Here is a 71,400-nt window from a genome sequence, read left to right on the forward strand (position 1 = left end):
ACTCGCCAAAGATTTTTTATTTTTTTTAAAAAATTTCTTTGCCGAGTGCCAACCCGGAAGGCACTCGGCAAAGAGCTTTAATTTTTTTGAAAAATTTCTTTGCCGAGTGCCAACCATACAGGCGCTCGGCAAAGTTTTTTTTTTAATTCTTTGCCGAGTACCAGCCATCGGGCACTCGGCAAACATTTTTCATTTTTTTTTAAATTTCTTTGCCGAGTGTCAACCCGGAAGGCACTCGGCAAAGATTTTTTTATTTTTTTTAAATTTCTTTGCCGAGTGCCTTATGGGTGGCACTCGGCAAAGTTTTGATTTTTTTTTTAAATTTCTTTGCCGAGTGCCCTATGGCCGGCACTCGGCAAAGTTTAATTTTTTTTTAATTTCTTTGCCGAGTGTTATGGTCACAGCACTCGGCAAAGCTGGAAAATCTGTTTTCTGGTCGCCCATTTTTCCAGCTTTGCCGAGTGTTGTGACCATTGCACTCGGTAAAGGGGTCCTTTGCCGAGTGCAACACTCGGCAAAGTGACCCAAAACGGCAATTTTTTTTGCATTCCATCATGACAAATACATTCATACAAATATATATCACATATATATCTCATCCATCGCATATATATCTCATCCATCGCATATATATCTCATCCATCCACACATCCATCCACCCATATCACATCCATCACAATATATAATAATAAGTGCTCAAGTCCATCCAAATAAGTCCACAAGTCCATCAAAGTCCACAAGTGCATCATAAGTATATCACAAGTCCATCACCAAGTGAACAACAAATGTAAAAAATACAACATGCACTCATCTCGGCCACTGCGACTGTGGTGAAGGCCCAGATGCATCATTCGTAGGTGCATGAGGTAGATTATTCGAACCACCATCAGATGGAGACTACACAAAGGAGAAAAGATTGCATGTGAGATAAGATTATTTTGATAGCTAATCTAGGACAATAGAGGCCATACAAGCAAAGCACAAGCGACAATAAAAAAACTTTGATACTCACAGGAGTAGCTGCAGTTGCAGGACGCGGAGGCGGAGGTAGAACCAACAGCCCAGGTGGCAGAGACAAGCCCATACGTTGCCCAAGCCCTTGTAGGAAATCCATAATGTCCATCAGCCTCTGCGCCTGGGCCTGCCGCTCGGCCCGCTCGGCCTCCAGCTGGGCCCCCAGCTCCTGACGTTCCTTCATTTCTTGTTCCAGCCGGGCCTACAATATTTCACTCCAATATTTCAGTAATGCAAAGCTAATTAAGGTGTGTAAAGATCAATGTATAACGGGTAAAACAGGAATAATCTCGAGTGCATCGACCCGGTGCTGTGCAGCGGTCGGCCGTGTGCGAATGGCCGGGCTCTCGCTCATGCTCCGTGCTTGGATCTGGGAGAGAGAGAGGGAGTAGAGGCCGTGTCGATGACGCCGTCGCCAAGCCAGAACCGCCCATGCTTCTTGCCTTGCCCCGCCCTCATGACGGCCTCTCCATCGAAGTCCTAGATGCTCGGATCGTGGTCTGACCCATGGAGCGACCTCGCCACCTCAGTGTACTCACTGATGCGGGAGTGGACGCTTGGGTTCGTGTATGCCTCGGGCGGGTCCTCCAGGTTGAAGGAGACGTCGAACGTCGCCTTGCCCTTGTGGGCCATACACCATGCCTGGAAGTCCGAGCAGGCCTGGCCACTATGTGACGCCAACTACGAGAAAGACAGCACGATGATTAGAAATCAGGCAGAACTGAGCGTGACAATAGATAAATCAATTCGCGTACCCATGCTTGTTTGTATCCGGCGAGGTTGCGGCTGCCTTGATGGTGTGCTGGACCTTGCATCAGCAAACGACGGTCCCGGGCATCCCTGTGCATCTTGAGGTACTCCTCTGTGAACCACCTCTCCACCATCATCGCCCAGCACTCGGGATACGCTTGGCACCACCAGGGAATCATCTACACGTCATCAAGTATTGGACATATAAGAAGATCAAATTAAACCAACTTAATCTCAAAACGAATCAATATTGATGTTCTTCATTTACCTCAAGGTACTGCTCCCGGGTCAGCTGCATCTCTCTTGCGTCTTTCTTGGTTTTCCTCTCTCCAAGCTTCGACCCGTAGTAGGTTACGATGGCCTGGATGCGCACCTCGTGATGCATGTCGGTGACGAGTTTTTTACAGGCTTTGGTAGTCGCCTGCTCCGCCCTAGCCTCAAATCCCTCCTCGCATCTGTAATAAGTCTGCATACAAAAGCGATGTATCCATTCATTATTTCAAGAAAAGTCCAATGAATGCGACGTATTGAGCAATGTTGTGCGAGGGAGACTTACCCAAAACTCTGCCTTCACCCGCGCCGCCTTGTTGGGGTACTCTGCATCGGAGGCGATGTCGTAGTGGTCAAACGAGTAGGCCGGCTCCGTCTTCGATGCGTACGTGACAATGCCGGGGAAATGTTGCCTGCACAGAAGACCTAGGATGCCGTTGACTAGTCGTGCGCTACCACCCGACACAACCATCCCAGTTCCTGCACAAGTGATTAAGAAAAATTATTAGTTTTTCCATCATATCATATGAAGTAGTGGTGATAACATATACAGTTACTTACTTTTGTCCTTCGGGGTGAATCACTGGGCGTTGGTGAGGAAGCAGAACCTGTGGGAGGCTCGCGGGACCTCGCAAGTAGACACTCGAAGAGGAGTTGGAGGAAGCGGAACCCGTGCCTGCCGCCTCCCCCCCCCCCCCTCCTCCTCCTCCTCCTCCTCCTCCGTCTGTCGAACCAGCTCCTTGTCTGACTCGTCCACAGGCGCCACCTCCTCCTACGGCTGGCGGTCCTCCTCACGTGGCGTGGGAGGAGACGACCCCCTCCTGTGGCTAGCGGTCCTCCTCCTCCTCCTGTTCGATCCCTCTGCCGCCCCCTCCACCCCCTCCTACGGCCGGCGTGGTCTTTGGTAAATCGAGTTCACAGACCTATGACAGTCGCCCGCCATCTTTGTTCAATCACCTGCAATAAAAAAGAAAAACAAGACGTAATTAGAAATAGGTGCAAAAATGAACAAAACATAATTACAAAAAATATAGTAATACATGTATTAGAAATATATGCAAAAATGAACAAAACATAATTACAAAAAAACATAGTATTACATGTATTAGAAATAATCTTCATGATTTAAATTAGCTGGATCATAGGTCTCGTCATCACTATCAACATTGTCCAACTCATCAACACTATCCGAAGGAGGAATGTTGTCTTCATTGTCATTGCCCAAATGTAATCGCTCAAGCATTTGTATGTCCTTCAGATTTCACACCTCATCTCCAGCGTCCTCGTCATCATCCCTTTCATTGTCTACTTCCATTCCTATCTCTTCGGTTAAGTCTATGTCAAACCTCCCTTGTAGCCCCTCTTCTTGATAGAACTCTCCATCATATGTGTTTGGGTTGAAGTTGTAATCTTCATCATTTGGGACAGGTAGTTTACCGTGTGGCGATACCTTGTGCACAATAGACCAACCCTTAAGATGCTCGGCGTCTTTGCACGTGTATGACGTATAATAAACCTAGACGGCCTATTGAGCCACAATGTAGACATCTTTTCCTGGATAGACGGAATCCTGTCGAATCTCGACTAGCCCAAGCTTAGGGGTCCATCTCGTTACACCAGGATGAAACCAGTGGCATTTGAATATGACAGGAGTAAGAGGTTTGGAACCATAAAATGATAGTTCGTAGATTTCTTCAATTCTTCCATAATAGTCGAGTCCATCAGTGCCGGGCGTAACAACTACTATTTGTGGTTTGTCGATTGGGCCGACTCTGCTCGTAGCTTGCTGTGTGAAAACGATATACATTCACGTCATAACCGGTAAATGACTTGACCCTAACGGCACAGTCGTTTGCAACCTGTCTCAACTCATCACTTATAGGCGCATCAGTTTGGGCTTTCTGTTTGAACCAACAAATGAAATCGGGGCTCCCTGGTCCCGCACCCCGTGAAAGAAGGATATCATTTTCTTGCGGGGTAGGTTGCCTTGATCCATGCCAGGATTGACGAAGAAATTCCCTGTGCCAACGAGAAACAAGGGGGTTGGACGACGAAACAAGGACATACGGCGAAATGAAACAAGTTCATTTAGAACTTACCGAATGAACGGTTGCACCTCGACAAGGTTGGTCAACACATATAGCATGATACTGCGTCACTCTTCATTTTTCAATTGCTTAGTGGTCGATGCACTTGCGCTTCCGAGTTGCCCTTGGAAAAGGCTGAGGTTCAATTCATTTTCGCTAGCATTGTAACGAGGGGGTGGATTATGAACGTTAGGAAGTTTCTCAGTGTAGTATTTCTCTGTGAAGTTCGACACCTTCTCTAGAATGTATGCCTCTGCAATGGAAGCCTCAATTCTGGTTTTATTTCTATATTTTTTGCGAAGAGTCTTCAGACATCTCTCGATTGGATAGCACCAACAGTTCTGCACGGGCCCCCCCATCCGTGCCTCATACGGGAGGTGCACAATCAAATGCTGCATCGACAAGAAGCAGGCGGGTGGAAAGATCTTCTCTAACTTACAGAGCAACACGGGTGCTGCTTTTTCCAAGTCATCAATGACGGTCCGAGAGAGCTCCTTGGCACAAAGCTGGCAGAATAAGTAGCTCAACTCTGCCAGCACTTGCCAGACATGCTCCGGGACATAGCCTCGAACCATCGCCGAAAGAAGCTGCTCAATCCATATGTGGTAGTCATGACTCTTCATCCCGTTGACTCGCAGAGTGCCTAAGTTAACTCCCCTCTTTAGATTCGCTGCATTCCCATCAGGGAACATTAGCTTCTTGATCCATTCAAGTACTTCCCTCCTTTGATCCTTTTTCAAGACGAAATCGGCCTTAGGCCTTCTCCAGGTCTTGCCACGACTAGGAGGTTGCATCTCTTGATTTGGTCTATCGCACAACGTTGCCAGGTCTACTCTAGCCTTTGGGTTGTCCTTAGACTTTTCAGTGTCCATGAGTGTTGCCCAAAGTGCCTCGGTGACATTCTTTTCAGTGTGCATTACATCAATGTTATGTGGTAGAAGAAGGTCATCGAAATAGGGGAGCCTCGTCATGCCCGAGATATGAGTCCACATATGCGGCTCACCATATCCCACAAAACCACCTTCTTCATTGGGCACGAGAGCACCTATCTGAGCATGAACCTCGGCACCATTCATCATCCGCGGTGCAGGGTTTGTCACTTTGACACCTTTCGTAAAGTTCTTGATGTCTTTGTCTGAATGGATGGTCAAGAGGTAGGAATTGACGATGTCTGTCGAACGACGAATACTTGCCACCCTTCTGCAACCAAATAAACCTCACACCTTCCTTGCATATTGGGCATGGGAACTTCCCATGAACACACCAGGCATAGAATATCCCATACGCCAGGAAGTCATGCAGGGAATAGTGGTACCAAACGTGCATTTTGAAGGTTGTCTTTGTAGCTCGATCGTATGTCCATACCCCTTCGTCCCAAGCATGGACCAATTCATCAAACACGGGCTCCATGAACACACCCATATTACTCCCTGGGTGTCCAGGAATTATCAACGACAAGAATACGTTATGTCGTTGAAAGGAGACACTAGGGGGAGATTAAGGGGGATAACAAAGACGGGCCAACATGTGTATGGGGCAGCCATCATTCCATAAGGACTGAACCCATCTGTTGCCAACGCGACACGTACATTACGAGCCTCATCTGCTTTGTCACGATGTTTGTCATTAAAGTGGATCCAAGCTTCACCATCGGATGGATGTACCATCTTGTCAGGATTGTACCGTTTGCCATTTTTGTGCCATGTCATCTATTTCGCGGATTCCTCGGTCATGTATAGCCATTGGATCCTTGGTAGGAACGGAAGGTACCATAGGATTTTCATGGGGATCGTAAGTTGCCTCTTCTGGCCATCATCAGAGTCTACCTCTAGGTACCTAGATGATTTACACTTTGGACAGAACTTTGCATGCTCGTGTTCTTTCCTAAATAGGACGCACCCTTTCGGACAAGCATGTATCTGCTCATATGGCATCTTAAGTGCTCGAAGGAGTTTCTGTGACTCATACATGCTCTTTGGCAGAATGTGGCCCTCCGGAAGTAGGGTGCCAATCACGGCCAACATCTTATCGAAGCCAGGTCGACTCAAGTTTAACTCGGACTTCAACCCCATTAAGCGTCCAATGGCATCCAGTTGAGACACCGTTGACCGATCATGAAGGGGTTTCTGTGTCGAGTCCATCATATCGTAGAACGCCTGTGCGGCTACCTCCATCTCCTCCTTCTCATGTCCCTCATCGAACTATCCTTGGTGAAAGTCATCTAACATGTCTGCTACCTCGGCATCAGCATCAAAAGCCTCCACCCGTGGTCTCACCACCTCCTCTCTCATACGATGGGCTTCACCATGGTGGACCCACCGGGTGTAGTCCGGCGTAAATCCATTCTTCACAAGATGTTTACCCATTTCCACCTTGTTTACCCTTCTCTTGTTTCCACATTTGCTGCAGGGACACAAAACTAGACAATGTCCTTTAGCAGCGTTGCCAAATGCACCGTTCAAGAAAGCATCGATCTTGTTCATCCATTCCGTGGTGTAATCACTCTGACTTCTCCAGCCCGTGTACATCCACTGACGGTCATCCATCCTCTAACATATGTATCAGCGAGTAATGTAACCATCAATTGCATCTATATGGTGTTCCTACTGTCTAATAGGTGAGGATAGGTCCTAATCCCACCCGCAGATGCGTAGATGAGGTTAGTTTCCATTCTCTACTCCTATCCGAGACAGAATTTCGGCAGCACCTCTGCGCTATTCTCTAGATACACGTCCTGCCAAAGAAGAGTGTGTATCCGGAGAACAACAGGGAGGTGATGCCGAAACTCTGTCTCGGACCAGAGCAGAACATGGGAACTAACCCATCTACGCATCCGCGGGCTGTCCAAAAAGCGTGGACAATCCGAAATAGATACGGCCATAGATATGCAAAGATCTGCATACCTCCAACCGTATCTCTTTCGAACGGGAGACACCTAACTGGGTTACGCGATCTACGACAATGATATGAAAAGAGGGGTTATACCTAGGGTGGCGGCAGAGTCAGGCTAGCGGGGCCATGGCGGGTCGGTGCAGTGGCGAGACGACGCGGTGCAGGCAGACCGGCACGGTGGCGAGAACTCTGACTCAACTCCGACGGGCTCTTCTCTACAAAAATGGAACAAAATACTGTCATTTACAAAAATTTCGGCAGAACCTCCCCTGCACGGTGAGGTTTCAAAAACCTACAAAAAACAACGGCACGATGGCCGACAAGCACATATGGCTCAACAGAAGCCATGTAGTTTGGATATCAATCCATGCAGAAGAATATATCCAAGTAGTACCACTACTTGTACTACTACTTTCACTATTGCTACTACTACTACCATTGGTTCCACTACTACTACCACTATTGCTACAACTACTACCATTAGTTGTACTACTACTACTACCACTACTTCTACTACTACTATCACTAATTCTACTACTAATACTACCACTAGTTGTACTACTACTACCACTAGTACAACTAATACTACTACAACTACCACTACCTCGACAATAATAAGTGAGAAGGCATACCTGATGGGCGCTGGGGTAGGGGCGGGCGGCGTCGGGATCGGGCGGGGTCGGGCACGGACGGCGTTGGGGCGGGCGGTCCACGGGGAATGTTTGAATGTCCGCGAAATGCGAGTGACGCTTGATGATTTGAATTACATGATCCTTGATGTGAATAAAGCATAAGTCAGAGAATTTAAAAACACTTCACACGCAATTTCGCGGACAAGTTTCGTGAACGAGATGTCCGAAATTTCGGGTCCGTTCCTGGATACGGCCTCTCACAACACTCACTAACATGACTATCAATTTTCGAATCATTAAACTCCATTATTCGTACCACGTGCAGTTCAAATTTCTAATTTCCGGAAAAATTCAAGTAAACGAAATAGAGTAACTAAATATATAAAAAAAGCCAAAAAAAATCCCCAAATTGTAACTAGGAGTTCCTGGTGCTTTAAAAGGGCTGCACAAAAAAATTGGAGGCCAAAAACAAAAAAACAAAAAAAACTTTGCCGAGTGCCGGGGCATGGCACTCGGCAAAGCGTGTCTTTGCCGAGTGCCAGGAATAAGGCACTCAGCAAAGAGTCTTTTAATTTTTTTTTAAAAAAATTTCCTCTTTGCCGAGTGCATCCACAGGAGCACTCGGCAAAGAAATTATAAAAAAAAATTAAATCTTTGCCGAGTGCCGTGACAGGGGCACTCGGCAAAGTATTTTTTTTAAAAAAAAATTCTTTGCCGAGCGCCAGATCTGAGACGCTCTGCATGCTTACAAACGTACATGTAGAGATGTCCTGGTTTGTAAGCATCGTACGTGACAACGTGCACGAAATCTTCTGAAATTTTTATCATAGCCTCCACATATGATATCCCGACATCTCAACAAGTTTCATGATTTTCGGACTTCGTTTGTTTTTTATAGAATTTAAAAACACTTCACACGCAATTTCGCGGACATGTTTCATGAACAAGATGTCCGAAATTTCGGGTCCGTTCCTGGATACGGCCTCTCACAACACTCACTAACATGACTATCAATTTTCGAATCATTAAACTCCATTATTCGTACCACGTGCAGTTCAAATTTCTAATTTCCGGAAAAATTCAAGTAAACGAAATAAAGTAACTAAATATATCAAAAAGCCACAAAAAATCCCCAAATTGTAACTAGGAGTTCCTGGTGCTTTAAAAGGGCTGCACAAAAAAAATTGGAGGCCAAAAACAAAAAAACAAAAAAAAACTTTGCCGAGTGCCGGGGCATGGCACTCGGCAAAGGGTGTCTTTGCCGAGTGCCAGCCATAAGGCACTCGACAAAGAGTGTTTTATTTTTTTTAAAAAAATTTCCTCTTTGCCGAGTGCATCCACAGAGCACTCGGCAAAGAAATAATAAAAAAAATTAAATCTTTGCCGAGTGCCGTGCCAGGGGCACTCGGCAAAGTATTTTAAAAAAAATTCTTTGCCGAGCGCCAGATCTGAGACGCTCGGCAAAGAATTTTTTTAAAAAAAATTAAATCTTTGCCGAGTGCCAGATCTGGGGCACTCGGCAAAGAATTTAAAAAAAATCAAATCTTTGCCGAGTGCCTAACAGCAGGCGCTCGGCAAAGAAGGCCGTGACCGAACGCCGTTTCGCGGGCAGCCTATGCCGAGTGTAGAGATTTTGCCGAGAGTCTGGCACTCGGCAAAGAAGTCCTTTGTCGAGTGCCCGTGTTTGCTGAGTGCAATTCTTTGCCGAGTGCAGCACTCGGCAAAGAAGGTCTTTGCCGAGTGCCCGATTTTTGACACTCGGCAAAGAATTTTGCACTCAGCAAAGTCTCTGTTTCCAGTAGTGTTACCTAGGGTTGGTCTTCCCCATCCGGTCGGCGGCGACGACCCTCCCTTTACCTCGCTGGACGGCGTGGCCACAATGGGTGCGGCTGCCAAGTCTCCATGGTCGGCTATGGTGCTCCCCATTGGTCTAGTTGTGGCGGGGATGGCCAAAGCACCCACATCAGAGACCAGTGATGACTCGACGATGGTGTCGCAGGCATCTGCTACCTCGGGTGCACAAGCTAGGAGACGTGCTCGGGCAACAAAAGGGCAATGGATGATGAGGTATATTTCTCTTCCATTCTAGTGTTGGGTATTGGAATACAGTTGAAATTTGAACAACATTTTTGGGGAAATCATGATTAGGGTGATGCAATGGATTGGAATGAGCGTACCGCACTTGTTTGCAAGTTGTTCACTAAACAAGTTAGAAAAGGAAATCGATTAAACACTCATTTGAACAATGTGGGCTATACCAAGGTGAATGATAGGTTTTTTCAGTGTACCGGTATCATGTTAAAAAAATCTCAGCTTAAGAGCAAGTGGGACAAGTTGAGGGGTGATTTGAATGCATGAAAAAAAATGATAAGGAAGCAAACTGGTACTGGTTTGGAACTGGGACAAGGCCGCGACTGGAGGAAAAAACCAAACAAGTGAGCACTTCTCACGTGGTCTTATGTTCATTTGTATATACATGGATTATAGTGCAACCAACCTAGATCTAAGATTAACTCTAAACAGAAACATAAGATCTATAACTGGCCATGATGGCGGATGCTACAAGAAATTAAAGTACCCAACAGTGGCGAAGCTATATACATCATCTTGGGTGTGGATGCACCCAAAAAAATAGAATACCATTGAGTAGATCATTTTTTCATCACAGTTGCCGCTCAAGTTCTTCTCTAATTGGCTCTAGCTTCGTCACTGCTATCAAACCTAACGCTAATAAACATTTAAAAGCATCACCTTTGCAACATGCCAACAGCGGCTGAGATTCAGCTTGGCCGTTTTCTAAATGGGGCCAAGCTAGCCAACTATCTTAGTAATATTTAGTCCGTCTCCGCTGGCAATGGCAATTTTCCACAAGCCCAATCTGCTGGAAAGTACCAAGCACATATATACAAGTAGTCGTTTATATATACTAATTAATATTTACAAGAGAGGAAAAGAATGTACAGTACAAGGAAAACACAGAGCCAACAATTTGTGGTTAATAAAAAAAAGGAAAATCAACTACATCTATACGTGTCTTGACAATATACAAAGAATAATTGTCCTTATTAACAAGCCAATCGTGACCAAAGAAACTAGATTAAATGTGATATTGCATAGTCAGATATTAAGTTTCAAATCAAAACTATCATATATTATCATATCAGAACAAGGGAATAAGGTGTCTCCACTCCAATGGCAATGGCAATTTGCTGTTATTACAATATGAAAGCTATACCATGCATAAAACTGTAAAGGGGTGTTTAGCTTTTTAAGAATGAACAGTACCAAGCGTTCACACACGAGATGGTCCATGAGAAATGATTAATGCATGTCTTATCATGAGTACAATTCAAAAAGTTGACAAGGTTGGGATTTATTTATAGTAGTGAGAAAATTAAAGTCTTGGCCATGAAAAGGATAGTTGAACCTTGCAAATAAATGAATAATTACATTTGACATTGCATTGTCATATATTCAGTTTTCTCAAGCATGTGTGTTCATTCAACTAAAATCTACAAATTAGTATCAGAAGTTCATAGCATAGATATAGGAGGAAGTAAATTTTGCCCTTAAGGGGACATGCTCTCCTGATGTGCACCACTTGCACATGCATGTGCCCTCAAGAGCAGAATATAGGTCATATCTACGGAGAAGTTCAGAACATAGGGGTCCTATATTCAGAGGTAGGATGGCTACAAACAAGCAATGGGCTTTACTATACTCCTATGTGGCTATGAACCATGCATACCTGGAGAGTAGAACATCATGAAGGGTACAACGGGATGGAGGATCCAAGCCTCGCATACCTTCCTTGCTCGCCCTGACTTGAGATCCATAACGAAGGTGCCAGCATCTGTGCCCACGAAGATGGCATTGGCACCCTCAGCAAAACCAATCACATTTGCTTCCTTGATGATACTACTGCCATTGTCAGCAGGTGATATCTTCTTCTGTAGATCTATGACCCTGGACTCCTCCCATCCTACAACTCCCGCCGCCTCCATCGTCCTCGACCACAGGTGAAGTCTGGAACCCCTAGCGCTGGCGAGCCCAAGCAACCCCTCCTCAGTTGCCATGAGCTCAACGTCAGTATCCATCCCGGACAAGTCCGGCGAGTCAATCAGAGACAAACATTGCTTGCGCAGGTCATATTTGAGGATCGCCTCACCCAGCAAGAACCGGCAGAAGTAGACTTGGTCTCCGATAACGACGGCGCGAATCTGCTCGTCGAAGTATCGATAACCACAGAGGTCCAAGTAAACAGGCGCGCCCCATGCGCGGAGCTGCGACGAGTAGACGTACGCGTACGCGCGCCACCCGGTGCTATGGATGTGCACGCCCGCGCAGAGCACGAGGAAGGGGCCGCCGCGGCAGTCGGAGTGGTCGCAGCCGGCGGCGGCACAGAGCACCACGGCGGACCTCATGGGGACGTTGTTGGGCCAGCGCAGCTCGTGCCGGTCACCGGTGATGGCGTCCCAGACGAGGCAGCCGAGGGCGCCGGCGTCGTCGTCCTCCAGTTGTACAGGTCGTCGTTGGAGGAGGACGCGGCCATCACTACCGGAAACCGGCGATTTGCCGAGTGCCGAGGCTTTGCCGAGTGTATTTTATCGGGCACTCGGCAAAGACCGTGTTTGCCGAGTGCCAAATAAAATACACTCGGCAAACAAAAACACACGGCAAAATACGTCTTTGCCGAGTGTTTTTTTCTGGCACTCGGCAAAGATGTATTTTGCCGAGTGCCTTTGTTTTGGCACTCGGCAAAGAAGCTTTTTGCCGTGTGCATTTTTTTTTGCCCTCGGCAAATCATTTTTTCGAAGCAATTTTTGAGGCCCTAAATGAATTCAAATGAAAAACTTTTCAACTACAAAGTTGTATAACTTCTCAAGATCTACAAAGTTTATTTTGGTCATTTCTTCATTTGACAAAGCGACAATAACGTTGTTCATAAAATCTACATCTCTCATATCTCTCATATTAGTTTCATGAAAGTAGAAGATACATATATAAGATTTGTGAACAATGTTACTACCACTATGTCGGATGAACAAATGACCAAAATAAACTTTGTAGATCTTGATAAGTTATGAAATTTTGTAGTTGGCAACATTTTGATTTGAAATCATCTTGTCATGCAAAAACGACGTTTGAATTTGAAAATTTTAAAATTTGAATTTTTCAAACGACCTCGGATGAAAAAACTTCCTAAATGAAAATTGTAGATCTCCAAAAGTTATGAAACTATGTAGTTGACAACTTTTTGATTTGAAATCATCTTATCATGCAAAACTATGTTTGAATCTCTCAAATTTAAAATTCAAATTTTTCAAACGACCTCGGATGGAAAAACTTACTAAATGAAAATTGTAGATCTCAAAAAGTTATGAAACTTTGTAGTTGACCACTTTTTGATTTGAATTCATTTAGGGCCTCAAACAAGCAATTTACTCTCAGTTTGCCGAGTGTTTTTTTTTAACACTCGGCAAAGCCGTATTTTGCCGAGTGCCTATGTTTTGGCACTCGGCAAAGAGGTATTTTGCCGTGTGTATTTTTTTGGCCCTCGGCAAATCAGTTTTTCGAATCAATTTTTGAGGCCCTAAATGAATTCAAATGAAAAACTTTTCAACTACAAAGTTGTATAACTTCTCAAGATCTATAAAGTTTATTTTGGTCATTTCTTTATTTGACAAAGCGACAATAATGTTGTTCATAAAATATACATCTCTCATATTAATTTCATGAAAATAGAAGAGAGATATATATGATTTGTGAACAATGTTACTACCACTATGTCGGATGAACAAATGACCAAAATAAACTTTGTAGATCTTGAGAAGTTATGAAATTTTGTAGTTGGCAACATTTTGATTTGAAATCATTTTTCATGCAAAAATGACGTTTGAATTTGAAAATTTGAAAATTTAAATTTTTCAAACGACCTCGGATGAAAAAACTTCCTAAATGAAAATTGTAGATCTCCAAAAGTTATGAAACTATGTAGTTGACAACTTTTTGATTTGAAATCATCTTATCATGCAAAACTACGTTTGAATCTCTCAAATTTAAAATTCAAATTTTTCAAACGACCTCGGATGGAAAAACTTACTAAATGAAAATTGTAGATCTCAAAAATTTATGAAACTTTGTAGTTGACCACTTTTTGATTTGAATTCATTTACGGCCTCAAATAAGCAATTTACACTCGGTTTAGTATAATATATTGGGAACTAAAACGGATTCTAGACACAAGTGACAGTGTGGTGTAGTGGTAGAGGAGGTTTGTGCGCAGCGAGAGGTCTTGGGTTCGAATCCCGTCGGCCGCGTAGCCGTGAAATTTATGCGAAAAAAGCCGGAGATGGATGGGCGCTGACCGGTGGGGGCCTCCACCAATTAAAAAAAAATTTTCATTTTTTTTGGGTAAAAATTTCCATTTTTTTCGGGTTTTTTTTCGGTTCCAACTTTGCCGAGTGTCGGCACTCGGCAAAGGCTTTGCCGAGTGCCCGATAAAAGACACTCGGCAAAGACGTCTTTGCCGACTGTTTTTTTGCCGAGTGCTCTTTGCCGAGTGCAACACTCGGCAAAGCCTTTGCCGAGTGCAAATTGGGCTTTGCCGAGTGCCCCTGGCACTCGGCAAATTCACTGAGTCCCGTAGTGCATGGCGGCAGTCGAGGACCAGCCAAGGGCAGTGATCGACTGCGGCCACCGAGCACGAGGAGAAGGGGGAGGCCGCTGCCGTGGTTGACACGAAGCAAGGGGTGCGCCTGGTGTCGGAGTACCGGGAGGAGTTGAAGAAGCCGAGCAGCGGAGGGGTTCGGTGGAAGCCGACATAGAGACGGTGGAAGCCGGGGTCGGAGAGCACGCGGCGCCACTGCCTGCAGACGAGCGAGGCGCGGACGAGGTACGCGGGCTCTTCCGGCGGGAGGCGGAGGAGCACCTCCGTGATGGCGTCGTCGTCGACCAGCTCCGACGGTGGTGTGCGTCGCGACGCCATGCGCGTGGAGCTAGCCGTGGAGCCGGGACGAGGGCTTTGGGTGGGGACTGCAATACTGCATACGTACCATACATGCATAGATTTGGGGAACCAAGTCGTGTGAGAAGCGAACTTTGTGCAAGTATATTCCCGTCGGTCCTGTTGTGTCGTTTCTCTAGGATGTTCACGTTCCTAGGGATGAAAACGGATCGGATACGGATGGATATTATCGATATTATATTTGTTTTCATATTTCTGTCCGGATTTGGATTCGAATACGGATAGTGTCAACTATGTCGGATAGGATATGATTGGATATCGACATCATAAATATGCGATTTGAGTATTCGGATACGGATATGGTGTCGGATGTTGGATATCTGGACTCGGATACGGACATATCTCAACCCCTCTAAACGGATTCGGTTTCGAATACGGTCGGAAAATATCCATACCGTTTTCATCCCTACATGTTCCTATGTAGAATCAGTTTGGCCCAGCCCGGCCCAAAGAGATCTGGGCGTGGGGGCCCACATCGCAGGCCACGCTTTCTATGTTCGTCGCGGCACAAAGAGAGCACGCATGCTGTAACCGTGTAACATCACGGAACTTCTGATGTATTCCGCTTATGAATTAAGGTAATGCTCTGTGTAGGCCGTCCGTCCGAACACCCCTTGCTAGGCCTGCGGACCAACCCAATAAGCTTGCTCCTCTCACAGTTTCTCCATCTAAAAAAAATTGGATGCATTTCCCTTCCTACTCGAATTGTTCTTATCCATTCGTTCTGAGCCAGCCGTAGATTACTTCAATGCGGAACTGTGGGGGCAAAGTTTGCGACGGCCATGCCGGCGAGCTTTGTGTATGCTACCAGCCCTCGACGCGCTGTCGAGCTCCACGCATGTGCCACCGAGCTGGCGAGCCTCCATGACGGATGCTCCAGCAATCAGGCGAGGGGAGGAGCTTCGTGTGACGCCGCCTCGCCAGCGAGTTGCCCGCGCCGCTACCGCAACAGCGAGCTCCGTGCGCGGCGAGCTCCACGCACCACCGCCGACCTCTGCACCAGCGTCAAGCTCCGCAACAACGAGTATCCACCTGCCCAAGCAGCAAGGTGGCATTGCATCGCAACCACATGTTGCAAGTGTATGTTTCAGGTGTATCAACTGCTTTAGACGAATATTGCGTTGTTTATCTGGATGTTGTAAAAATACATCTAGATGTTGCATATGATGCAATACGTATATAAAAATATTTCATCTGTTTCAGACTTATGTTGCAAGTGTTTTATCTGGATGTTGCATATGTTCCACACATATGTTGCAAGTGTATGTTTCAGCTGTTTCAGACGTATGTTGCATAATTGTTTCATGTTGCAAGTGTTTAATGTTTCAGAGATATGTTAGGAGAGTCACGCGACGCACGAAATGGAGTAGGCTCGGGCGGTCCCGCGTGCGTGCAGGTGGCGTGGGCGGGGCGAGTCGTCCGGGCGGCGGGGTGGTCACCGCATGCGCACGGGAACTGGGGCGTGCGAATCCGAGCAAGCGGGGCACGTGACACAGAGATAGCGGGGGCGTCCGGATGTGGGCGTCGGTCGGGACGTCTGGACGCTAGCTCTACCGTTCCGCTTATTTCTCACTGTTGGCCAAATCTAAAGGAACCGGGAACACACTGCTATGATTTCACAAGTGTGGATCCTTCAAACTATGTATCGTGTAACTTATCTGGATCGTTTAAGTTATGTTGCTTATCTATAACATGGTTTTAAGCTCTTTATGGTTGTTATGTTTTTCTTTTCAGCTTGGGCTACAGGCAGACTGCCGTCACCTGTGTTGAGGAGGAACTGATGAGTGATATTCTCCGAGAGACTAAGACATCATTCAAGGATTTATTCTGGCAAAAGGAATGAGCAAATTAATCCTTCGTTGCGCAGTTATGATCTTTCCAGCACTCTGTTTTGTATTCAGCAATTGTCAAGTACGTTACAGTTTGGTTGCGAAAATGAAAATGTATGTTTCAGCTTACTGTTTGGGTTCATGCGTTAGTTTTCATCAGTCCATGCAGGATGCGGCGACTGGAACTGGACGTGAATATACACAGTTTCTCTTTACAATGAATCATAGCGATTCAGTTTGTACGAGGCATCATGCACTGCTGTCTCACTTCTTGATGGCTAATTTGGTTTAATCTATATTTCAGCAAAGTTCAGTTGTAGTTGACAGAGCTACTTAATTGGACCTATAATCTTTGGTTCTGAAAAAGGAATAGTCTATGTACTTCGGCACATGAGTTTTTAACAGACCGTTGGATCCGAAGAACACTGGATCTTTAAAAAAAAACAGGAATATTGGACTTTTACGGTTCAGTTTCAGGACACAACTACACAGTTAGTAATATCTGTGGTAAAAAAAACGACAGGAGTATTGCAAAAGTCTGCTGCTGCACCTTCTGGGAGGTGCATTAATATCGAAACATACAAGGAAAACATCAACGACGATATATAGTTATGTGTGTTAGCTACACATTTCTATGAAGAACGAATAACCAGAATTTGGGAAGAATAACAAAGCATGGGAGGACGGACGAACAGAGGAATCCATTTTGGTTTGGATTTTGGTCTTTTGGAGAAGTTGGTATCTCCTCCACCTCATTCTGGAATGTAATGTAAGTCGCAATGGGCCGTGCACACACTGAACTCATTGTGGGCCTGCACATTCAACTTCCTGGTCCGTTGCATTCCATACCTCGAAAAAAAAGGACTAGGTGGAGGTTGCATCTAAGTTTTTGGAGTGACTACACATCATTCGGTTGTTTTTTTGTTTGAATCGATCAATCAGATTTTCGTCCAATCATTATATGACACGTAGCTTGTTGAAACCGGCTCAGAATCCGACGGATAAACCAAAAAGAAATCACCCAGATTTTACAGAGACATTAAACAATAAAAAGTGATTGAAAATTCCAACAACCAACAACAAGATCTTATCCAATGGGGGACCTCCTGCTGACGTGCATTCCAGTTTTTATTCAGCTTGCCTAATTCCAGTTTTGCATTTAGAAATCAACTAGATATTTAACTTGGTACATACATTGCGTTAGACACTTTCTGACACACAGCCACCTCTAAGTAATGCTGTACAAATGACCCAAAATGCATAAAGTATCATTCTTACCTTCAAATAGAAGAAAACTACAACGTTTGTTTAATCATAATATTGTGGTTATCTAATTTTGCAAGGGTATGCTCAAATAAGTCATCATTTGCAATCGGAGAAGATAGTACCATGCTTCACATTAAAAGGTTAGTAACTTTAGAGTGCGTTCAAAGCAACAACTGAATAGCTGCCTTGCTCCAATAAATATGCAATTCACTGCGTCGAACTAAAAGGCTATGTCTTTCAAACATATAGGGCGTGTTCGCTGGTCTGGTAAAACCAGACCGGCTGATCCTCCTCAGCGAACACTGTTCATCAACTAGCCGCTACAGTGTTTCTCTCTCACAAAACCAGTCAGTTTCAGCCAAGTTTCAGACCAGCGAACGGGGCCATAAAGATTGCCTCCTGGTGGATTAGAATATCATGTTTTTAAATAAAAGGAATAGCTAGCTATAGTTCTCATCCATGCTAGAATCTTGATACAGGTAAATAGTATAGCTTATGTGATACTAAGCTGAAAAACGACAAGACAAAACTAATCATCATTGCATTACTTACTCAGCAATGGTATGCCCAATTGTCACGGAGCTCTTGTTGAAGGGAGACCAGCATGTATAGCCTGCGACTCCTGCCTCATCTCCCACCCATCTTGTGTCTGGTCCAGCATCTGAGAAGATAACCACCCTTTGTTGTAGCTGATGTATAAGTGAAAACCAGGCATCAAACATATAATCCATCTTCTTGGCATCGCCCTTTGCACCATCTAGCCAAACTTCCTCTACATCTCTCCATACCTATTTGAAAGCAGAGTCATTAGATAGATTATCCTAAATACAAAAAATATATAACTGAGTGTGCACTATGATGAGTCATGAGTATAAAGTATATGAATGCATGCTGCCCAAATACTACTATGGAATCTGCAATGTACTATTTTTTTCAATATTTCTAAGAATGCAAAGTAATGCATATGCAGTAAACCGCAAATCAAGAATGATTAGCATCAACAAAAGCCAATCTTTTTTTTCTTAGCATCCGGCACCACAGTTAATCACTGATGGCTTCCAAATCGAAGATGTCATCTAGGAAGTAGACCTGTCAGCTGTTACTGCAAATTTCTGCAACTGAACAAGTAGAAGGCCGACTTTTTTAGTTTCCAGTTACACAACCACATCAAGATCAACCTTCACATCATCTGCATCGCAAAATTCAGAACTTCGCCTGCAAAAGCTTCAATGACAATCATAAAAGCAACCATCAGCAAAACTGGTCAGCAGTTTCATCATCTGTCCCATGTAATGCTCGTTGTACGCGATGGTGTCCCCGTACACCGGCCCGTGGCGGTCCCACGGCGAGAGGTACAGCCCCATCCCGATCCCCTCCGCGCGCGCGGCTGCGGCGAGCTCGGTGACGACGTCCCCAACCCCGCCCCGCCACGGCGAGGCGGCCACCGAATAGTCGGTCAGTGCCGACGGCCAGAGGCAGAAACCGTCGTGGTGCTTGGCCGTGAGCACGACGCGGCCGAACCCGCCCTGCGCCGCGACGCGCGCCCACTGGCCCGCGTCGAGTGCCGAGGGGGCGAACACGGAGGGGTCGGCGCGGCCGGTGTCCCACTCGGAGTCCGTAAGGTATTGGGCCCGAAGTGGAGGAAGAGCGCCATCTCGGAGAGATGCCACCGGAGCTGCGCGTAGGACGGGACGGGCAGGACCGGGAGAGGCGGCGGCGTCGCGGTCGAGGAGGCGGTGGCGCCATGGGCGCAGAGGAGTAGGTGCGCGAGCAGCAGAGGAAAAAGTGCTGCCCTTTTCGTCAGAGTCAACTGCTTTTTCTGTCACTGAACTGGAAAAGAAGAACGGCAAGACAAACAAGGGGAAAGGGCCAAAGGGGAATGGTGAATAGGCTATGGGTTTTCTTTCATTTTTCAAGTGCTCAAAAGTTGAGATATCGGGGGACAAAAGCACAAAACGTCAGAGAAGGTCACGGGGAAAGTGGAGTACCGGCGTTCCGCTGCGCTCACGGGGCATACAGACGACGGGGACAACAAACCAGACCACTCACTCGTCGCTCCCCCTCCCCTCTACTCCGCAAGCTTCCCGCGCGAAGAATGTGCGGGTGCGCGGCCCTCGTCGCCGGCGGCCGGCTGCCACCGCCCGCCCTCCCCCGCCGGCTCCGCCGCCGCCGAGGGAGCTCCGTCCAGGCAGAGGTCTCGCCAGGTGGCGAGTCCCAACAGAAGAAGGTCGCCGTCGCGGGCGCCGGCTGGGCCGCGGCCTTGCCGCCGCGCATCACCTCGTCAAGCAGGTTGGCCTCCCGTGAATTGTAGCCGTGCGTTCGTGTACTTGTAAGCGTGGCGACTATGTGCAAATTTATGAATTACAATTTGTTGTGATGATCAGGGATATGATACGATGCCACGCTTCTCGCCGCGGAGAGCGGCCCAACCGAGAAGGTTGGCCTCAGAGGTATGCATGTCAACCTTCAGTATACGATATCCGTTTATTCGGTGCCAGTAGTTTTGTTCCAGTAATTCGCTCATCGTGGCGCTGCACATAGGATTCTGGCATCCGTACCGCAACATCTTCGCTTTAGTCGATGAGCCGGGGATCTCGCCTTTCACGGGCTGGAATAAAGCAGCCTACTATTCTGCCGAGGGCGCTGCTGTAATTTCTCTGCTTTATTTTTGTGCGCTCACATGCTTGTGCATTGCTGCAATGGATTATCTAATGAATAGATTTTTTCTATATTTTTTTCGATTTCTTTTTCGGTGGATTATTACTTAAAATGGGTTTAGCCAGAAATTCCTGAGTCTGTAGCAAGTGTCACATTGTTTTGCATGGGGCTATTGTGTCTCGATTTAAAACATCATCTATATGCTAACTCCCCTCCCTCCTGAATCCTGATTAAACTTAAATTGCTATGATCACCTTGCAGGTTGAATTTCCCATATTTCATAACCAGCCCCGATTACCAGCTCCCTTTGGAGTCTTTGCATATCCAGAAGTAAGTTGTCCTTAGATCTTATATTGGTTATCAGTTTATCCGATTCTAAATTAGTAATAATAGCCTGAATCATCTTTGCAGTTCCCTAATCTCCCTTTGATTGATAGGCTGACATCAATTCCTGTCATGACTGCAGGTACAGTACCGGAGTTCAACTGTTAATCTTTTGTTAAAAATCAGCTGACTTATGTGTTGCTTTGCTCCAGTCATTGACTTCGACAACACTAACACTGCTTGGAGGAAATATGATGCAAGGACTAAGGAAGTTTCATTGTCTATCCAGTTAGTTCAGACTAGAGTACGTGCCACTTGTACTACATGTCTTCATAATGAGTTATCTTTCTCAAATTATTGTTGGTATCTTCCTCTGCAGTGACTGCAAAAGAGCTTTTTAAGATGTACGGTTGCTCTCAAAGGCTCTACAAGGAAGTCTTTGAGCCAGCTATTCAGGCTGCCCTGTTTGCTCCTGGCGAGCAATGTGGTGCAGCTGCAACACTGGGGATGCTGTACTATTATATGCCGTCTCATCAGGTTCTATGCTCTTGTACATTATAAATCATTTTTCTCTAGATAATACTTTCTTAAATGAACATTTATCATCTTACTGTCTCTTTGTAGGTTTAGTTTTTATAAATGCATGCCCTATCTTGCAGGAAACACTAGTAGAGAACAGACCTTTGATCCTCGGTCAAAATGGGCTCTAGTCCCGGAATTTTTTGCGCCCGGGACTAGAAATACCTTTAGTCCCGGTTGGTGGCTCCAACCGGGACTAAAGGTCCCTGCCCAACGGCTACTGCGCCAGACAGAGGTGGCAGGGACCTTTAGTCCCAGTTGGAGCCACCAACCGAGACTAAAGGTATACTTTTACTCCCGGTTGGTGGCTCCAACCGGGAGTAAAGGTCTACTCCCGGGCCGTGGCTGCGCCCGGGGTTGGAAAGTTACCTTTAGTCCCGGTTGGAGCCACCAACCGGGACTAAAGGTCCCCCTTTATATCCCAGCCGTCTCCTTCCTCCCCGAGCCCGAGCTCAGCACATTTTGAAGCTCACTGCAGTAGTGTTCTTGCTTCCTCCCTCCCTCCATTGTTCCTCCATCCATTCTTCGATTCCTCCGTCGATTTCTTCGATTTCTCCGTCGATTCTTCAGTTGTAAAGGTTACCAATCTCATACTCTCATTTTTCACCATTGTCTTATCTCATTTTGTTCACTATATATATATGGTTCTTTATTGTGGTTTTTTTCATTTGTAAGCAATTTGAGCTTAAAATCACTTCAAGCTTGCATATTTATATGAAAGAAGGTTAAAGTAGCTAGTTGAACTTGCGGACCGTGTTCATCTCGGCGACCATGTTCTCTGCCGAGTGGTAACGGACGTCAAGGAGGAGCTTTGATTCTACGAGGGAGAGCGACAACGGTCGTGGAAGACTGTGTTCCCTTCCTCGTAGAATCGGAGCTCTTCCGTGGCAAGTACGGTGCCGTCCGGTGGAGAAATGCTCGCCGAGATGATCACGTAAGCAAGTTCAACTAGTACGGATGGTTATTTATTCACATGTCCCGATATCGTCGCAGTAGTGTGTCAATCACCGTACTTTTTATTTTAACTTTTTATGAAATGAAAAACTTAGAAAATAGTTAGAAAATTATAGAAAATCCGTACTAGTTGAACTTACGGACCGTGTTCAGCTCGGCGAGCATGTTCTCTATCGAGCGGTAACGGACATCAAGGAGGAGCTTTGATTCTACGAGGGAGAGCGACAACGGTCGTGGGAGACCGTGTTCCCTTCCTCGTAGAATTGGAGCTCTTCCTTGACCAAGTACGGTGCCATCCGGTGGAGAAATGCTCGCCAAGATGATCACGTAAGCAAGTTCAACTAGTACGGATGGTTATTTATTCACATGTCCTGATATCGTCGCAGTAGTCTGTCAATCACCGTACTTTTTATTTTAACTTTTTATGAAATGAAAAACTTAGAAAATAGTTAGAAAATTATAGAAAATCCGTACTAGTTGAACTAGCGGACCGTGTTCATCTCGGCGACCATGTTCTCTGCCGAGCGGTAACGAACGTCAAGGAGGAGCTTTGATTCTACGAGGGAGAGCGACAACGGTCGTGGAAGACCGTGTTCCCTTCCTCGTAGAATCGGAGCTCTTCCTTGACCAAGTACGGTGTCGTCCGGTGGAGAAATGCTCGCCGAGATGATCACGTAAGCAAGTTCAACTAGTACGGATGGTTATTTATTCACATGTCCCGATATCGTCGCAGTAGTCTGTCAATCACCATACTTTTTATTTTAACTTTTTATGAAATGAAAAACTTAGAAAATAGTTAGAAAATTATAGAAAATCCGTACTAGTTGAACTTACGGACCGTGTTCAGCTCGGCAAGCATGTTCTCTGTCGAGCGGTAACGGACATTAAGGAGGAGCTTTGATTCTACGAGGGAGAGCGACAACGGTCGTGGGAGACCGTGTTCCCTTCCTCGTAGAATCGGAGCTCTTCCTTGACCAAGTACGGTGCCGTTCGGTGGAGAAATGCTCGCCGAGATGATCACGTTAGCAAGTTCAACTAGTACGGATGGTTATTTATTCACATGTCCCGATATCGTCGCAGTAGTCTATCAATCACCGTACTTTTTATTTTAACTTTTTATGAAATGAAAAACTTAGAAAATAGTTAGAAAATTATAGAAAATCCGTACTAGTTGAACTAGCGGACCGTGTTCATTTCGGCGAGCATGTTCTCTGCCGAGCGGTAACGGACGTCAAGGAGGAGCTTTGATTCTATGAGGGAGAGCAGCAACGGTCGTGGAAGACCGTGTTCCCTTCCTCGTAGAATTGGAGCTCTTCCGTGGCCAAGTACGGTGCCGTCCGGTGGAGAAATGCTCGCCGAGATGATCACATAAGCAAGGTCAACTAGTACGGATGGTTATTTATTCACACGTCCTGATATCGTCGCAGTAGTCTGTCAATCACCGTACCCAAACGTAGTATATATATAAATATAAACGATAATCGATTGTTATGTGTGTACACTCCCATTCTTCTGTTAATTTACGGAAATATCATGTGAATTACTTACCTGCCGCAGTAAAAGACGAGAACACAATGACCATTAAAAATATCATTGTTTAGAGATATAGATAATTTTATAGTTTCTTAATTTTATTTGTTTATAAAATGAGAAATTTATAGTGTATTAAAAAATGAGTTTAGAGAGTAGATGGCAACTGCTTCCGGGTCCTCGGTCTCTCATGGGTTTCCAAAGCGACTTAGGTCGGGCCTCCCTCTCATTCCATGTGGCAAGTGTCGTGATGAGACGAAGATTGTGATGGAGTACCGAGTGAAGAAGGAGGGTCCCAACAAGGATCGTATCTTCTACAAGTGTCCGGATCGCAATGTGAGTTATTTTATCGTATTTAATGATTATGGTTAGTTTATACCTATTTTCATGATGGTTGTGATTAAAGTTCTAATTTTTTGTTTTAATTTCAGTGGGATGGCAATGGACGATGTTCAGACTTCTACTGGGAGAAAGAGTATGTTGAACTCGTGCAAAAATATCTTGCACAACAGGCAGATACGGTGGCTAATGAGGCAGTGATCCAGCCGAAGAAACCCAAAGATGTTGCACAATCGGGGGATCTGTCTGTTTTAGTTGAGATTGGTCGCGAAATCCTTGTGCTCCTGAAATATATTTTAGCTTTAGTTCTTTTAGTGGTAGTTGGGATTGTCTACATTGTAGCGATGCTTTCATAAATTTGTACCTTTTGTGGTGGCACGCATGTTGTATAAATAATTAATTATGATCTAGGTTTTAATATGGTATTTATGTCATATAATGCAGATGAGCCGGCATTGGATGTACAATGCTGATCGCCGCTCCCAAGAGTTCATTGACGGCGTGCATTCTTTGTTACGTGCGGCCGAGGCAAACAAACGCGACAGTTTTATGTGCTGCCCATGTGCCATATGTAAGAATACGGTGGAATATCCTTGCTCAAAGACTCTTCATTCACACTTGTTAAAGTCGGGTTTCATGTCAAACTATATTTGTTGGACGAAGCACGGAGAAACTGGTGTTGTAATGGAAGAAGGTGAAGAAGAACAATGGGACGACAATGATATTATTCCCGATGGTGCGTGCTTCAATGATACTGCAATGGGAGAAGCTGAAGAAGAGGTAGCCGCAGAAGATGATCTGGCTGATGATCTTTGTCAGGTCATTCGTGACGCACAAAGAGAATGTGAAAGTGAAAAGGAGAAGATCAAGTTCGAGCGGATGCTAGAAGATCATAAGAAATTGTTGTACCCAACTTATGATGCAGGGCAGAAAAAGTTGGGAACCACACTAGAATTGCTGCAATGGAAGGCAAAGAATGGTGTATCTGACAAGGGATTTGGAGAGTTACTAAAAATCCAAAAGAAGATGCTTCCGAAGGACAATGAATTGCCCGCCACTACCTACGAAGCAAAACAAGTTGTCTATCCTATGGGGCTAGAAATCGAGAAGATACATGCATGTCCTAATGACTGCATCCTGTACCATGGCAAAGAGTACGGGAAATTGGATGCATGCCCGGTATGCCATGCATCGCGGTATAAGATCAGGCGAGATGACCCTGGTGATGTTGAGGGCGAACGTCCGCGGAAGAAAATCCCTGCCAAGGTTATGTGGTATGCTCCTATAATACCACGCTTGAAACGTCTGTTCAGAAACAAAGAACATGTAAAATTGTTGTGATGGCACAAAGAAGACCGTATGGTAGACAATATGTTGAGACACCCTGCTGATGGGTCCCAGTGGAGAGCAATCGACAGAGAATTCCCGGAGTTTGCAAATGACGCAAGAAACTTAAGGTTTGCTTTAAGTACAGATGGTATCAATCCTTTTGGAGAGCAGAACAGTAGTCATAGCACTTGGCCTGTTACTCTAAGTATCTACAACATTCCTCCTTGGTTATGCATGAAGCGGAAGTTCATTATGATGCCTGTGCTCATCCAAGGCCCGAAGCAACCTGGCAATGACATCGATGTGTACCTGAGACCACTTATTGACGAACTTCTTATTTTGTGGAATAAAGAAGGTGTACGTGTGTGGGATGAGTACAAACAGGAACACTTTGATCTGTGAGCATTGTTGTTCGTAACAATCAATGATTGGCCTGCTCTAAGTAATCTTTCAGGACAGTCAAACAAGGGATATAATGCATGCACACACTGCTTCGGTGATATTAGAGGTGTATTCTTGAAAAAATGTCAAAAGGTCGTGTACCTTGGCCATCGTCGATTTCTTCCTACAAATCACCCCGTAAGAAAAAAAGGCAAGCATTTTAAAGGGAAGGCAGACCACCTGACCAAGCCTCGCAACTGAACCAGTGAGGATGTACTCGATATGGTCAATGATGTGAAAGTCGTCTTTGGAAAAGGACATGGAAGCCAACCTGTTTCGAACGACGCTAACGGTCACGCACCCATGTGGAAGAAGAAGTCCATATTTTGGGACCTACTCTATTGGCAAGTCCTAGAGGTCCGTAGCTCGATCGACGTGATGCACCTGATGAAGAATCTTTGTGTGAACCTGCTAGGCTTCATGGGTGTGTATGGAAAGCCTAAGGACACATTTGAAGCACGACAAGACCTACGTTGTTTGAGAGAAAGAGACAACCTGCATCCAGAGAAGACAGATGATGGACGCCATTACTGACGTCCTGCTATCTACACTCTAAGCAAAGAGGAGAAGGAAATCATGTTTGAATGCTTAAACAACATCAAGGTACCATCTGGATTCTCCTCGAATATAAAGGGTATTATAAATGTGCCAGAGAAGAAATTCTGTAACTTAAAGTCCCATGACTGTCACGTTCTCATGACGCAATTACTTCCAGTTGCATTAAGAGGAATTCTACCTCCAAATGTACGTCTAGCCACCATGAAGCTATGTGCATTCCTCAATGCAATTTCTCAGAAGGCAATTGATCCAACTGATCTAGCTAAACTACAGAATGATGTGGTTCAATGTCTCGTCAGCTTTGAGTTGGTGTTCCCTCCTTCTTTCTTTGATATCATGACACACCTCCTAGTTCACCTAGTCAAGGAGATTTTCATTCTTGGTCCTGTGTTCCTACACAACATGTTCCCCTTAGAGAGATTCATGGGAGTCCTGAAGAAATATGTTCACAACCGTGCTCGCCCAGAAGGAAGCATCGCCAAGGGCTATGGAACAGAAGAGGTCATTGAGTTCTGTGTTGACTTTATTCCTGACCTTGACTCGATTGGTGTTCCCGAATCAAGACATGAGGGGAGACTAAGCGGAAAGGGGACACTAGGGAGGAAAACATATATTGGTACGGATGATGATTATTTCAATAAAGCGCACTACACAGTTCTACAGAACTCCTCTTTGGTAGATCCGTATATTGAGACACACAAGGATCTCTTACGATCCGAGTTTCCAGGGAAGACTAAAGCTTGGATTACGCGTAAGCACATGGAAACTTTCGGCGGTTGGTTGCGAAAAAAATGTCAAGGTGATGAGAGCATCCATGAGCAACTGTATTTATTGGCTATGCAACCATCATGGCATATCGTCACATACAAAGGGTACGAGATAAATGGGAATATATTCTACACAGTAGCCCAAGATAAAAGGAGTACCAACCAAAATAGTGGTGTCCGCATAGATGCCACAGACCCGAATGGGAATAAGCAGACATATTATGGACGCATAGATGAAATATGGGAACTAGAATATGCACCTACTTTGAAGATCCCATTGTTCAAGTGCCAATGGGTCAAGGTGACCGGAGGTGGGGTAACAGTAGACAACGAGTATGGAATGACAACAGTAGACCTTAGTAATATTGGGTACAAAGATGAACCATTCGTCCTTGCCAAGGATGTGAATCAGGTGTTCTATGTCAATGATATGTCCATCAAACCAAAAAGAGGGAAAAACGATAATGACTCAAATAAAAAGCCAAAGCGCCACATAGTTCTTTCAGGGAAAAGAGTCATCGTGGGAATTGAGGACAAGTCGGACATGTCAGAAGATTATGAAAAGGATGATCGAATTCCGCCCTTCAAAGTGAACAAAGACCCTAGCATCTTGGTAAATGATGAGGACACTCCATGGTTACGACGCGATCATAACCAAGGGACATACGTAAAGAAGAAGTTCACTGCTGTGCCCACTTGATGATATAGTGATTTAATATAGTGTGTGTTTGAGATATTATGTAATAATTGTGAATTCAGATGTTTATTATGTCATGTTTCAAATTAAATCAATGTTTGATTTGGTGGGATTTCTCTCTCAAAAAGGTAAATTAGGATATTGAGTGATGAAAAATTAAAATATTAACGTTAAAATGATGTGAAAACAAATTTCCTGTCCAAAACCAATAGTTTTAATAATTTTAATTAAACACTACATTTTTCCATTAACGAAATAATAAATATTAGTTACATTATGTTTTATAATTGTAACATAAAATAAAAAAAATTAGGTTATAGATTTTTCCTATGTGCAATAAAGAAAAAGAAAATCCATATTTTTAACAAAATAATTTTATGCCTTTTATTTAATTTACTATGTATTTAACAAAAACTATTGCATTTCTATTGTATTTAACAAGACTATTGCTTAAAACAGGCGGGAAACGAAACTGCAGGCCACCTTTACTCCCGGGTGGGAAGCCCACCCGGGAGTAAAGGTGGGCTGCAGTTTCGTGGCCCACCAAAAAAAATCTTTACTCCCGGTGCGTATTACCAACCGGGAGTAAAGGTATACTCCCGGTTGGTAATACGCACCGGGAGTAAAGGACTTTTACTCCCGGCTGGTGGCTGGCACCGGGAGTAAATCTCCCTAGTATATAACCGCCAGCGCCTGGCGCAGATCGATCCGCTCCTCTTCTTCCTCGTCGAACACCGCCGCCCTCTTCTTCCTCGCGCCGCCGTCTGTTCGTCTTAATCCATGACACTGCCGCCCTCTTCTTCCTCGCGCCGCCGTCCATTTGTCTTCCGTGACACCGCCGCCCTCTTCTTCCTCGTGCGGCCTCCACCGCGCGCGCCCGTGGCCCTCCTCCGCGCGCGCCCATGGCCCCTCCACCGCGCCCGCCGAGGTGTCAGTTCGTCTCTCTATAGCTACGTACATTCTCAGACGGTGGATCGAGTATTATGTTTGGAAACATCACTAGCTAATGATCGTAAGTTGATATGGGCAACAATCTTATTTGTTCTGGTTCAATTAATCGTAGTTGTTTCGATGAACACTATTGGGACTGGAATTTTCCTAGCGGTTCGAAACTGTCAAGGAATGAATGAAATAAGCAAAACTGTCAAAGTATTTTTCTGACAGCAAACCAGACAGTTTTGGCATACGCGAAGTAGTTAAAACGTTACAGCAAATAAAATCTGCACAAACAAAAAATGTTATATTTTGCTGTGATACCGAATATAGATGTTCTAAAGTAAATTACAAATGTCCTAGATTTTATATACGCAAATATCATATAAAAATGAAGGAAAACTTCAACGTTTCTTCATTTGTGAACTTTGAATACAGATATAATATATTAATGTTGCTAAAGTAATATGAGCATTACATATTTTTTCGGGAAGACTATCTTCAAACTTTATATCATAGCATCAGAGAAGTACTGTGCCTGTAGAAGAAGAAAATAAATTCTTATCATTTCAGAAATAGTAATGGTTATATTAGCAATAAGACACATATACTTACATTTCATAATGACTTATATTTACATTATCAGCATAGAATTTTCTCATATGATGAATGACTACATGGTTCACATGGTACATAGGATCACAACATCACGCACCGACACCGCCCCGGCCTGCCTCACGTCGTCGTCGTCAGCACGCCGGCCCGCCTCACGTCGTCGTCGTCAGCACACCGGCCACCGCGCCGACACGTATATATACGTCATTTGTATTCATATGCATGTATATATACGTTGCGGAGCACCGCCGCCCTCGTTCGCCCATGCGTTTCTATGTATACGGCGGAGCACCGCCGCCCTCGTTCACCCATGTGTACAGACATATATACGGCGGAGTGGAGCACCGCCACTCTTGTCACACCGCCCTCTCTCGCGGCCTAGTCGATCAACATTCGTATTATCGTTATCGTTAACGCTAAACAATCACACCAGGGCGAACCGCGCTGTTGATGTCACCGACGTGGTTCGCCCTAGTCACCGACGCAATTCGCCCTCGGCCATTTATGTATAGCCCTAATTCGCCCTAGTACCGACGCAGTTCGCCCTAGTGTGGCGAATTGCGTCTGTGACCGAGGGGCAAGATTTAATAATGCATATTGTTCATAGATTTTACGCATGTAAGCAAAGATTTGACGTACTATATATTGGTTTTGTTTTTTGAAGCTAGATGGCCGACCCGAGAAACATGGATGAGGAGGAGTTGATGATGAATTTGATCAACACTGGCACTCAAGTTGCCGGCGATGATGGTGCTAAAAATAACGTGCAAGAGGATGCAGATGACGAGAGTCAGTACTTAGCTCTTGAACAAAATGAGCAACAACATATTGGCCAAGTATATATTTTTTTATTATTAGCTATATATATTATCATATGTCTTATGTGTGCTCATGACATTAAAAATAATGTTTATGTTTTGTAGCCCTCTGGATCAACATCAACAACTACAACGAAGAGTAAAAATGTTCGAGGTCCCAAAAAGCCATTGGAGGGCCGCTTCATCATCTTGAAGTTCAATGTAGATACAAGAGAACCGGGGGGGCCGAATAAAATGAAATTCGTGCACCACTGTGGTTACCTTGTACGGGACTGGCTCCCGATCAGTACCCGTGAATGGAAGAAGAAGACCAATGCTCCTCATATCAGTTTTATCTCCGATCGTGACAAGACGTTAATTTGGAAAGATGTCTTGGTACATTTCACGCTCCAAACAGATAGTTATGATGATATAATAGATGGTGATGAATTGAAGGAGCGAGTTAGGGATTGGGCAATGAAGAAGATGGCCACCTAGTTTCAGACTTGGAAGAAACACCTATACACGACGTATGTCAAAAAGAACATAGCACCAGATTTTACTGTCCCAGGCCCGATCTCAAAGCAGAGGCCCTCTTGGGATGAGTTTGTATAGTACAAGACTTTGGAAGAGGGTGTGAGTCGGGTGATAAAGAACCAATATAATGCCCAACAGAAGACATACCACCATAACTTGGGATCAGGTGGCTACCCGACTGCCATTAAGAAGTGGAACAAAATGGAAGCAGACCTTCTTGCCAAGGGTATCAGACCAGAATCACTCGAGTGGGGAGAACGTGTAAAGAATTGGTTTTTCGCTCATGGGGGAACACTGGACCAGGAGACAGGGAAGTGCGTTTATGGCGCAAGACTGCAAGAAGCAGCAGAAAGATTGTTTTATGCTCAGAGAGCTACTGCTAGTGGTACGTTCAGGCCCAACAGAGAGAAGGATGAGCTGACATACGCCATCGGGACTATTGGACATGGTGGCCGAACTAGAGGCAAAAGAAGTGTCTCGTGGGAGCATGGATTCCCTCAGGACAGACCTTCCTACAGAAGCCACCAGAGAAAGAAGGAAGAAGAGGCACAGCGGCTCCAGAGGTTGGAGGAAGCGGTGTGTGAAGCACAGGAGCGGGAAAAAAACCTTGAAGCGAGAATGCAGGAGGAAATCAGAAGGGAAGTGCAAATAGCAGTGAGTGCAAGCAAGCAGGCATCAGAGCCAGGAATCAACATTAGCCAATCTGTTCAGTTGAAAAGCAGCTGCGCTTCCATGGAGATACCAAATCAAGGGACACAGGACTATGCTTCCCTGTGGATGACGTCACTGAACCTTGTACATCGTTTGAGCTACACATTCCAAAGGGGAATTCCACAATCAAGGTGGCTATCAGTCTTGTTAATCCTATCGACCGAACCAAGACACCAAGGATTCATGGGAATATAATCCAAGAAGGATATGCTACCATCTCGGTAGATAAAGCTGAAAAAGGTTTTAGTGATTTGCCTCTTGACATTCCTGGAGGTGACGGCGAGAAGACTCTAGGAGAAGCAGAGAAGACATTCATTCTATGGCGCAAGCGCTACATCATCATTCCCGGGATGTCGGCTCCACCTCCTCCTGAACTACCTCACCATAGGTACGTGCGGATGAAAACACTACATCATTAATTTGAATTGGCTTAAATAATTAACAATCTGCTCATAATAATATGTCATTCCTTTTTTTTGTAGCAGATCCTCCCCCAACCTAAATCCAATTGTTCAATCGCCAGATCATCATAGTGCTCTGTACGATGACATTGTGTTGGAAGGCGAGGCTACATCCACACCATCTCCAAGGAGGTCTCCAACGCCGCAGCCGCCACCTCCAAGGAGGTCTCCAACGCCGCTGCCAACACCTCCAAGGAGGTCTCCAACGCCTTCCCCACCCCCGCCTACCAAGAAGCCTAGCAAGAGGCCAGCCCCACAAACAAAGAACCAGCCCCTGCCGGCAAAGAAAGTCACCGTGAAACCAAGGGCTATTCCCAAAATAATATCTGAAGAGAAGGAAGAAGGAACTGATGCATATAAAAAAGATATGTCTAGATTCTATGACAAACTTAAAAAGAATCAAGAACCAAGGAGAAACCCGGAGAAACCGTACTTCTTCGTAGCTCCAGATATTCTAAGAAAAAGGGTGGCTTCTTACTAGCAACAACAGCGGGAATCTCGTAAGCCGTCCAAATCAACGTTATCGGACTATGACCGCACTCTCACCAAGTCAATTGAGGTGACACAGAAAAAGAAGCGGGCAGGGAAAGGAGTTGCCCAACTCAGACAACAAGCGCACCAATCAGTCCCCCCGCTAGTTGTTGGTAATGAATATGGTTCGAATTTAGGATTAATGCATCAGGCAAACATACCTCCGGATGTCGATTTGGATCACCTTGGTGAATTTATTGATGAGACTGGTCTCGACCTTTACCAGATGTTTGGTGATGGAAACATTGAGAGTGCGGCGGAGGTTGATATTTGGAAGAAAAAATTTGTAATAGGCCAGAGTCTATACAACCCTCAAGCCTTATCTGATCTGGGGACGCAAATGTACCTGCTAAACAAGTGGTACATGTAGGCGTCTACCGGTGGAGACTTCTGCGTTGGTGTCAGAATTAGAGACGAACATTGGTTCCGTGGCGATGATGTTATGTATGTTGACTTTGCAGAATTTCATCAACTATGCCACCTGACCTCTCTAGACAAAGTTATCATTAGCTGATATTGCCTGTAAGTAATAATTCTTTCGATCTATTATTAAACTCATCATATGTGTGTATATGCATATAAATTATCCTAACAAGTACTCTATATATGCAGATTTACAATGACAGAGCTCAGAAAGGAAGGCTACAATGAAATTGGTTTTGTTGATCCCCATATAGTATTCAAAGACCTAGTTACTCCAAAGACTAATTGGAAGTCTGAGTCAGAGAGTAACCTCATGAACTTCTTAGTGAACCAACGCCACAAGAAGGATATACTCTTTCCCTACAACTTTAAATGAGTGTTAATAATGTCGATCATCCTTAATGGCTCATATGTTGATTCTAGTTAATTAATGAGTGTTATGCGTTATATCCTATAAACACATGCAGCAATCACTGGATATTGATGTACATCGATCTGGTAAAAAGTCACTTGATAATCTATGACTCGATGAGAAAACCACAACAAGACTACCAAGATATGATAGATATTATCCAGAGGTAATTTCGGTATCTCTAGCAACTATATATACACACAAACATGATGATTAACTATATCTGATGACATGGCAAATTTTTTATTGGGCAGTGTTTGGAAAACCTTTACTGAGAAGCAACACATGGGAAAATGCAAAGCGCCACTGAATGTAATCCCTTTGAAAGTAAGTCCCCTAAATCGCATCATCTTTATTAATTAAACATATAGCTTTCACCGGATCACCAGATTGGATGACAAATCTTTTTTTCGTAAAGTGGTGTCTGAGGCAGGTACAGGGGAACAACTAATGTGGTTACTATGTTTGCAAGTTTATCAAGGTGGTCTCCCAAAGAACTCCTACAGAGAGACTCAAAGTACGTTAAAAATACACTATATATTCATTTAATTATTATTATTGATTGTGTTACTATGTCTTTATATATATATATGTACATATATTAATTTATTTTCCTTTAATTCAAACCTGTAGACTCGATGGTTGGAGGAAAAGGTCATACGGCAAGACCAAATCAAAGCAATTCAAGAGTCTATAGCCTGATTTTTTAATGAGCAGGTCATCGATTCCAAGGGCGAGTTCTACTTCAACCCAACACTGCCATGGAAGCCAAGCTAGAGGATGAGAGAAAACTTGTTATATCACAACAACTGTAATGCAATCTTTTTGTAATATATGCACATGAAATAATATAATGTAAAATACACATATGCATGCATGTATATATATATATATATATATATATATATATATATATATATATATATATATATATATATATATATATATATATATGCTTGAATTGTGTGATTTAATACGTTCATTGTGCTTGAACCGAAACATACTATACGCGCGTATAAATGTATAATTAGCAGCGTACAATACGACTTCGAAAACCTATTTTGAAAAGAAAACAAAAAAATGAAAAGAAAAGAAAAAAGAAAAAAACCTTTAGTTCCGGTTCGTATTACCAACCGGGACTAAAGGTGCCGGCCACCGTGGCATGTCAGGAGGCACCTTTAGTCCCGGTTGGTGTTACCCACCGGGACTAAAGGTCCTCCTTTAGTCCCGTTTCCTGACCCGGGACTAAAGGACCCCCCTTTAGTCCCGGATGCTTGCTCCCGGGTGGGGAACCGGGACTAGAGGGGGTTCCCCACTGGGAGTAAAGCTCTGTTCTCTACCAGTGAAAGTTCTGACTCCTTGCTGTGCCGTGGTGAAGTAGAAGAAAAAATTTTCTCTCCTTGGCTGCAATTGTTGGAGCTTAAAGGCTTAAAATTTGTAGAAAACAAAGTTCCAACAAGTTTCACTACAGATGCGGATACTGGATGCATCTCTTCTATTGTCTGTGGTGACGATGTATATGAGGCAGATGCATTTGTTTCAGCCATGGGACTCTCTTCTCTACAATCCATCGTCAAAAACAGGTAACACCGTATATGGTCACGCATGAGTCCTGGGTCAGTTTTGCCTTACCTTACCTTACTACATTCGAGTAACGTTGGAAGTCAAGATGGTAAGGAAATATAATCTTGTAGCAGTAGCACTTAAAGGAGCCATAAGTTTCACAACCTGAATTCTGCAATTAATATAAGTGCTTTTCTGACATGTAAAGTCCATTCCTACGGTCTGATCGGGAATTCAGGAATCTTCCTCACTTATCTACAGTCGACGTGATCTCTATAAAATTATGGTTTGATAAAAAGGTAAGCCAGTATGCACTCCGTTTGATTATTGTTCACACATTGTGCCCCCAATATAATTTTATGAAATCCATTTACAGATCACAATTCCAAAGGTTGCCAATGTATGTTCTGGTTTTGATGATTCGTCCGGCTGGGCATTCTTTGACCTTACCTCAATACATGATGATTATTATGAAGAATCAACAACAATTGTGGAGGCTGAATTTGTATGTTCTGGCCACCTTTATCAATTTGAAAACATACAACATTTTCAGCCAGGATGTACTTACTCTTGTAACTTATTTTCCCAGTATAATGCTAGCCATTTGGTACTTGTAAATGATGATGATATTGTCTCTGAAGCTTCATCACATCTTATCAAATGCATACAAGATTTTGAGGGTGCTACTGTGATAAGATATTCAATCAGAAGATCTCCTAATTCTGTAATCAACTTTCTTCCAGGTGAATACTTAAAGGACGACTATTCTTGATAGTTTCCTGTCTATAGTAATAAACAAGTTATTGTTAACCATTATGGAAGATTGATAATGCTATACTCTAACATTTCAGGGCATATTGTCCTATTGAAAGGTAGTTGTAAATTAATGCTGTGAATCTGTGATAAGGATCAAGAATCATAACAATAAAATTATACTTTTGTAGCATATGTACATATCAGTACTAGTTTAGAAATATGTTGTTTTAGAGGAATATTTAATTTGATACATGAGGAAATGCATTGCAGGCTCCTACAAGTACACACTGAGAGGGTCAACTTCCTTTCCAAATTTGTTTATTGCTGGTGATTGGATTGTCAACCGACATGGGTCCTTTTCTAAAGTGAGACATAACATTTCAAAAAACGATTCAGAGTGATGATAAAAAGTTGTATTTATGGGTTCATATTTTCCTATGCTAGGAAAAAGCATATGTGACTGGACTTGAAGCTGCTAATAGGGTGGTAGACTATTTTGACACCGGGGACTTTGCCAAAATAATTGCAGTTGAAGGAGATGAGCCCCATATAGAGACATTGCGTAGTCTCAACAGAAGACTCAATGAACTGAAGTCACAAATTCCATTCTCAGAATTCTTTCTCCAATAATTTGGTTGGGTCAATAATTTTGCTGGGATTTTCCTAAGTCTGTTGACCAATGCCCATTGTTGTAGAGCCCATATGTAAAAAGGTCAGCCAGTTCTCATTTTATTTGCTTTAAATATTTAAAACAAAATACTCTCTTCAATCAAAATGTATGTCATTTAGCCTTTTCAACTTTCCTCTAAATCTAAGTCACCCTAGAACTTCTATGCATCTTTTACCCTTTTCCTCCCTCTTTGCCCCTGAAATAAATGAGTCATCTTTTACAATGCACTATAAATGAAGGGCACTGTGGTCATTTAATCTACTTTCTTAATCCTTGTGCACAAGTCTAAAACGATCTACATTTGGAATTTGAGGGAGTATTTCTTCTGCTGTGTGCATTGGCCAGCCAGTGGCCAACCTTTGGCCTGAGATCATGTGTTCCGGGTTACTTTTGTGAAAGAGTGAATGAATAGTCTAAAAAAGGCTATATAATATTCTACTAAAAAAGAAGAAAATGTGGGTTGAGGGCACCAATAACTTTTTATACGCAGCAGCAAAGGTTAGTTTGCAATTTACATGGGAACACAACTGCAGACGCCCTCTTTGCCGAGTGCTGGGGGCACTCGGCAAAGCCAGCCAAGCACTCGGCAAAGGCTTTGCCGAGTGCCGCACTCGGCAAAGGTCTCTCGGCAAAGATCTTATCGGCAAAAATTTCTTTGCCGAGTGCCAAAAATCGACACTCGGCAAAGCCTTTGCCGAGTGCCCGACATTCGGCAAAGTTGGAACCGAAAAAAAACCGAAAAAATAGGAATTTTTACCCAAAAAAAATGGAAATGGCCGACGGGATTCGAACCCGAGACCTCCCGCTGCGTACAAACCTCCTCTACCACTACACCACACTGTCACTTGTGTCTGAATTCCGTTTTAGTTCCTAATATATTATACTAAACCGAGTGTAAATTGTTTGTTTGAGGCCCTAAACGAATTCAAATAAAAAAGTTGTGAACTACAAAGTTTCATAACTTTTCGAGATCTACACTTTTAGTTTAGGAAGTTTTTCCATTCGAGGTCGTTTACAAAATTTGAATTTTAAAATTTGGAAATTCAAACGCAGTTTTGCATGACAAGATGTTTTCAAATCAAAAAGTTGCCAACTACAATGTTTCATAACTTTTGGAGATCTACAATTTTTATTTAGGAAGTTTTTCCATCCGAGGTCTTTTAAAAAATTCAAATTTTAAAATTTTCAAATTCAAACGTCGTTTTTACATGACAAAATGATTTCAAATCAAAATGTTGCCAACTACAAAATTTCATAACTTCTCAAGATCTACAAAGTTTTATTTTGGTCATTTGTTCATCCGACATAGTGGTAGTGACATTGTTCACAAATCATATATATCTCTCTTCTACTTTCATGAAACTAATATGAGACATATATATTTTATGAACAACGTTATTGTCGCTTTGTCAAATGAAGAAATGACCAAAATAAACTTTGTAGATCTTAAGAAGTTATACAACTTTGTAGTTGAAAAGTTTTTCATTTGAATTCATTTAGGGCCTCAAAAATTGATTCGAAAAACTGATTTGCCGAGGGCCAAAAAAATACACACGGCAAAATGCCTCTTCGCCGAGTGCCAAAACATAGGCACTCGGCAAAATATGGCTTTGCCGAGTGCCAGAAAAAAGGTACTCAGTAAATTTAAAGTAAATTGCTTGTTTGAGGCCCTAAATGAATTCAAATCAAAAAGTGGTCAACTACAAAGTTTCATAACTTTTTGAGATCTACAATTTTCATTTAGTAAGTTTTTCCATCCGAGGTCGTTTGAAAAATTTGAATTTTAAATTTGAGAGATTCAAACGTAGTTTTGCATGATAAGATGACTTCAAATCAAAAAGTTGTCAACTACATAGTTTCATAACTTTTGGAGATCTACAATTTTCATTTAGGAAGTTTTTCCATCCGAGGTCGTTTGAAAAATTCAAATTTTAAAATTTTCAAATTCAAACGTCGTTTTTGCATGACAAGATGATTTCAAATCAAAATGTTGCCAACTACAAAATTTCATAACTTATCAAGATCTACAAAGTTTATTTTGGTCATTTGTTCATCCGACATAGTGGTAGTAACATTGTTCACAAATCTTATATATCTGTCTTCTACTTTAATGAAACTAATATGAGAGATGTAGATTTTATGAACAACGTTATTGTCGCTTTGTTAAATGAAGAAATGACCAAAATAAACTTTGTAAATCTTGAGAAGTTATACAACTTTGTAGTTGAAAAGTTTTTCATTTGAATTCATTTAGGGCCTCAAAAATTGCTTCGAAAAACTGATTTGCCGAGGGCCAAAAAAAATGCACACGGCAAAAAGCCTGTTTGCCGAGTGCCAAAACAAAGGCACTCGGCAAAATACATCTTTGCCGAGTGCCAGAAAAAAACACTCGGCAAAGACGTATTTTGCCGTGTGCCAAAAAATAGCACTCGGCAAAATACATCTTTGCCGAGTGCCAGAAAAAAAACACTCGACAAAGACGTATTTTGCCGTGTGTTTTTGTTTGCCGAGTGTATTTTATTTGGCACTCGGCAAACACGGTCTTTGCCGAGTGTCCGATAAAATACACTCGGCAAAGACTCCGGCACTCGGCAAATCGCCGGTTTCCCGTAGTGGAAAAAGGATACACTATCTCCCCAGCGGTAACTTATATGGATTCAATGGAAATAGGGATGGTTATGTAAACTTTTTTGTGAACGTAACATGGATATGTAATACTGGTGTTAGCTACTTCTCCAATGGCTTTCAATTGCTTCAGGTGAACAATACCTAACAGAAATTATGTCGTCATATTGCTGTATTTGTTATTATCTGCTGACCCTGCAATAACATTTCTGAGCTCACATGCTGCACCCATTATGGTTTATCATGAACTTTGTAATTTTGTTCAAGCATGTGTTTTTCCTTTTCTGATCCTCATTTTGAACATACTTATTTTAAATAAAGCTTCACAAAATGTACCATTAGTGAAATTCACTTGCAGCAGGATTAGTGCCAGTTTTCTGGTAGGCTATATGTCTTCTGCATATGTATGATTCCATGAAGTCTGAGCATTATTTTTTGAAGTAAACTGAACATTTTCTCTCTTTGTTGCATGCTCGGTTAATAATAGCTGTACATATTTGTCTTGGACCATAGCTGCAGAAGCAACTTGTTCTAAGTTAAACTTGCATTGTTGCTTGTACTTGCCATATTTGCTGAAAATATATATACAACCTCTTCCATCATGAGAACAGAGTTTTCTCAGGTATAACTTCCCTTCCTCATCATTTCTACAAACTCTTCATAGTCGATTCTCCCATCCTGTGAATTCAGAGGGGGGCGATTGTTAAATCTATGCAAATGGATTGGTTAGCAGCAAGAATGTGCTCACCTTATCTTTGTCAACTTCATCCAGTACTTCTTTAATGCTTGCTTCATCACTAATTCCATACTCCCCCATGGCTTGTTCCAGTTCATCTCTTGTTATGTACCTGTGGTTGTTATGTATGTTATCTCGGTTTAATAATATTAAACTTTTTTATTTTTTCGTAATTGAGTGTAACCAAGCAAAACGATATTATGTGGCAGTAGCATGTATTGAGCATTGTTAGTTTGTTATATTATGAACAATTTGAGCAGCGTGTAATTTTATTTTACAAGTTCTAGCATGGTTCAACTGTATAGATTTTTTTTTTTTTGAGAATATATAGGTCTTTGTTTTGGTGATGCATGGAGAGTATATTGCTTTCTTGGTTAGGCAGAGTTAATTTTACCTGCTATCATCTTTGTCAAAGTGTTGAAATGCACGGATCAAATCCTCCTCCTTTTCCAGTTTATGTTTATTCATCATGGCAGTAAGGAACTCCGCGTAATCAATGCTGCCACTCTTGTCCACGTCAACCTGCATCGAAGCATGATTAGTGAAGTATTTCATACACTGAACTTAGTGAAAGTGAAATGGAACAAGTAATCTTACTGCTTCCATAAGCTTCTGAACCTCTGCTTCGCTAATCTTTGACCCTAGTTTTGTCAGTCCTGCCTTCAGTTCTTGGACTGTGATCGTGCCACTCTTGTCTGTATCCATGTTGTTGAACATCTGCTTCAGTCCCTTGATCTCGTCTTCTGTTAGGTTCTCTGCGATTACCTTACAATGACAGGAGACAGTTTGTCAACTTAAACTGACATAGACGAAGTAGCAGTTATTCTTGTTAAGGAGGTTCACCTTGAGTGCAAGTTGCTTTAGCTTGTTCATTGCCTTGAATTGCTTCATTCTTGACAGGACTGCGCTGTCAATAGGTCTGTCAGGTGCACCAGAGCCATGGATGTTCTGCACATGGAGTCATCCATTTATTTGGGATGAAGTGTAAAACGTGGAAATGCAGATGAACTTTACATTCATAACTCAATTGTTGTATGAAAAGGCAGTTGAGAGTGCTACCTAGGGCCTGTACCGCAGTAATGCGCCTCTGAGGATCCCTGTTCAACATTCTTCTAATGAGATCCTTTGCACTTTCAGATATGGAGGGCCACGGGGAGGAGACTAAATCAAGTTCGCCGACCAATAATATTGCATCAAGTATGCCTTCCTCCGTTTCTGCCCAGATACGCAAATTCTGTCATCAGCCAATTATACTGGAGGCAATGTAGTCTGTCAGGATGAAGATGATTGGGTCTTCACCTGCCCAGAAAGGGGGTGACCCGCATAGTAGAATGTATAGGATCACGCCAGCACTCCAGACATCAATTTCTTTGCCGTAATTCCGGTGCAATACCTCTGGCGCCACATAGTACGCACTTCCCACGATTTCCTTGTAAACTTTACCTGCATTCGTTGGGGAAAATTGTCTAGCTAGTATTACCATTTTCCATGGAACAGTTGCATTTTACTTGAATGAATATAATGATGAGCAAAGGCCTATGGCGTATGAATTAATACTATTCCCTGATCTCTTGCAACGACATATTCAGCTGCAACTTTTTTTTTCTTTTAAAAAGGTTCAGCTGCAAGTTTTGAGCCCAGCAGCTTACTAAAGCCTTTGTTTTGTACCATGCGGTGGATATCATATCAATATCATTGAGAGAAAATCATCGTGCCTTGTCCACGCACGCGTCACCATTCACCAAGCTAACCTTCTTCGGTGAAGACGGAGAGGCCGAAGTCGATGGCCTTGAGCGGCGCATCGTCGGCGGGGCTGGCGAGGAGGAAGTTCTCGGGCTTGAGGTCCCGGTGCATGACCCCCATGAAGTGGCAGACGTGCACGACGGTGAGGATGTCGCGGCACACGGCGGCGGCCTGGCGCTCGGAGTAGCTCCCCTTGGCCGTGATGCGGTCGAAGAGCTCCCCGCCGGAGCAGAACTCCATGACGACGTGCACGTCGTCGGCGTCCTCGAACGCGCTCTTGAACTCCGCCACGTTGGGCTGGCCGCTGAGGTGCTGCAGGATGGTGATCTCCCGGCGCATGTCGTCGATGTCGGCGCGGCGCACCAGCTTGCGCTTGGACACGGACTTGCACGCGTACTTCCTCCCCGTCGCGCGCTCCGTGCACAGGTACGTGGTCCCGAACTGCCCGCTCCCGAGCTTCCGCTCCAGGTGGAACAGCGTGCGCACGTCCGCTATGGGCCGCTGCAGGATCGGGCCGATCTGGCCGGTGGGTGCCCGGCGGCCGCCCATAGACCCCGTGCCCGATGACGGGAAGGCCGGAAGCCGCGGCGGCGGCGGCGGTGGCCGGCGCGAGCCCGAGCCCGAGGACAGCGGCACCTCCCGCGCCTTGTGATCGTGGGGCGGCCGGTACGTCGGCATCGACGTCCGCGGCGGCGGGTCCGGGGTGATTGGTTTCTCCTGCTCGTACGTCTTGGTCAAGCAGTTGCCCATTGCCTCGCTGCTTCTTTCCTTCTCTGTGTTGTTGTGGATGACGGCGTCGAGCCGCCGTCGAGATGGTGGTAGCTCGACGACGACCGAGAGACAGTTTGAGGGGGAGCTTCCTAGTAGTGCTCCTTTTGCGAGCAAAGGATGGAGGACGAGGATATGAAGCCTGCCTGCACTGCAAAGCTTGACGTGATGCTGTTTGTTTTTGGTCCAGGGCTTGAGCTTTATGCCTTGTCTGGCTGCCACGAGATGGAGAATAGAAGATTCAATGAACGCCTGAGAATCACGCTATCTTATAAGCTGACAGTGCGGCTCAGGTGATTTTTATTCGGTGCCGATGATCGAGAAACAGCTGGTGTGCACAGCCAAGTGTCCATCCCCCGCCGTTTTTTTTTTCTTTTTTTGGTAAATAATCCAACGATTCAAAATTCTTTTTTTATCGTTACAATTTGGACACACACGCATGTGCGTCTGTACACACGCAAAGAAGAAATTAGGAGGCACGTCGTCTTCAGTGCGCGAGAAACGTGTAATACCACCGAACATGCACGCGTGCGTGTACCCTAAAATTTCTATAAAAAAATCCAAAAAAAAAGTGCAATCAGCAGGGTTGGTGCCCGGTGGCTAGCGTCCCACTGCCCTACACCACTACACCACTATTCGCAACGAGTTCAGAGTTCTGACTTGCCTTAGTGTGAGCGTGGCCTTGAAAAGGAAGGGACAAGGGAGTAAAAGGGAAACTGGGCTTCCAAGTTCAATCTGGGCTTGTAGTATCTCGTTGCACACCGGGGCTAACGATTCGGCGCAGCACCTCATGTCTCAGCCTAGGCCGTGAGCCCAATGCATGCTTAGGCCCGGTCGATACGCCCCCACGCTCTGGCTTCTTTTTTTTTTCTTTTCTCACTAGGTTCGTGCCCGTGCGTTGTTACGAGACAACTAAACTTTTGTACTAAAAACACACGAATCGCACGATAAGATAATAATACTGTAAAATTAAATACTGACGTTAAAGTGTCATTTAATCAAAAAAGCAAAGTTCGTGAAATTAACACAGTCACGAAGAGCGCGGCGTTGCAGGCTCACCAACTATAGACCTTTCTTTACATTGCAACGGGAGCTTCTATGGGCCTTTGAGAGTCCTTCGTGCGTATAGAATATATCCCTATCTTCATGTTGGCTCTTCTCTCCCTCACCTAAATCCTCTATCGTTTCTAAAATAAAATAATAAATCATCTATCGGTTTCATTAAGGTCACTACAAAGGTGAAGAAAAACCGCAACAGAAACTATGCCATGGAATTCAAAAACTCGCACGTTGAAGAAAATTAAAAGAAAAGTGAGAATTAGACCATAGAACAACGATTATTCTTTTAAGACAAAGATATATATTTGTTTGAATAATTAGGACTTAGTACACGTGATTTGTTTATAGGATGAGAATGATCTTAGCAGAGATGCAAATCTTACATGACCACAGACCTATTATTTAGAAAAGATATGAGGAATGCTAGCCAACAGAGACAGAACTCACGAAAGGATCCATTTCTACGTTATGTATATTTACTACCCTAGAGTAGTTAAATTGAATATAAGATACTAGAAGAAACCTCACATAGTATTAAAATCAGAAATTCAACAACCCTCGCAACATAGAGTATGAACAATTAGAAGTAGATATCATCAAAGCGACCTTGGTTCATAATCCACAAAATATTGTAAGCCTTACCAGGAGGGACGAGGCCTAATAATGACTATATCATGAGAGGATATACATTTGCTTTTTGCCTCATTCCTTGCCATCTACAAAACCAAATCAACAAGTTCAAGATCCTCCTTCCTCCAACAGACCACAGCTGTTTATTTCAGATGCAGCAAACTGTTTAGAGAAATCTTGAAAACTGATGGTCAAATTACTAAAGAATGGAAATAGAGGTTAGTGTAAAGGCACATCTCAGCCAATCTACTCATGTACATTGGATACATATACCAAAATGGAGCACCAACTGCTGCAGTTACTTTACAAAACTAATAAAAAAAGTTACACCAAGATTGCAATTTTGAAATGCAATCCTGCAAGGACACTTACAAGTTTAAAGGCCATCAATTTGTTCTCATCTTCCATCATCTTATTCTACAATAAACCAATAAAATAGTGGATGAGAGTAAGAATTAAAAAGAACCACGTGCTCAAATAAAATTCATAATACAGACAGCCTGTTCGCTTATTGGTTTCAGCCAGGGCTTATCAGCCAACCAACAGTGTTTTCCTCTCACAACAAACCAGCACCAGTCGGGCTTATCAGCCCAGAAATCAACCAACGAACAGGCCGAGTACCATTAGTCAGACTAAGCTCATACGTTTGTCACACGCCTTTCTCAGTGCTCCATCTTCTACATCAACAAAACAACCAATATCAGAATTTATTCCTGCAACATCAACCACATTGAGATCGACTAATTAAGTAGATTGATACCAGTTTCCCATTCAGATTTGTCAGTCCATTATCAAGTGCCTCCTCAATCATGATCAGGTCTTTGGGTTGCAGGGAGTTTAGATCTTCACCTTCAGGTGCCTGAACCATCACACAGGAGATCACATTCTCCATAAATATCAACATGAAACTGAAGAAGTAAATTCCCGAAAAGAAAAGACAACCTATTCTAGCTTAAAAGATTACTATGAGACCACACACACTCTTCAAATTAAACTTGATATGAAGACAATTTATTGAAGTTCAAGCATCTCTTTCTTTATACGATCAATCTCAGCACTAAGGGCTCTGAAATGGTTCATGTGTGCGCATCAAATAGTCAGTCAATATGTTCAACTAATTCTCCGAGGCTAGCAAAATGAATAAATAATAGTTAAGCTCTAAAAAAGGGGTTCTCATTCTATCTGGAAATCAAATATTACCTTGTGTTTCTCATCCCACAATATCTTTCCAGAGGTGGCCTGGTAATTTTCCAAGATTTTTGTTAGACTACGGCATACCAAAACAATATCAAAGATACATGCATGAATATTGTAGTGTGTCAGTTCAACACATACCAATCGAATCAAAATTATCCAAGTCATAACAATTTTAGTAAAGAAAAGAGAAGGATCGGTGGTGTACCAATACAAATAGAAAAATATACTTTAGCCGGACAAGAAACCATTCAGGCAAAAATCTTAGGAATTGTACAAGCTCGTTCCTGACAAATAGATGAGAAAAGTAGTAGTACCGGCAAGGGGAGGAATGCTGGGAGCCTGGGATAGAGGTGTGTTGTACCTGTATACGAGTGCGGAGAGGGCGGCAAGGTGGGATGGATTCAGTTGCCGCATCTCGGACCCGCGTCGCTGCCGCATCTCGGACCCGCATCGCTGCCGCATCACGAGGGTGCGCCCCCACACCCCGAGCCCGCCCATGGCCGCCTGCTGGACACGTACCACCGCATCCAGCAGTCTCGCAGCTTCAGACGTGGTCCCCGACGGCGCCGGTGGTTGGTGGCTATCCGCGGGATACCGTGGGGGAGAGTAGGCGGCCCCGCCCGGCTTCGCGCTTCGTCAGACGACGGCGCCCCGCCACGGCCTCGCCTAGCCTAGAGGCGGCGCACCCCACCGCGTTCTCACCTCGCCCCGTGGCGGCCCCTCGCGGCCTCGCCCGGCGGTGGCGGCGGACAGCGCGTCCCTGAGGTCGCGCGATGTGGCCGTGGCCTCGAGCCCCTCGACGGAGGCAGCGTCGGCTGGGGCAGAGAAGGATCGTGGCCTCCTCGTCCTCACGGATCTTGACCGCTGCTGGGGATGAGGCGGGAGAGGAGGAATCGCATGTGTGGGAGAGGAGTGGCGCTTGGGGCGGTTAGGGTTCCAACCCTAATCCCTGGTGCTGGGCGTGGGGGAGAGGAGTCAGCGCGCGAGGGAGAGGAGGGGTCGGCGAGGTGGATCGCGGGGCAGGGAAGGCGGGCGGCAGCGCGCCGAGCTGCGGCGACCCCGAGGGGGGCGGGGGAGATCGGGTCGGGGGGCGGGATCGCAAGGGAAGGGCATACCGACGACCGTTTCATTTGTCGCACGGGGCCAGCGTGAAGGTGAGGCGAAGTTTTTATCGCACCAAAACAATGTCTCCTCTTTAGTCTTTTTAGTTGTGATGAGAAGAGATATAACCTGTAGCTTTTATTCAGCTTGCCTAATTTCTGTATTACATTAGGATTCCCTCCTATTTTGCGAACAACTAAAAATATGGACGTGAATGAGCATTGCTGCAAAATTGTAATAAACTCTAAGAAAAATACACTGAAATCCTAATTTGTAATTTCTTTTCCTCTATATATGTGTTTTTGATGTTTTAGAAGATTCCAGATCAAATACAGGATAGCAGGAGCCAACAATAGCAGAATCCAATCAACTAAGGGCATTGATGCTCCTTGTTTTAGTGCTACGTCCATAAGCATATGGTTGTTTGACAAAATGGAAATACCATTCAGTCTATATTCCAGCTGTCAATCAAGAAAATCGGCTTGATGCACTGCTGCTGAGACAGTATCTCTGAACACCAGAAAGGAAACAAAAGACAGACAGAGAACATACTGAAACTGAGTACATACAATTTAATAGTAATGAAGCAGAATTTCTACTGATACATAAATACTGAAAAACTGACACTCAAAAAACATAATAGTGTATTCATTATTGCATAAAAGTGACCCTTCACAATTTTGAAGCATGCTGCTGCACCATCCGAACTGCACCACAATATTCTGAATATTTGCTTCTATCGAGTGGTTGAACAATTGAACAAAACTGCAGTACAAAAAAAAAAAAAAAAACAGACCGCTACACAGAGGTTTAGACCAAGAGCTGCACTTCACGGCAAGGGAGAAGAAACCAGCAGCCTACTACTGCAACCAGCTCAGGGATTTGACTGCAAAACAAATACCGCTGCTGCACTGCTTAACTGAAAGGCGGTAAGCAGCTGCTGAAAACTCGCTGTTGTCTGAACAACCAAGAAACAAACAAAAGAGAAGTACTCTGCAGCTTAACTGCTACTAACGAAGAACAGAGAGGGCACTGCACTGAACAGAGACTAATAGGAACATTTAAACTGAAAAATCATAAAATAATAGGAACATTTAAACTGAAAAATCATGAAAAAATATAAAAACTGGAACTGAACAAAACAACAACTTCTAAAATTGAACCACTGAAAAAAATTGCAATCCCTGATTAAAAGTAGGTCAACTAGTACAACATTAACAAAACTTCAGATTCATAGCAAATTTGCAATCCCTGATTAAAATTAGGTCAGCTAGTACAACATTAACAAAACTCCATATTCATACACATCAACTTGGTGTTTGAATAAAATAGACATATTTGACTGAAAAATCTGCAAGTTAGACATAGATTTAAAAATTCACCACGCACAGCAGATTAGCAATTCCAGACTCCCATGAACAGAACTAGCTAGATCAACTCTGAACACACAAAACTTAAGAAACACATCCAGTTGAGCACTTAGATCAACATATAACAGCCACTAAACCTCAATTAGCTACCGCTTTTAGCGAAGAAATAGAAAGTACTTCATATCAAAATTCAAACTCCAGAATCGCCATCTCCAACCCTTCAGTGTACAAAAAACAAAAAATGATTGCAGTTCACAGAAACTAAAACAAAATGAATCTCAAAACTCAAAAAAATGAAACTAATAGGAACATTATAACTGAAACTAAGTACAAGCAATTTAATAGCAATGAAGCAGAATTTCTACTGAAAAAACATACGAACTGAAACACTGACACTCGAAAAACATAACTGAAATTGAACAAAAGAAGAAATACTATAATTGAACCACAGACAAAACAAACAAAGCCAACTGACCCAATTGGAAATCAAGCTCACGCTTATCCAAAGTCAAGAAAAAACACAAAGTCCATCATGCTTGATAATATAGTTCAGGTATACTAATATTTGTCAAGTATAAGAATTGTATAATTCATATAAACTACCTATATGATTTTCAATTGGCTATAACACAGATTGAATTATATATAAAAAAAAACTCAACAGCCATATGTTTTTTTCTTTCACAAAAGCCTCGGTACTACAGCAGATGAATGAGTAAGCTTCTACCTGCATATACGTTAGCAAGGTACCCTGCTCCTTTTTCATACGAGGTTAACTGTTAATTTCAGGCACACAAAAAAAGTATTTAATTGGTCACCAGTTGCCCAATCGGACAACACATGGACTAAAGAAACAATTTCATGTTCCTGATGCTAACCGGGATCACTTCTATTGCAAACTTCTTAAATTCGCATGCTCTCTGACGGACTGACAGAACAAAACTGAAGGATAAACTAAATCTATCGGATTCTTCAACCGGTCACGGATGTTAAGAATTACATGCAAAATCAGGTTGGCAATTCTGCACTTCTCCCAACTAGTCTTCCTGTGTTTCCCCACCAGCCGATCTGATTCTGGGGATGCTCGACAGAAACTCCGACGGCCTATTGCTCTAACCAAACAGCAGGGGCATGAGTCTCAGGAGTGCATGGAAAATAAGGATAGTAGTAGGCTATGGGGGAGTCCGACTACCACAGACTGGAGGAGCGGGTAACGACCGGCGAGGAGACGCCGCCGCCTCCGCTTACGGCGACGCCAGAGCCGGCGTTGGCGTCGGCACCTACGCCTCCGCCTCCGGCGAGCAACAAGCGGACTCTTGCTCCCCCACCGAGCAATGAAGCTGCCTGAATCGAGCAGAAAAATACAAAAAAAAAAAAAAATTGCCAAAAATTATACAGCAATGAAAGATGGAGTGATGGGCTGAGATGGGCCTACCGTAGTAAAACGAGCCCACGCACTCAGAATAGCACGAATCTCAACAAAATTACAGCCACAGAAAACTGATTGATTAAGAGATACAATAACAACCGATAGATGAATAGAAATTCTGCTTTTTTTTTAGAAGAAGGTGGAGGTTGCATTGATAAGTTCCCTCTTTTCCTCCCTTATGGGCTGTGTCCGATCTGAAGATCACAGCCCAACCACAATGCTATAAACCTTTCTTCAGACTAAGTTAACCTTTTCCAATCTATCTCTCACTAGGTAGCGTGCCCGTGCGTTGTTACGAGACAACTAAACTTTTATATTAAAAACACATAGATCACATGATAAGATAACAATACTGTGAAATTAAATACTGACATTTAATCCAAAAACAAATTTCGTGAAGTTAACATAACTTTTGTACTAAAAACACACGGATCGCACAATAAGATAATAATACTGTAAAATTAAATACCGACGTTAAAGTAATATTTAATCCAAAAAGCAAAATTCGTGAAATTAACACTCTCACGAAGAGCGCGGCGTCGCATGCTCACCAACTCTATTATATAGACATTTCCGTGCGTTGTAACAGGATAAATAATGTCCTAATAATTTGAGCATGAACGTGTTGTATTGTTAAAAAAAAAGATAATGCGAGCATGATGTTCAATATTACAAATTGAATCTTGTGCATGGCTAAAACTCTCATCGATGGTTTGCAATTATCAAGGTATGCTATGCCTTAGGCCCCGTTCGCGTGCCCTTAAATCCGGCTTAATCCGCTTTTTTTCATCCGGAACAGTGTTTTTCTCTCACAAATTCCTCCAGACTCCTTCAGAATTCCTCTAAGCGGACGGGGCCTTATAGTATTGTACATTTGTGCATACGCACATTTAAGTTCATATCACTATAACAAAATTAATGAATTCCTCAACCTTTTAAAACTAACTATCTATATGAATTATCAGTTTGCTTCGTACAGGACTGGTATACCAAGTGAACCTATAGTTTGATTGACTAAACCTATAGTTGATCTTTCGAAAGAAAGACTAAACCTATAGTTGCTATAGTGACATCCTTTTTTTTTTGGAACGAAGTGAGCGAGTGTATATTATTTCTTTTGAAACTAAAGTATATGTTGTTGCTTCCTGTATGTAATGCGATCTCGGTTCGAGATATTGGACGGGACACACGTTGCAAAAGGTGAGCAGAGGCAGCAGTGGCCCACTGGCCGGGGAACATTTTAGCACAAGTGCGCACTACCGGAAGGTCAGGGCGTCTTTGTTTCGTGTCGCTCAGCGCTCAAAAAGCGGCAATGGTGTTGACTGGTGACTCGGGAGATGGCAAAATGGGGAACGCCAGAGCGGATAGGCCTTACTTCGTGTGGTTTTTTTTCCTGTGCGGAGGGAGTATCTGTTATCTTCATTCGATTAGTACGGACGGAGCGGCCTTATTATCCGTTCCGAAATCTATGACTTTCCCGTGGACGTGCACCACCGGCAATGGCGTCTATGCTGGCCCTGTTCGTTTTGCCGAGAAGCTACGGTAAAAAATATTATTCACTGATTTGTGATGAGAGAAAAACACTGTACTATGGCTAATAAGTTCAAGCGAATAGGACAGATGTTCCGTGTTACCACGGCTAGCTCTTGCATTGGATTGGCTCAAGAACGACGAAGCCAATGGATTTAAGCCTTAATCACTATATAGCAAAATGCCCGCGCATTGCTGCGGGCGAAAGTTGCTATATATGTATGTTATGAATGTAAATATATTCTACCTCTTAAACAAAGTGATACAAAATGATAAAAGCTGACAGGTAACTCCTAACAGCTATAAAAAAGGCCTATAACTATATATAAGAATTCTCAAACTGCATTTCCCAATTTTCTTTCTACTCCCCTTCTGTGAAGTCACAATCATGTGATAATAAATGAACACTGCGTTGCTACGGGCGTAGGCTTACAATACATGTTATTGATACAACTATAAATAGACTCGTATAGAATATCTCCTACTTAGCAATGATTTCAATACAAATGTAAATACTCATGCAACATAATTCAAAGAGATATATAAACTCGCAGTGATATGCAATAATAACCAGTGAGGGATATAAAAATTCAAAATGATATGAGGATTTGCGCAATAACTTTCGTTACAAGAATCTTTTCAACATGAGTAGAACACTATTCAACATTTGGCATTACACAGGGAACAAAACAAGCTCCCAACTTAATTCGAACGACCAAACTTCACAAAATACATTTGGCCATGGAAGACCATATTCATCCCCACAAAAAATTCCCGGTGCTGCCAGTAATAAGCCACATCTGCATGTTCCTCCCTCGAATCGCACTTCCCATAGCATTAACGATATGCAATAATCAAGTGAGAAATACAAAGATTCACAGGGATATATCACAATAACTTTCTTTACAACAAGCTTTTCAACATAGGAGCACAATGACACCTCTTAGGTGTGCTCCTATGTTCTTACTTCTAACAGCCACACAAGCGTAAAAACAAAAGAGAGAGGATATTGTAAATACATTCCAGTGCATCTATTAGTATTCCTAGGTTAAAATGCTGAGCAAAAAACCATGGCCTTACCTCTAGCCAAATATCATCGCAGCTGCCAGACGTATTGGGATTGGATCACAACAGCAGATCCGTTGTGGGCAACTCACACTCAGTTCTGCCGCTGGCTTCCATCTCCCTTCAAATCAAGTTTTGATCCTATAAGACCAATTCACCAATATCCCAGACTTGATCAAGATTTTCAGTGCACCACTTGTCGGCATCATCAACAGGACACAATTATGACCCTACAGACAAATATTGGGCTCAGGCCATCTACTGAGATTGCAGAACAGCATGGAACCTTGTAATCGTACAATAAAAAAACCAATATGGTAACCTAGGAACTTAACATGCCATATATATATGAAAATAAATTGGTTCAGTGATAGTCAATCGAATATACTTCATGACAGTAAACAATCTTGGAACTTGACAACCCATATGCTTTCTAAGATGGTCAACTGATATGAACAAAGAATAAAAGGGTCTTTCTCCACATCCAATAACCATACATTAGGGCAGTCCCAATGAAAGAAACTAGTAGTTTCTATAACATAGGATACCGCACCAAAAAAGTACTGCTTTCCAACCCATGGTTTCTATGAGTAATAACTATTTTCTCTCTATCTCCCAACTCTATCTTTTCCTCCAATGGGAGTGCGACACGAGCTCTCTAGAAACTGGTGGTTTCTCCCCAATGGCGATTTCATGGTTTCTTGGTGCATTGGGTCAAGAGTAGACCTAGTTTCTTCATGAAGAAACCATTTTTATGATTTTTGCTCTCTTTCTTCATTAATTACGTTGCCATGTCAGCATTTTACCTACGTGGCAAGTCATTTAATGAGGATAGAAACCATCATCAATGCACCATTGGGACTGTCCTTATGAAGTACTCCCTCTGTTCACAAATAAGTGTCGTTCTAGCATTCAAAATTTGTATCCAAATAAGTGTCATTCTCATTTCCCGATGCACCTTTCTCTCTTCCCAATACATCTCTATCTCTATCTCTCCTCCTCGTTTTCTGTACATCCCAACTTTTTCACCCCTCCTTAATTCCCGTGCCCAGAGCTGGAATGACATATAAATCTGAACGGAGGGAGTAGCTATATTTGTAGTATCGAGTTGTCAACTGAAACTGAGTCAAACCTTGTACTAACACCAGGATGCCTTTCTAATTCTTCTCAACTACAAACTATTGCATAAAGCAATCAAATTTATTGAGTTGAGAAATGCTTGAAACACAAAGATTGCTTCAGTAGAAGGAAATCAGAAGAGCTAAATGAATAATTGCAACATTATGCATTTCAACAATTTAATGATGAATCAACGAAGGGTAAAACAGAAGTGGATGTTTTCTGTGCTGAAAAAAATATGCACGTAAAATGAGTTGCACCATGTCCATGCTAGGTACGTTATGCTTCCATCTGTGCAAGCAAACATAAGTGAGTTGTAACATGAGAATCTGCTTCCATCTGTGCAAACAAAAGCATATGCAAAGAGAAACATGCTATGACGCCTACAGTTAATAGTCCAATTTTTTAGGTCCCTTTCCGGCTTCTCAATAATGTCAAGCTCTTTCAGCTTCACGAAAAATGAGTTGTACCATGCTAGGTACACGCTATGCTTTGAGTGCGTAAGAAAACTGAAAAGGTCTTATTATTGGTGTCAGACTTGGCAGTATGTGAATCTTCAAATTCGATGTATAGGGAACAGACAGTGTAGTGAAAAAAAGTACTATAGATGGACTTTTCTGAACTACTATTTGGTAGCAGAAACAGGTATGCAATTGTGCAACTAAGAAGAGGAAGGAGTAATTTCTCATAATACCTGTAGAGAGAAGAATACATAATGAATTGTATCATCAGCAGAGCATTTAGTGAAACCATTTTGCTCTAGTCTTGAAGGCTTCAAGCAACCTGAAAAACAGAATACTGGAAAGGTCAGTTATGAAGCATGGCCCTTCGGGAACCTGCTAACCACCAAAGACATTCTAGAGTTAGTTCTTGTAGTAATAAGAGCAGAGTTAGTGAAAGGTACATAATTCGATCATTAACAACCTTGGCTCATGACAACTTATGGATACTTGTGTTCTACAACACCACTACAAAAATGGCACCTCTGCAAACAGAGAAACAACCTCATTTTTTTAAAGAATGGAGGTGTCAGTCCAACAATGAAAAAAAAGCTTTCGTTAAAGAAGTTCATCTCAAGTGCATTGGGTCTAAGTATATAGGCTTGGATTAACCTAATTTCACATCCACCAAGAATTAGAGTTTGTGGCTTTTCCTCTATTTGAGGACATACGCCGAAGTGGACTGATGTCTTAGAAAACTCATCTGTTCAGCGATGCTATGTGGATCAGTTGCCTGGCTGCAACGAGCTCTCACTCGTCGCTATACGCTGACACCATTTCCATACTACTACAGAATCAATTTTTAGGGGCGGCTCGTAACTCTTTGTAGGGGCGGTTTGGCCAGCCACCTCTACCGAACCGTCTCTACAAATCATGTATTTATAGAAGAGGTTCCCAGGCCGCCCCTACAAATTGATTTGTAGGAGGGGGCGGCTGGTGTTGTCAGCCGCCCCTACAAATCTATTTATAGGGGCGGCTCGTCTTACCAGCTGTCCCTACAAATCTATTTGTAGGGGCGGCTCGTATTACCAGCCGCCCCTACAAATCAATTTGTAGGGACGGCTGTAGTACCAGCCGCCTCTACAAATACTTGTTTGTAGGGGTGGTTCAATCTAGAACCGCCCCTATAGTACGTTTTCCCGCAAAAAAAAAATTCAAATTTACAATTCAAAATCGCGTTGCCGAACATCCCGCGACTAACGTTCCGAACCGCGTTTGTGTTGCCGAACGCACCGTGACCAACGTTCTAAACCACGTTCACGTTGCCGAACGCCCCGCGACCATCGTTCGCGTTGCCGAACGCCCCGCGACCAACGTTCCGAACCGCGTTCGCGTTGCCGAACGCCCCGCGACCGCGACTACAAGCACAAGAGTATTATATAAACTACAATTACAAGTCCAATTCACAAGAATATATACAATCCATCATTAAATATACAAATTCCATGCACATTGTTATCAACGTCCTAGAGCTAGCCTTTTAGTCTCACGAAGGTGTTGGTACTGAGGATTTGTACCTAACTCAGACTCTCGGTCATGGTAGGCGCCTTTGACGTGTACAATCTGGTCCAATATGAAGTTGCAAAGGTCGCCGATGAGCTCTAAGAGTTGGTCATCCTTGTATGGGTCTCTTTTCATTCCTTTCTCTTCTCTCCACTACCAGAGAACAAGTTTTGGTTTAGTATTTCATACCATGTACGAAGTTTTTATACTACGGGTGAAGAGGTTCAAACTTACCCTTAAGGGGTGTCTCCTGTAAGCACCGGTGTTACTCATCATAGAACATATATAGTATCCACAATGTACACTCCCAGGCTTCTGCTTGGGGCACTGTGTGTTTTGCATATGAAAATGTTAAGTAATACTTTTGACAGCCATGTAACGGAGTACTGAAGAAGTAAGTTACACTTACCGCATGTAGTGTTTTTATAGCCAGCTTTTCCTTCCTTGCTGGATCATGTCTTCCGTGATGATTAGTGACATAGAACCTAAATGCCCTGTTCGAATTATTTTAGCAAATACAACTTGTTAGAATCCAAAAGTGAACGTTACAAGTACGTATACAAACATATAAGCTAATGAGGATTGTCGATATGTATACGTCTTGCGAATCGATATGAAGTCTTTGTATGTCACCGGGTCCCTATCTATTGAATCAAAGACCCATGCCATGCTCCTCCCGACATCGACGGCTATACAAATCCAGTGGTTGCTGCATGGATTTAATCATAGAACTAGATAAGCTCTTTTACATCGAATAAAATATATCGAACAAAGCTTTAAGTATAGAGTTGAACTTACTCGAAGTTGTATGGTAGCCATATAGTAGAGTGTTGTTGGAGATTTTTGAAAGCCAAGGCAATGTATGCCGCAACCTTAAGGGACCCTTCCCTTAGTTTCGCCATACGGATGCGCTCTTTCTCCCAAAGATTCTTTGCAGCAGCTAGCTCTTTGGCATCCAGTGTCCACTGTTTAGGGTAATTAAAATTTGTTTGGGCTATAGCTTGAGGTTCTAGATACCCGGCTTTCACACTTGGCATTTGTTTGACAATATGCACTTGCATTCTACAAATCACGGCGTGGGTTAGTTACAACAAAATTCAAAGATTACATTCATATCATATCGGGAGGACAAGGACTTACAGGCACCACGTGTGAATTAGATTTATCTCCATTTCTCCCAGGTGAAAGCATGTGTGCATGTCATTGAAGTCAAAGACAATTTTCCCGGCTAGGCTTCCAAATGTGCCGGTGGAGAAGCATACTTGTATGAGATCTATGCTCGTTGGGAGAACACGCAAGTACCAATCATGGAACCTTCTCATTCCAAGTGGTAGGCACTGGATGTCCCAGTTTGGTAGGAAGGGCTTGCCTCTTTCATATGTTTCCGGGCAATCCTTTGACCATTTGATGGCATCAACATTTGGATACTGCTTTGCAATTTGGTGGAGTTTGCTAGTGACGGCCTCCTCAGAACCCCGTGATGGGACTTTTTTAACTTGGTTCTCAGGCTTGAACTGGTCATGGGAATACCACTTAGACACCGATGAGACATCTTTCATCGGAACATAAACTGGCCTTATGGTGATTGGATGCTTCTTTCGAAGTTCCCATTCAGGCACGTCCTCATCTTCTTGTGCATCACCTTCTTCAGGAGGCACTTGTTGTTCATGTATCGGCTGTGCTTGTTGAGAAGACTGTGGCATCTCATCATGCACTTGCTCGGTACGAGCTGGAGAAGGTTGTGGCATCTCATCAGGCACATGCTCTCTACGAGGAGGGGAAGAATGTGGCATCTCAGGAATGTGGTGGTCACAAGACGGTGAAAATATCTCCCCGACCTCAACAACTCGCTCCAAATTTGGGAGAGGGGAGGCGGCAAAGAAGCAGTCAATATAATGTCCCGTTTGTGCCAGAGGATGAACTACCCCATAACGTCTCTGAGTAACACCAGCCCCTTGGGAGTTGCATAGTCTATCCTCCACTGCATGAACTCGGGCTTCACTGTATGCACCTCGACCCTAGTGTAGTCCGGCGGTATCTTATTATTGTGGTATAAGCCACCGGGAGGATGTGCCACACCCGTTGCCACCTCCATCACAGTGTTCTGCCGGCCACTGATAAACACCAAGGTGCAACTAGTTGGTTCCCGTATGCGATCGACGGGGGTTGTGGCTACAGTGGAACCTTGGCTGCTAGGAACTTTTGGAGGGCTGCCAACTAATGCCAGTTCTCCCGACGGCGTCACTAATATCCGTGGCTCCGTAGACAGTCCTTGCTCCTCCAGTGCCTTCACAACTAGAGCCTTCACTTGGAGCTCAAGACTAGTCTCCCGGTCTCTGCCATGTTTCTTGTACATGTGCCTGTCCTCTTCGAATCCTTGCTTCCAGGTCGTCCTTTTCCCTAGCCCCCTGGTGCGGCCTGTGTGCTCCTTGTTTCCCAAGCTAAGGCTAAGCTCGTCCCTCTCTCTAGAAGGATTGAATGAGCCCTTCTCCATGTCTTCAGCATATTTCAGTATCCTTAATACTGTCTCTTGGGTCTCTGGCTTATCAAACTTAAGATTACCGTCGAATGATTCTATACTCCTCGCATATATCCAATTCCTTGAGCATACCTTCAAATTCATCACTTCGATATTCCCAGCAGCTGTGGCCTCTTCGTCCATCTTCCTAAACTGCTCTTCCTTGGCATAGTAGCCACCGGGGCCTAGATGATGGTGGTGTTTATTCCTCTTTGCCATCTCGGTGTTACGGGCACTGAGCTCCAATGCCTCCGGTGAAGTCTTCTGAGCCACGAGCTCCTCCCATTGACTAGGAGTTATTTTGCCGAACTCGTTGAAGGGAGTTAACCCCTTTTGGATATACTTCGTGTTGAGCTCCGACCTCCAACGTCTGAATGACTCTCCCATCATCCTAAAAGCAGTTTTTTACCAGTCCGTGCTTACCCTCCGGAAATCTAAAATTGAGCTTCAGCTGCCTATCCCGTAGTTCATTCTTTTTGTTCTCTGGTACCTCTTTCTAGTTAGGGATTGCTGGGTTCAATTTATCTCTTACTAGGGCCCCAATCGCATTACGAAATCGTCCTCTTAATTCCTTCGGCTCAAGGATCTCCCCTGCTGGCCCGACCTCTGTTATCACATAGCATGCCTTATCAGGATATAGATTTCCTTTTCTATCCCCTCGTTTCCTCTTAGGCTTGGTAGTCGTGGTTGTGTCTTGAGGTTGTGGAGCAGAGGCATCATGATCCGTCTCTGTGGCTGTTGCCTCTGCTCTCCTTTCCTCAACTCCGTCTTGTCCAGCGAGATGTCGCGGACGTCGACGTCATCTTTTTCGAGTTTCAGGAGGGACCTGTATATACGACAGGTCAAAGTGTTAGCAGAGGTAACACAGCCAAAGCTTTAGCAAAATTTACAAGCTAAGGCTTTTTCCCTACATCCTCGTTCGGGTCAAAATCCTTGTCCAAATCTTCCTCTGTTTGCCTCCTTCTGACTTCACGTGGGAAAGGATCCTTGGGACTTTCATATCCCTCTTCTGAGTCATCATCATCATCCTCTTCTTCTTCACCTTCAGCAGCCTCTCCTGCTCCCCCTTCCTCCTCGTCACACTGCTCCTGAGTAAGCATCACTTCTAGATTCTTTTCTACCTCGTTATCGAACTGTTCCTGAGTAAGCTGGTCCTTTAGTGCTTGCTCCTCATAGGTTGGCTGCTCATCATGCTCGGGGCATCGGGCTGCACTGTCTGGTGTTCGTGTCATTATTTCACGCTTTGTTCTAATAGATGCAAGAAAGTATGCTTTAGGTACGCGAGAAGGTATAAGAAATAAAAAAGGTCTATAAACCAAAGTAGTCCTATAAAATAATAATATATCAAAAAAATGAGTAGTAGCAATAGTAGAGGCCTCAGAAACATGTCAATCATCATTTGATCATGAACTTGGAGCATCAAGGCATCATAACAGAGAAGATAGGAGAAGATAATGTAGGGGCGACTGCTAATGATGCCAAGTTCCTCACAAGTTCTTGATCATCAGTTCATATTCCATATAATGTATGGACTTGGACAATTTCATCATTGGCAAGACAAAGGAGAGGAGAGGAGAGGAGAGGGAAGATTTGGCAAAAAAAAAGCAACAGCTGCTTAACAAACATAGAGAGGAAAAGGTGTAAAAAAGCTGCTGCTGCTTTCAAAACATAGAGGATAGGAAAGGTGGCAAAAATAGAGGAGAGGGAAGATTTGGCAAAAAAAAAGCAGGTGCTGCTTCCCAAAAAAGCAATAGCTACCATACTGACTTTGCTCGATCACACATGAACATCATATGCTTAATATCTTCTGAACCTGATAGGCAGATCGGACAATCAGAAGTAGTAGACAGTAGTAGTAGGGAAGTAGTAGAATTAGTTGACAGAAGTACAAGTAGTTGATAGAAGACAGAAGTAGAAGTAGTAAACAGTAGTAGTAGGAAAGTAGTAGAAGTAGCAAAAAAAGCAACAGCTGCTTAGGAGAGGAGAGGAGTAGTGTCGACAGAAGATGCTCGGCAGTCCACCGAGGGGTATCCCGCGATGGTAGATTTGTCGGTGGGGGTGCGCGTAATTAGGAACTAGATGGTGACACAAGGCGCAGAGACAACGATTTAGACAGGTTCGGGCCGTTTGATCGACGTAATACCCTACGTCCTGTGTCTTTGGTGTATTGTATTGAGATGTAGTAGATAGATCGTGTCCACTAGGGGACCTCTGCCTCTCCTTATATAGTCTGGAGGGACAGGGTTACAAGTAAAGTAGCCTATTTGGTACTATACAATATCTTGAGGTGCATGCCGAGCAGCGCCGTGCACGCCTTGATCTTGTGGGCTGGGCCACCTCTGATGGTGTGGCCCATGTCTTGTCTTGTGGATACCGGGGGCCATACCCCCACAGCTAGTCCCCGAGCCTGACAGTAGGTGACGTAGTCACGTGGTGCCAGGGTCAGAAAGTAGAAGACCAGTCGAGTAGGCAGCCAGTCCCTGGGCGTAGCCACGAGATGAGAAAAAGCACATTCACCGCAAGGTGAAGTGTGCCCACTTAGTCCCCGAGCCTGCTAGAAGATGAAGAATGAATCTTGTAGCAGGGTCAAAGAAAAAGAAGACTAAAAGCTTGCTGACGTCGTCTGACATGCGCATATCAAGACCCCAGATGTGCTGCCCAAGATTAGCACCCTGATCCGAACAGCATGGAGCAGCTTGATAGCACACCGATGAGACGTAGCAAGATCCGACCACCAAGGCAGCACCGAGGAGTCCCTGGCGTAGGCGGCGATGTCCGAGCACCGAGGAGCAAGGAGTCCCCGGCGTCGCTGGCGATGACCGAGCACCGAGGAGCGAGGTGTCCCCGGCGTCGCTGGCGATGACCGAGCACCGAGGAGTGAGGAGTCCCCGATCTAGGTAGCGATGTCCGAGCACCGAGGAGCGAGGAGTCCTCGGCGTCGCTGGCGATGACCGAGCACCGAGGAGTGGGGAGTCCCCAGTGTCGCTGGCGATGACCGAGCACCAAGGAGCGAGGAATCCCCGATGACACTGGCAATGACCGAGCACCGAGGAGCGAGGAGTCCTCGACGTCGCTGGCGATGACCGAGCACCGAGGAGTGAGGAATCCTCGGCGATGCTAGCGATGACCAAGCACCGAGGAGCGAGGAGTCCCCAGCGTAGGCGGTGATGTCCTAGCATCGAGGAGCGAGGAGTCCCCGACGTAGGTGGCGATGTCCGAGCATCGAGGAGCGATGAGTCCCCGACGTCCATGGCAATAACCGAGCACCGAGGAGTGAGGAGTCCCCGGCATAGGCGGCGATGTCCGAGCACCGAGGAGCGAGGAGTCCCCGACGTTGTTGGCGATGACCGAGCACAGAGGAGCGAGGAGTCCCCGACGTAGGTGGCAATGTCTGAGCACCGAGGAGCGAGGAGTCCCCGGCGTCGCTGGCGATGACCGAGCACTGAGGAGCGAGGAGTCCCCAGCGTAGATGGTGATGTCCGAGCACTGAGGAGCGAGGAGTCCCCGGCGTAGACGGTGATGTCCGAGCACTGAGGAGCGAGGAGTGCCCGACGTAGGCGGCGATGTCCGAGCACCGAGGAGCGAGGAGTCCCCGGCGTCGCTGGCGATGACCGAGCACCGAGGAGGGAGGAGTCCCCGGCGTAGGCTGTGATGTCCGAGCACCGAGGAGCGAGGAGTGCCCGACGTAGGCGGCGATGTCCGAGCACCGAGGAGCGAGGAGTCCCAAGCGTCGCTGGCGATGACCGAGCACCGAGGAGGGAGGAGTCCCCGACGTAGGCGGCGATGTCCGAGCACTGAGGAGCGAGGAGTCCCCGGCGTCGCTGGCGATGACCGAGCACCGAGGAGCGAGGAGTCCCCGGCGTCGCTAGCGATGACCAAGCACCGAGGAGCGAGGAGTCCCCGGCATAGGCGGCGATGTCCGAGCACTGAGGAGCGAGGAGTCCCCTGCGTCGCTGGCGATGACCGAGCACTGAGGAGCGAGGAGTCCCCGGCGTCGCTGGCGATGACCGAGCACCGAGGAGCGAGGAGTCCCTGGCGTAGGCGGCGATGTCCGGGTATCGAGGAACGAGGAGTCCCTGGCATAGGCGGCGAGGTCCGAGCACCGACGTAGCTGCCGACATCCATGCGGTGAAGTGTGCCCACTTAGTCTTCGAGCACGAAGAATCCGAGCACTGAGGAGTGACCGGAGCAGCTGGCGATGAAGCACGAGCGGCGAACAGTCTGGTCAATTGGTCGGCGGCAAAGTGAGCATTGAGTAGAAGCGACCGGCGAACAGACCGATCAACTGGTCGGTGATGGAGTCCATGAACCGAGTGGTCCGACCAGTTGATCGGTGGAGAAGCCCGAGCACCAGGTGATCCGATCACCTGGACGATGATCCTGCAATACAAACATGTAGAACGGGTAGTACATGACGCACAAATAAATAAACTCCAGAGAAAAATCAGCAATGGTGATGAAACGACGTATGCAGTTCGTCGATTAGTAAAAGTGAAAATATATTTATGTTTAATATAAACCGCCCGAACAGTTAGTGTGTAGCTGAGTCTCTAGCCCTAGCTAGCCGGTTAACCATAATGCGGAGCGCGGAGCTCGTGCACGTGTAGGAGGAATAGGCGTGACCAAGGAGCCGCTGTCGACCACCCATAATGCAGATTACGGAGCCCATAGCACATGTAGGGGGACCCAGAGACAGGGCCGTCTCTGGAGGCGCCTGAGCATCAACGTGACTGTTCGAGGGTCCGAAAAATCGTTTGGAGAGCAAACATGGAGAAAACAACTCGGAGAAACATTATGGAGATATATGGAGATTGGAGAATATTTAGAAGAATATTAAAGCGTGACTTAGCTTTGGACGGAGCGTTTGGTCGGTGGCGTATGGCGCTATCTGGTTGGCGTTGACGGCGAGCAGCTGGCGAGTGATGAGTTGTTGGTGAAGACGACCTCGGAGGTGGTTCCGAGATCGGATCTGCTGTCGTGGGGGCTGGCATAACCAGCGATGAATCGTCGTCGTGGACCGACATGGATCTCCACGAGATTGATGACAAGAACGCGTTGTTGATTTGAGGTCCATCTGGCTCGCCATGGATCAAGCGCACACCCCTACCTGGCGCGCCAACTATCGACAGAAGATGCTCGGCAGTCCACCGAGGGGTATCCCACGATGGTAGATTTGTTGGTGGGGGTGCGCGTAATCAGGAACCGGATGGTGACACAAGGTGCAGAGACAGCGATTTAGACAGGTGCAGGTCGTCTGATCGACGTAATACCCTGCGTCCTGTGTCTTTGGTGTATTGTATTGAGATGTAGTAGATAGATCGTGTCCACTAGGGGACCCCTGCCTCTCCTTATATAGTCTGGAGGGACAGGGTTACAAGTAAAGTAGCCTATTTGGTACTATACAATATCTTGCGGTGCACACCGAGCAGCGCCGTGCACGCCTTGATCTTGTGGGCTGGGCCACCTCTGATGGTGCGGCCCATGTCTTGTCTTGTGGATACCGGGGGCCATACCCCCACAAGTAGAGTGGAGTAGAGGAGAGTAGTAGTAGAAGAAGAGTACAGAGAAGACAGCAAGTACACAGAAGATTAGTAGCCACCAGCCACATAGTAAGAGAGATGCATAGGCATTGTCTTATGCACATTCAGTTAGCAAACACAATAAGCAGTAGAAAAACAGTTGGAAATTTGCCAACAATAATAGTGTATTTTTAATTTTTACTAAAACTTGAGGATCATCATAATACTGACAAATGACAATGTAAGAAGAATATATATCACTGCAGAGCCATGTGCATATATTAGAACTTTTGTTAGGCAAATTACTGGCAGACAACAGAAAAAGAAGCTCACAAAGTCACAGGTGGCACACAACGTGCATCTAGCATGGTGAATGGTGAACATGTAGTGGAATTAAGTGGTACTGGCAGCAACATGCAGAAATGGGCATTGACATCAATGTGTGTAGTCAGACATGAGGCACAGATGAACTCACAGTAGTTATGAGTCAAGGCAAAGCATGGAACAGATCAATTTACCAAACCTACCCACCCCAACGCCCTCAACTAATTTATAGTTCCTGCTAGGCTACAACTTATAATTTTATTGTGTCTTATTATTTATTCTTAAAATACTAAAACATATCCATGCATTCGGTTCTTTTGGTTGTATATATAAGCAAATAAGCCCTAAATAGAGCTAAGAGCAGGAGCGATCAGCCATTAAATTAGCACGCAAAACTGATTTAATTAGGTTCTATTTCATTTCAATTGTATGTATAGGCTTTTTTATGCAACATTAGGGTTACTGGATAGTATAATTCTCTTGCAGATTTGTGAACCATGAAAAAGAGTGGAGATAGCCTTTTGGGTGATTATCTAGTCGCTTTTTTGAACGAGATATTTTCTTATGATTAAAGGAAGATGAGATAATCAACACTTTCATGGTTATTAGAAGACACAACAAGCTTGACAGGAGGAAGTAGTGATGTACTGTTTTTCAGCTATTATAGGTATGTAATCTATAATCTATTTTAAGGAAGCTAGACTCGTATATTTAATTTTATGATGTTGTCCTTTTTAACTTAATCATATTACGATTAAAAATTCATATATTTGTATATCGTTATGTTACATTCATAGCAGTTAAATTTTTTTTTAAAGCAATGTATAGCCCTATCTACAAATCCTGACTACACCACTAGCCTAATGTAGGCTAAAATCAATGCAAACAGTGAATCCCACCCCTATATGTTCATTAGCTTAGCCCAACAACCTAGAAAAGAAGAAAAACAAGAGCGACAGATATATTATTGCAAGTTCCCTAAAAGTAAAATAGAGTGGCTAAACAAACTAGAAACAAGGGCAGCAAACAGTTTATTCCATATTGGCGCCCACTTGAGTACTCGACCAATTAGGATTACGTGTTGTATGGTTAGTGTTGAGGTCATGTCCTGTGCTTCCTAGATAAACATCTTGGAAGTAGCCGTCCATTATGATGTGAACCGACACGTGTATACCATATCAAACCAAACCACAGTCGTGTAGAGTGAAAAGGTATAATGGTTTTCATGATGCGTGCCATCCTTTTTTTCAAAGTTTGAGCAAGCCATGATTCCAAATGATAGGGTGAATACTTGAATAGTGACTCCAACTTATAACAAAGGAAATACATACAGCTTGAGTTAACCAAACAGCACAACAGAACATGGAAAACATAAAAAAGGTTTATGTTTTCACTGCCCATAATAGAAATTGAAAATATTGCCTAATTATACTTTGCTTCCATCCAAAGTCTAGTCTACATTGTAGGCCTAATTACCTTAACAACAGTAGCATGGATGCACACAAGAGTAAACCCAGGATGTGTGCACCCGATGATTTTTGCGAAAACTCGAAGCTAGTAGGAATCATGTATATACTACTTGTAACTGGGTCAGATCCAAGTTCAAATTCTTAGGGTTTGGGGTGCTCGGCTCCGCAAAGGAAGGAAGGGGAGAGAAGGGAGAGGGCATACCTAGTGGGTGATCATCGCCGGTGAAGAGGTGGCGAAGTGGGGTGGGGTTCACCCAACTGTTGGAAGGGGTGTGCGGGTGTGGAGATGGGGCATGCGGGTGCGCCGCCGGCCGCCGGTGGAGGTGCGCGGACGCCGGTGGAGGTGCGCGGAGGCCACCCACTGGTGGAGGTGCGCGGAGGCCGCCCGCCGTTGGAAACCTTAGGGCGGGGAGCAGGCGCGCGGGTGCGGAGATGGGGCGCGCGGGTGCGGGGAAGGGGCGCAGGCCGGTGTCGGGACAGGTCTAGGAGAGGCAGCCTGACAGCGTCGGAGGAAGAAGAGAGCGCCCAACAGGCAACACCCGTGCGCCCTTGAATTTATAGTCGGGACGATTTGTAGGGGCGGTTCCTGATCTAGCCGCCCCTACAAATGCATTTGTAGGGGCGATTCCTGATCCAACCGCCCCTACAAATATTTTTTATTTTTTTAAATTATTAATTCTGTATTTTTATATCATAAAAACACAAAGTAATATAAAAACAATTGTGTATATGCACAAATATAATATTTTGTATTATTCTATATATGAATAAATATATATATATAAACAATTGTAGTCAAAACAATATAGAAAACAAAAAAACAAAAATTAAAAATTTGAATTTTAAAACTTCGACTATAATTTTATGACATTAAGTGAAATAAAATGAAAATGTTGTAAACATAAAAGTTTTATAACTCATCAACATGTACAACTTTTATTTTGGTCATCTTGTCATGTGACTTTGTTGGAATGATTCAAATTTTGAAATTCAAACAATTTCAACTTGAAACAATATTTTGAAAGAGTAAATGATTTCAGATGAAAAACTCATGAATACCAAAGTTGTAGAACTCATCAATATGTACAACTTTTATTTTGATCATATTTTCATTTGACCAAATTTGAATAGTTGAAATTTTAAATTTCAATAAATGGCAACTTCAAACAAGATTTTGAAACCTTAAATGATTTCAACAATAAAAGTCGTGAACATAAAAGTTGTTGAACTCATCACTATCTACAACTTTTATTTTGGTCACTCCTTCATGTGACAAAGTATTAGTAAACATTATTCATAAATTCACATATGACTCATAGTTTCCTGAACTATACGAGAAACACTACATGATTTCAGTTGTAAAAGTGATGAATATAAAAGTTATATAACTCGTCAAGATCTCCTACTTTTATTTTGGTCATTTCTTCATTTCATAAAGTGTTACGTGATTTCATAAAGTTTTAGTAGTAATAGAGTGGATGTTCAAATAGAGTCATCTGGATGTTGCAAAGGGTAGTCTCACACACATGCATAAATGTAGTCTCACACATATACAAAAATATGTAGTCTTACGCACGTACATAAATATATAGTCTCACACATATGCATAAATGAAGTCTTACAAACACACACTTACACAAACACTCCACGTTCAACAACTAGCTAGCCCGCTGTAACGACTTTCCCCTTGACACCTTTTTGTTCCCATGGCAATATGTCTTTGGGGAGGTTCTTTTCCACAACACTAATCTTCTTAGGAAAGTCTATGAATAGCGGCATCTCATCGTAGTTATTGTAAGCTTCAACATCGTCCACGCCATCAACTCCAATAATGTGTTGTTTCCCAGAGGCAACCACATGCTTTGTCTTCTTCTTCGAGAGGAGGTTACTTTGTGGGTCAGACATATAGAAAACTTATGCGACATGTGAAGCGAGCACCCAAGGGTCATCTTGGTAGCCTAGATTCTCGACGTCCAGGACTCTCAATCCGATCTCGTTCAGTTGGTGTTGTTTGATCCAGCGGCATCGAAATAGGGCCATCGTTATATCCCTTCCATAGTCAAGTTCCCATATCTCTTCAACGATGCCAAAGTATTGGATCTTTCACCCCAATCCACTGAGAGCATCTATTTGAACGTCGTTATTTTGGTTCACATATTTACTATCCTTTGCATGGGTATAGTACATATACCTATTGATGTCATAAGCATTCCAAGATGTCACTTGTCTCGATGGCCCCTCCGCCAACCTACTGATGGTAATAGAGTCTATGGTTTCTCGAGGCGGTATGTTTTGGTCCTTCAACCATGTAGTTAGTCATTGCCTGTGTTGTTTCATGACCCAATCATCAGAACGACCATTTCTCTTCACCATAATGATAGCCAAGTGTTCATCAATGTACGGTTGCATCAGTTGTGTACTCTGCAAGACACTGTAATGCGCTCGACTCACCTCTTTGTCATCATGGTCGATGAACACTTTTCTACCCTAGTGCCCTTCCTAGCCAGCCTACCCTTGTGACGAGAATCGGGTTTACCAATCCCTTTCTGTACTTTTAGGTACTCTTGACAGCACTCGAAGACTTCTTCAGTACTATAACCCTCTATCATGGAGCCCTCTGGGTATGCTCGATTATGCACATATCGACTTAGAACCGACATGAACCGCTCATAGGACCACATTTCATGCAAGTAACAAGGGCCCAACGCCTGTATCTGATGAACCATGTGAATCATGAGATGTGGCATTATATCAAAAAAAGTAGGAGGTAAACACATCTCCAGTTGGTTGTGTCTCCACCACAAATTCATGTAGGTCACTCAGCTCTTGCTTGCCAATCATCTTCTGTGAGATCTTCGAAAAGAAGTAGCACATGCGGGTGATGGCCATTTTTAAGAACTCTGGCTTTATAGCCCTGATTGCAATAGGTAGAAACACTGTCAGCATCACATGGCAATCGTGAGCCTTGCAGTGTGTTATTGACAAGTCCTTCATCGACACTAGCTTCTTCACATTTGCTGAAAACCCAGTCGGGACTTTGATCCTCCTCAGGAAAGTGCATATAGCTCTCTTCTCATTTGGTGTTAGGTTGAAGCACGCATCGGGTAGAGTGTATTTTCCATTAGCCTCAGGTACCGGGTGAAGCTATGGCATCATGTTTAGCTGCACCATGTCTTTTCGTGCTTTAGACCATCCTTTGACTTGCCTGTGTCCATCAAGGTAGCAATGAGACTATCAAAGATATTCTTCTACACGTGCATAGCATCAATGGCATGGGGGACCTCCAAGTCTGGCCAATAAGGCAAATACTAAAAGAAGATCGATTGTTTCTTGAAAGGTACGCCTTCGACAGGAGGTGTGCTTCTATCTCTGTTCGTCCCATCCAGATTCTTCTTTCCATAGACGACGCGTATGTTTTTCACCATTCTGTACATGTGTTCTCCGTTATGATGTCTCTCCGGAGGGGGTTCAATCTCCGAGGCGTTGTCATAAAATCTAAAGAACAATTTGCTATGGTACTTGTGACTTGTCTTTAAGAAGCGTCGGTTCCTTAGGTAAACTATCTTCTTGGATGCATCCAGGTACACCCATGTAGTACCATCCAAGCAAACCAAGCATCCTGTCTTTCCTTTGATCTGTCCAGACAAAGCAAACAGTGCGGGGTAATCATTGGTAGTGACAAATATTATTGCTCTACATATGAAGTCCTCCTTTCGGAACACATCGTACATCTTCTCCCCATGCCTCCATAGCCTCTCCATTTCTTGCATCAAAGGCTCAAGGAACACGTCTATATCAATGCCTGGTTGTTTAGGGCCAGAAATAAGAATAGTGAGGAGAAGGTACTTTCTCTTCTGACACAACCATGTTGGGATGTTGTACATGGTCAAGATCACTGGCCATGTGCTATGGTCGCTCATCCTCTCATTGAATCCGTTCATTCCATCGGTGCTCAAGCCAAACCGTATATTCCTTGGGTCATCGCTGAATTCTTTGTGCTTCTCATCAAACCTTTGCTACTGACTATAATCAGTCAGGTTTGCAATCTTATAATCATCCACCTTGCGCTCATCATCCCACCATGTCATGAGTGCAGCTTCTTTAGGGTTTAGGAAGATACGTCTCAAGTGGTTGGTCACTGGCAGGTACCACATTACCAAGGCAGGAATTCTTCTCTGCTTTGCATCGTTGCCTAATGGAGTGTCCTTTGGGGGCTAAGATTTGTGTACCACCTTTTTTGTACCCTTCTTATTCCTCTTTTTCTCCATGGTGGCTTTGTCCCCACCGTAAAGGTCATTGTTCTTGTACCGGTTGGCCCCACACCGGGGACATTTATCTAGTGACTTGAATGTTTCGCCACGAAAAAGTATATAGTGGTTGAGGCATGCATGGATTTTTTCAACCCCCATTGTCAATTGACTTATGACCTTCTTCGCTTGGTATGTGTTGGCGGGAACTGAGTTTGGTTGTGGCAGCACCCATGACAGGAGATGCAATAGATCATTGAAACTATAGTCTGACCAGCCGTACTTAGCCTTCAGGATGAGCAGCTCAAGCACAAAACGTAGCAATGTCCAATGTGTCGGACAACCCTTTTCAACACCATACACAGTCTCCTTCGATGCTTTTGTCACCCTTTCCAAATTTTCTAGACCTTTCGGGCTATTTAGTAAAATCTCTGGGCCAAGGGCTCGAATCATGTCCTCCAAATTATCTTCATCCCTAACACGTGATCCACCATCATTATTGGCACCACCTTCGTTGTTACCATCCCAACCACTAGCATCACCACCTTGTTCATTGCCAAACTCAAAATCCATTCGTGCATCAAGCTCTGCTGAATATTGGGATAGGGATTCTATGGTTTCGTCATCGTATTCCTCCTCATCCTCGTCGTTAACAATAACCGTTTCACCATGATGAATCCACACTGTGTAGTCCTCAAAAAATCCTCGCATAATCAAATGTGATCTGATGATGGTCACATCTGTCCATGACATATGGTTCTTGCAATCTTTACAGGGGCAAATAATTGTATCCTTATTCTCTTTCAATGTCGTTGCATGCTTCTTTGAGGCTTCAATAAATTTATCCACCTATTCACGGAAACCTGCCTTGAACATTAATGAACCATACATCCAAGAGTTCCTGTACTCCATCTTTTACAACAACAACAAAACAAACATTAAAGGACTACTTATTCAGATATATATAAAAATGAATCAAATTAATAATTACTTGAGAATAATTGTATATACTTCAGATATATATGAATATAAATCTAATATAATTACATGAAGCATACAAACACACCATGGTAGAGAAAAATTAATTAATGGCCCATTTATCCATAAATAATTAAAATACATATTTATTGATTACAACAAACAATTTCAAAGACAACAATTAGCAACAATTATACTTTACCCAATATCTTTCATACAAACCCTAGTCCGATTTCATCAAACATAAATTTACAAAAACAAAATTAATAAAAAAACCAAACCCTAGATCTAGATCCACATGCACATGAAACATCCATAAAACTAACTAATTGTTCACTAAAATCAAGAAACATGGACCAAATAAGGGTATGATCATGTTACCCTCCCTAATTTACCCTAGTACATTTAAAACTTGGGTCTAATTTACTTCATAAGTAGCTCAAGCACCATAGAAGAGAGAGAAAAACAAAACTCTAATTACTCACTAACCAACCATTAAAACTTCAAAAAAAAGTGTGGAATAGCATTTTCTTACCTTCTACAACCTCTCCACCAAAGGATTTGAGACCAAAACCTTCCCCCCTTAGTAGAGCAATGTTTTGGAGGTGCCCAAGGCCTCCCCACCTTTCTTTCACGGGTTGGAGTGAGTGACCTGAGGAGGAAGAAGGTGCTGCTGCTGTTTTATATGTAGGGCATTTGTAGGGGCGGCTGGTGATGGAGCCACCTCTACAAATTGGAGCTATTTATACGGGGGCATTTGTAGGGGCGGCTCAATCACCAGCCGCCCCTACAAATAGCAACGCCGGGGGCGGCTGGTAAGTGAGCCGCCCCTACAAATAATACCTATTTGTAGCACGGCACTGTAGGGGCGGCTCCATCACCAGCCGCCCCTGCAAAAAATTCGACCTGTTGCTAAAAATCATTTTTTACGTAGTGCCATTAGCTGAATTTGGTTGGGTTTGTAAGCCAGAAGGATGGTTAATATGACATTCCGCTTATTTTCACCGGTCAACGATGGCATATGAACATCTGCAAAAAATAACCCTATATCAAACACAATCTGAAAAAATGAAAGAATAAAACTGAGAACTAATGTTCAGGAAAGAAATCTTTGGAGGAATTAAGGTTGCTTGTGTTGCAGTAACTGCCATCTGGTTAAGTAAGGATAGGAGCATCAAATACTGCATTTTGGTACTGCACTATAAAAGTCGCGTTACTAGCACTGTGTTTAAATGAACACTAAGCTAGAGTTACAAGACTTTAGACACTGTTTGAAAATAAACCTATTTCTGACATCCTTTAGAGAAAGCCATGATTTCCTTTTTCCTTGGCTAGATAAATTGAAGTGTTGTACAATTTAGTCACAAGACATATAGCATGGAACTATAATCATGGTCATGGATCTCAAAGGCGATTTCATTGTCTTAAGGCATGTGTAGGCATATAGCATATTTTTTTAAGGAAAGTAAAATTCAACTACAGTTAACCAATAACGAACCTGATTTCTCCAGTGTAGAACCTGATTTCTCCAGTGTAGGCTCGTCCTTTTCCCATCCACATATTTTGAGCAGGCACCTCAATGTAATCAGATAATGAATTCTTCACCTGATCGATGTAA

General features: G+C 43.8%; 2 protein-coding genes and 2 pseudogenes across 2 annotated transcripts; 1 reads left to right on the top strand and 3 right to left on the bottom strand.

The window, feature by feature from the left end:
- Positions 1-11,142: 11,142 nt before the first annotated feature.
- LOC136543234 (uncharacterized) lies at positions 11,143-14,633 on the bottom strand. The gene is made up of 3 exons (XM_066535736.1): positions 14,419-14,633; positions 11,452-12,199; positions 11,143-11,157 (listed from the first exon to the last, which is right to left on the bottom strand). Exons 1-3 carry the CDS (start codon positions 14,631-14,633, stop codon positions 11,143-11,145), a joined length of 978 nt encoding a protein of 325 aa, XP_066391833.1.
- Positions 14,634-18,192: 3,559 nt separating this feature from the next.
- On the bottom strand, positions 18,193-19,589 carry LOC136543235 (putative alpha-L-fucosidase 1; annotated as a pseudogene).
- Positions 19,356-36,836, top strand: LOC136543237 (uncharacterized). The gene is made up of 12 exons (XM_066535737.1): positions 19,356-20,056; positions 20,687-20,755; positions 20,837-20,891; positions 20,962-21,009; positions 21,129-21,286; positions 21,409-21,458; positions 34,707-34,946; positions 35,135-35,225; positions 35,303-35,431; positions 35,516-35,669; positions 35,953-36,047; positions 36,127-36,836. Exons 1-12 carry the CDS (start codon positions 19,661-19,663, stop codon positions 36,310-36,312), a joined length of 1,671 nt encoding a protein of 556 aa, XP_066391834.1. The 5' UTR covers positions 19,356-19,660; the 3' UTR covers positions 36,313-36,836.
- A 2,698-nt stretch (positions 36,837-39,534) lies between these two features.
- LOC136541385 (calcium-dependent protein kinase 12-like) lies at positions 39,535-42,367 on the bottom strand (annotated as a pseudogene).
- Positions 42,368-71,400: the final 29,033 nt, after the last annotated feature.

Source organism: Miscanthus floridulus, chromosome 3 (genome assembly GCF_019320115.1).
Source record: "Miscanthus floridulus cultivar M001 chromosome 3, ASM1932011v1, whole genome shotgun sequence".
Lineage (NCBI taxonomy): Eukaryota > Viridiplantae > Streptophyta > Magnoliopsida > Poales > Poaceae > Miscanthus > Miscanthus floridulus.

Bases quoted from the DNA above. Each gene is read 5' to 3' on its own strand.
- LOC136543234 (XM_066535736.1), bottom strand. From the start codon at position 14,633: ATGGCGTCGCGACGCACACCACCGTCGGAGCTGGTCGACGACGACGCC. The intron at 12,200-14,418 runs GTACTCCGACAC...GGTTTCCGGTAG, and splicing joins GGCTTCTTCAACTCCTCCCG to TGATGGCCGCGTCCTCCTCC.
- LOC136543237 (XM_066535737.1), top strand. From the start codon at position 19,661: ATGGGTTTTCTTTCATTTTTCAAGTGCTCAAAAGTTGAGATATCGGGG. The intron at 35,226-35,302 runs GTAAGCCAGTAT...ATCCATTTACAG, and splicing joins AATTATGGTTTGATAAAAAG to ATCACAATTCCAAAGGTTGC. The intron at 36,048-36,126 runs GTGAGACATAAC...TTCCTATGCTAG, and splicing joins GACATGGGTCCTTTTCTAAA to GAAAAAGCATATGTGACTGG.